At 45.7% G+C, this 72,089-nt stretch overlaps 2 protein-coding genes across 2 annotated transcripts; both read right to left on the bottom strand.

Moving 5' to 3' along the window:
* Nucleotides 1–22,394: 22,394 nt before the first annotated feature.
* LOC139060801 (calcium-activated chloride channel regulator 1-like) lies at nt 22,395–55,209 on the bottom strand. The gene is made up of 11 exons (XM_070539961.1): nt 55,104–55,209; nt 54,115–54,288; nt 51,253–51,380; nt 50,102–50,216; nt 48,151–48,378; nt 46,089–46,388; nt 43,978–44,196; nt 42,562–42,844; nt 30,605–30,778; nt 24,857–25,153; nt 22,395–23,683 (listed from the first exon to the last, which is right to left on the bottom strand). The coding sequence occupies exons 1-11, from the start codon at nt 55,200–55,202 to the stop codon at nt 23,088–23,090; spliced, it is 2,613 nt and encodes an 870-aa protein (XP_070396062.1). The 5' UTR covers nt 55,203–55,209; the 3' UTR covers nt 22,395–23,087.
* A 1,155-nt stretch (nt 55,210–56,364) lies between these two features.
* Nucleotides 56,365–63,774, bottom strand: LOC139061452 (calcium-activated chloride channel regulator 1-like). The gene is made up of 3 exons (XM_070541444.1): nt 63,685–63,774; nt 61,236–61,407; nt 56,365–56,703 (listed from the first exon to the last, which is right to left on the bottom strand). Exons 2-3 carry the CDS (start codon nt 61,389–61,391, stop codon nt 56,365–56,367), a joined length of 495 nt encoding a protein of 164 aa, XP_070397545.1. The 5' UTR covers nt 61,392–61,407; nt 63,685–63,774.
* Nucleotides 63,775–72,089: the final 8,315 nt, after the last annotated feature.

Here is a 72,089-nt window from a genome sequence, read left to right as displayed (position 1 = left end):
TAGTAAAAATGTGAACTGTATTTTTTAATGATTTGATAGAATGTGTAGCACAATAAAGCAATACAATCAACACACAGTGATGTGACTTTCTCTGCACATGTTGCAGGTTCAAAAAAAGTATGGTGGAAGCTGTTGCCAAGGTTCCGACCAGAAAAGACAGCCAGTATAAAAGGGTCCACGCCACTGATCTCTACTACAGGGGATGAACAGCACATCGAGCGCCCTCGACTAAAGCCGGCCTTGTCCCGGAAGTTGGTGCTTCACAACTTTGCGGCACCACTTTGTTGCACGGGTGTGTGGCATTTCTTCCCCTAACATGCCTACCTGATGTGCCATAAACTACACAAGCAGTGTTTCGAGGTGTCCAGAATTTTTCCATTGTAGTGTCTACAGTGTCGCTAACATAAGTGGCGTGCAATGGAAACACTGGTAAATCAGAAAAAACGATGTAAGAGAACACTATCGTATACGGGTTCAGATTGTCATAAAAGCGCTTGCCAGACATGTAGAGACCTCCTAGAATGTGAAAAACCACGAAGAAAAGTTTTTCGGCAGCAATATTACCTGATCGCACGCACTAGTTAGTCCACCATATGCCCTGCTTCCAGGACAAGCGACTGCATGACATCGCATTCCCACTGGCTACACCTGCATCCGGTGCGGTGTGCTGCATCCAGCGAAACATGTTAGAAATCAGTGGTGCACAGTGTTTTCTGTCCCCTTTCTCGACGCCTACTGAACACATGTTAAACTGTTTCCAAAGCAGAAAAAGAGGGAAAGGGCTCTGAACACATTGCATTTTAAAGTGGCTGGTACTGGGTAACGCAAGTACTGTGGCATAATAGATTTGCACCAGGCAACCTGGGCGCCCAAAAAGGCTGCTGTTTACTTGCAAATGGCCAACGTATTGCGAGCATGTTGAAGTTCTTTTTTTATTCTCATCGCTCATTTAGCTAGTGGAGACAGCTTTCACAACTGAAGAAGCCTTGGAAGCATGAAACATTTCACAAAACCAGCTTCAATATATCGTGTCTGCATCACAATTTCATGGCTGCATGAGTGAACCCTCTGGTTAACATGTAAGAGAGTTCATGATGTTTGCCGTGCATTATCCACTTTATTTACAGGTCAACCCTATCTTGAGATTTAAGCTGATGTTGCATTTAGAGAAATTATGGCCGAGAGCCAGCTTTTGAGAATACAGATTGAGCTTGACAGATTAAACGCCAGAACAAGTCGTTGAGGATTTCAGATCAAGAGTCTTCAAAGGCCAGTTCATTTAGTGGTGTTAATATTCTGCTCGAAGTTGTTGATTGTTACGTTCATATGGTGCCCAAGCATTGCGGTAACAACTTCACTTGGAGTACATAGCAAGGGTGTATTCAATGTAAGCTGCTGGCTTTTTTTCTGTGTTTTCAAAAACTGGTTTCTTGTTCAATTTAAATTTTCAAATTTTGCATTGTTTATTAGGTGTTGTGTCCTGTTTCCTTTTCCTGCAGCTTCTTAGTTAAACATCTGAATAGTGAACACAACTTGACCTTTTGCTTGATTGTCTAGATTGCATGCCCTCGATGCAAAACAATTTCACTTCAAAACTGCTTGTACCATACTGAAAGAATAACTTGAAGCAGCCATAGCCACCAATAACACGCAAGAGATGATTATGAAAATTTTAATATTGTTTTTTGATCTACAGGGTGGCTTAACTATCATGCACCAAGATTTAGAAATATGTAAATGCGATGTAACTAGACAAAATAAAGGTAATGTTTGCCATCGCTTGAAGATACTCTGATTATTTTGTGCATTCTGCCTAATTACATAATTCTTAATTAGTTATTAAATATCTCAAATAATTAAATGAAATGTGTCAATCAAAAGTTGTAGAGCAATATGAAAGCCTCCTGATACACTTTTTTGTTACTGTTATTGTGTGCTACATAAAAGTGTTTTTCCAAGGAATAAGCCTGCGAATACACATAAAGTGTCTTGAGTGGCCAGTCATGTGTCAGTTTTGTGGTGCAAAGCGACGAATACAACTTAAATGGGTTCTTTTAAGAAAAAGACTTAGCTCAGCACATTATCTTTCTTTGTGCAGCCTGTGGAGACAAGGTTTCTTAGACATGGCCATGGCCCTCAAGGAAGATGCCGAGGCCACAGGCAGTTCCTCCAGTGACCGTGAAAAGGTCCCCTGGGGCACAAGTCTGATTTGGCACCCCCACCTTTTTCCTGCAGCTTTTCTGTCTACTTAGCTAACCAGGTGGGTCAATGATGGCAAAGGGAAAAAAGAATCAACAGCATCAAACACAGAACTTGCTCAAGCTCAATGCATTTTTGGTGTGAAGTTTTTCCCTTATCATTTATCAAAAAACGGGTAATGGTCTTCGTACGGACACCTCTTTCCCACAGAGAATTAGCAGTAAAAAAAGCAGCTTATGGAGGCTTGAATATTAGCTAGGATGATGTGGCATAGATAGGATAATGATTATGAATGTTCCTAATGAAGGTAGTGGTAGTAGAGTGAATAATCAGAGTTTATATATACATTAAAAGACATTTCGTTCCAATGCCAGAATTTTAAATCATCCCAAATAATTCTTGTGTTTGATAGTCTATGCACATTGAGTGACAGTGCTTCTTGATGCTTGCTTCTTGCTGACATCATTCTTATGCTGCATAATTCACCTGTTATAAGTTCCCTATTTCTCCCGTTCAAGCAACTTTACATTCATCATAAGAAACCTCGTAGATGAGTTCCAGAAACTTGCTGATGAGATTAGGGGGCGGCGTCTACTCCAGGATTAGATATGCATTCAAGAGCCTCATATCTTGCAAATATTAGAAATACTCCTGCTAAGCAAGTTCTTGGTGTCTTACAAGGTTATTTGCAAATACGAATTTGCCTAAATTTAGAAAACAGTCAATCTAAAACATGTCAAGCGATATCGCTGACGATACACACACATTCCAACTGAACTAAATACAAATAAATATAGCACCAAATGCAGAATCATTGGCATGATGCCATTCTTTCAGTGGAATAAAATCTGTCCTGCGTTGTAAATCTGGAATCCTTTATAATCCAGACTACTAAATACTTATGAGGGTTGTCACGTAAAATATGCATGTATTTATTCCTCGTTTTTTTTACTTTAAGACCCGATAATGCTTAAACAGCAGTGAAAGAACTGAGATCACAGTACCTAATACTTTATATTGCTCCAGAAATCCGTTTCTCTGCCGATCGCAGCATTCGACTCTAACAAGAAGGCACATAACACTTAGGTTGGTGCTATTCACTTTGATTGTTTGGGAACGAAACCCATAATGTATATGTTATGGCCCTACGTGTCATTACGTTTGAACAACAAAAAGTTGGGGGGTTTGCATTTTGCAAAACTGCATGGAGGTTTTTACTGTGTGCAATTAAAATTGGGAACCTTCCCAGCTCATACTAAATGCATTCTCCAAAGCTTTAGGTTATACAGGTGCACTGCTTTACACAGAACACACTCTTTTCCCTCGTCACGGCCCACACTCTTAGGCAGAGTTACACCCTTTGAAGTGCCCCTTCTTCCGCACAACGATAATTGTCATCTGCCTTTATGCATTTCCTTTCTTTAACGCTGCGAGCCCTGTGCTTTCCAGTAACGAACGGCATGCGCGTTATCAGCATGATAGCATTCCCGACAGCAAAGTAGCGGGCGTGGCGTTTTCAAGAAAGGAAACGCATCAAGGCAGATAACGATTATTGTTGTGTGGCAGAAGGGACACTCCAAAGGGTGTAACTTTGCCTAAGAGTGCAGGTGGTGATTCAGATTCTTCAAAGGTGTTTCATTGTATGGGATGGCACATCGCGCTTCACTTATTTGCAGAATATTGCATTCCAGTTGTGTCATATGAGATAAATCCATTAGAGAGCTTTAGCTTGCCCTAAATTTATTACAGCTGTGTACTGGTAAACTGGCCGCAGCTTGCAGTGCTTGTGGAAAAACAATTGTAACTGTCATATTATATGTAACTGCTAGTACACAGGCATCGGCAACAGCAGTGGTTAGGGTACACTTGTTTCTTCTATTCTAGGGTATGCATCCTCCACCAGAAAGTAGTTTTTTTCGTCTTCCTCTTCTACCATATTGGAATGTGAAATGGGGTGCAATTCGTAGGGTATACTCTTGCACAAACTTCATGAGCATTTATTCTTGTCTGTGCCACAGATCATTGTTGCTACCACTGTAAAAGCAGGGTGCCTGTTTACAGCACCCGTAGGGAACAATCTGTGAATCTTTAACGAACAGTAAGGATAATGAATAATCGAATAATTTTTAGTAATTTTCAACAAATTTAGCACTCTTTGCTTTCCACTACGGTGTTTTTCAACCTCTAATGTTGGCACAAGGTTTGACTGCAGGATGTCATTTTGTGTGAAAGAGTGCACTTGTGCGCATAACACCTCATCGTAAAGATTCTGCTGCACAGAATGTCATTAGCTTTCGTATGCATTGGTCACTATCTCACAAACCGGTTGCTCCTTTGTTAGTTGGAATGTAGCATTTATGTAAAGCACATTTGATGTTCTAACAAAAAGCATTGTGCCCTCTTATCCCCTAATTCTCCTCACTTGATGCCTAGTCTTGTAATAGCATGGTTGACACCATGAGAGTCTCTGTGGTGAATAATTGTGTCTGGTGGGGTAGGGGGTGTACGTTAACTTAAGCAACTTTTCCAGACGACTTGAATCAGTATTGTGGAATGCTGGTTTTTTTTTTCAATCACTGTTACCAAGTTTCACTTTGGTTGTGGCAACAAGTATAATGTAGTTCGCTAGCATTCCTGCCAACACATATAATGTGCAGGCATCTGTGTTGAAAAAAAGACCAGCTAATGGTTTGCCAAGAGCTAAGGTCCATTTAGACCATTAAATTTTGAACTTACACCGGTGGAAATAACTGGTGAATGAAAGCACACCCAGAACTGGCCATAATATTTTCTTCTATATAACACTGCTGAAACTTTGAACTGCATTTGAACTGGCTTGTTTAAAAAATGACCCATTTCCTTGTTCAAGTAAGACAAAGGTTCCACAGGAAGACAGAAACTTGAAGCTGTCAACAGCAGCATGAATATAAACAGCGCTCGACGTTTTGCAATCTTGCACCTGGTTATATTATCCATCCCATTTTTTTTCCACAGGCTGTTCTTTACTGTTTTATGGTAATACCCAGTTTAATTTTAATGTCCCTATTTTTTAATATTTGGTTAATATATCTTTTCTTCATCGGCTTTCAACAAAATATATATTCATAATGCGCCTTCATTTACCACTTGCAGTGATCTTAACCAGATGCATCTTGATACAAAATTTATTTTCCTTAATTCTTCGTTTTCCTTTTCCAAAAGTGCAAACTGTTTATCTTGATACCTATTTTGTCTTCTGGGAAGATTAGGTCTACTGGATTAATGACTGCTTACATGGGTACATCGTTTTCTGTTTTGGTCACCCCTACTCTTGGCAAGTACTGACAGCATCGCTCATATCCGCTCCATCACAATCAACACTGCTAAGCACACCCTTCCTTCCTTTATTTTAACACTTTGGCTTCTCTTGACCTATTATATGCACCAGTTACTTCTCCCCCAATGAGGCTAGGGGCCAGTAGATATGCAAAATCCAAAACAACAGAGCCAAGGAAAACATTTGCTACCCTAATGACAAGCACCTATGTCGAAATGTTGGCTACAGCAACATCCTTTGTTCCAACAATGTTGATCTACTTGCATGTTTTTCTAACACCAAAGTTACTGCTTTGTCGTGTTCTGTGATTATACTTTTTTGCCGCTTTCTTTAGAATGGATCTTCACGAATACTATTTGTTTCTCCTAACAGCAGCAAGTTTATCCTTGCAAGCGTTTGGAGTCAAGAACAACTTTCACCAGGAAGAAGTGCGAGACGAGTGATTGAAGAAAATAAAGTTGCTTCTGTGATCTAAGAACTTGAGGACTGAAATGTTGCACCTTTTTGTATATATGCTATGCAGTGCATTCATATCACAAAGTGCAAAGTGTTTTATCTCTGCAGCCATGTCAGTGTGTTGGCAAGACAATTTTCTCAATGGTGACCTGCTGCTTTGACTATGAGCTGCGTTCATGACATTTGCATTAAAGGAGATGTACTATCGTGGACAAAAGTACCCTGGAAGTGCGAGTGATGACCAAATTGCATTTCTGCTCAAGACCGCTGAAAACAGTGGGTCACGAATGCACATTCTGAACGCAGATGGTGGCACGGCTGATCCCAGCAAATAGCACTCCAATAAAATTCGGTCGACTCTCGCACGTCCCGGGCAATTTTGTCCCCGATGGCCAGTGGCGTAGCCAGAAATTTTGTTCGGGGGGGGGCTACGCCACTGGCCCTATATATATATATATATATATATATATATATATATATATATATATATATAGAGCACGTTGCAGCTTACCCTCCTCCTTAAGAGGAAGCTTTAGCTTTAGCTCGGGTGCTCCTATTTAAGTACATGTAGAAGGGGAATTCGTTTTTCCCTGCAACCACTTCACCAATTTTGAGGAGGTTTGCTGCATGTAAAAGAAAAAGTTTAATTCTAGTGACTACTGGTTTCAAATTTTTCATTTAGATGGTCAATTATTTTCAGAAAACAAAACTATCAAGTTTAAAACTCCGTGACTCAACAATGAAAAATGATATCACAATTCTGTGAATTGCATCTAATAGTACATCTACAGCGGACAAAATAGATATGCTACACATGAATCTCAAAAAAATTTAGTATTGTGGAAACACAGCTCTTGCAGAACCCTTGTACACAACGTAACCAATTCACGTAAGATACAAATTGACACAGAAAACTTGTCCGCTTTGACTGTTATAATAAATGCCGTTCACAGAACCACAATATCTGTTATTCATACATAGCTATTAGTTTGTAAACGTCGTGCTTCTATTTTTTCAAACTTTCGAATTTTTCAAAATACTTTAAACAAAATTCAGGCCCTAAATCGAAGTTCTGTTTCCAACAGACACTAGGAGTTAACTTTCTCTCTCAAATGCAACCAATTTCAATAAAAGCGATTAGCAGGATTATCTCAGAAAAGCGTTTCTGCGTTTTACAAGTATATGAATAGGCCGCGTTGGACTGGGCCCGAGCTAAAGCTTCCTCTTAAACAATTTATCGAGGGATCAAATACATGAATAATAACTGCATTGTCATTGCCAAAGATGCTGCAAACGAATTCTTGAAAGCTACGCACTGTAAATACAAGTAAAATATGTATTTTTTCATAAAATATTATACTCGTATGTGCCAAAAATTGTGCCCAACATAACTGACGTCAATGCTTCCATGTTTTTTGTCTATTTATTAAGCAAAGAAAATATCACACAAACATTAGAACTATGTCAGTTCGAAACCAGGAAAGCAGTGCATGCCGCTGATATGAAAAATTAAAAGGCAATGAACTGAACAAGTTGAGGACAAATATGTTAATGAAACTTTGTCATTCGAGAACCGTGCTTACATTCTTGTATATATGCAATGGCCAGTGAAAAATCTCAATGACGCTGTCGTTTGTTCCAGTGTATTGCGCAGGAGTAGCTGTCCCTTGTCGTGTATCGTGAGTAATTGCACCGAAGTTATAGTCGTAACAGAGAGCACGTATAAAAAGCAGGAATTCTGCAAGATATATGAGGGCAAGTCAAATGAATGAGCCAACAACGGGGTGCTTTATTTAAAAGTAGTCTTCATGAGAATTTAGACATTTGTCCTATTGACTGTTGTTGACTATTGATTGTCCCCGGTCTTGGAATCTCTTTGCAACGTCCTTTGAACCGTTTGCTCCAACGCTTCACAGTGGTCAATGAAATGAAGTGTTCAACGTACATGGCAGTCATATGGTGATTAATTTCTGTTTTGGAAACACCTTCAGCTGTCAAAAACTTCGCGACACCGAGCTGTTCAACTTTTGAAGTATCCATTACGTGACGCAACCATATTCAACCCAGTGTCTGAGATCATTAAAGAACATTTATCTTCACACTTGTGTGTCACTTTTGTAAATGAGACATGCCGTTCTCCTGCGCGCATGCCTCGCAGATAATGAACCGAACCATTATTCCGCGGTTAGGGTAGGCTCAGTTTAATTTCACTCACCCTCGAACATTAGAAATGCAAAGATACAATGGGATATACAAATGCGAAAATACGGCTTTATAAAGGACAAAAAAGTGTCACTGGAAACAAAGTTCACTGCATGCATACACAAAACCTCGCAACAAGATATTTAAGTATACGTATAAGTCTCCAATGAGTCTATGTATGTAAGAAGACGTAACTGTATATAATGCGTCAAACAAGGCAAATAAACATGTTGCACAATCATAGATTCACAGAATCCTTGATTGCGCCCCCATTCCGTCCACTCCCGCCGATGTATTGCGCGCGACGGAAAGCGGCGCGCTTGCTCCCCGCTTTTCTCCTTTGCGCACACAAGACTGAGCCACCATCGTCGGCTCATCCATTCCACCTTCCCTCCTACGCTTTCACTCGCACATACAGCATGCAGCGCATGGTCACGATGTTATCACCCTTGGACTTTATACGAAACATGAGGGCGACGGCGACGGCAGGAATGCGCCTGGAGTGTCCATATAATTGCTTTCGCAATGATATAATAAACGTATCCGGCAACTGAAGCGTCCCGTTGCCCATTACTTTCCGCAAAAGAAGTTTCAAAATCGAACTTTCACCACGCGACAATTCGCTGCGCCGCAACGATGTATTTTTTTCTGTGAGGCGGAGGCACCGAAATGAAAAAAAAAACGCATAGGAAAGTATGTTGGCCAGAATCTAATGCCTACTTCGGGCACCTAATGGGGCTATGGAAGGAATGCCGAAGAAAACATGAGACGATTGGCCCACTGAGAACCATACGCATACTGCTCAGTATCCTAGCGGCGAAACAAGGCGTCAAATGTTTATAACAACATTAAACCCACAAAGTTCCGCAATTGCAAATCTAAAGCACAACTTTGGAAATGTCAATGCACCTATCACATCAAAAGCTTATGAGATTTATACCTATAAAATTTCGTAGTTGTTATCCATGCGCTCCATAGATTCCGTGGCCTTAGTGAGATGCGCGGCGAGCACGCTCACCGTCAAAGCGCCCTTGAAACTTTGTGCTCGGATGGGACTGCTTGGCGTTATGTGACTCCCGGTGTATGGGCGTTGCCACGAAATCTAGCCCGAGTTTGCAATCTTCGCGGTTAAATGTCTTTTCGAGCGTCAAAAAGACATTCTAGACAAAATCCCTAGTGATTTCCGGCGCCGGGGGTCGCTTTTGTCGGCGGTGCATGGGCAGCACGAAAAAATTTCGGGGGGGGCTGAAGCCCCATAAGCCCCCCCCCTGGCTACGCCCCTGCCGATGGCACGTTCTTCGAATAATGGATATGCTCTGCAAGATGAAATACGGGAAGCACCTGTACTTTAACGGATATAGTACAGATTTAGCATACGGAGTCTTTCGTTTTCTGAATACGGCAAGCACCTGTATTTTAACGGTTATAGTAGAGACTCAGCATACAGTGTGTTCCGTTTTCTTAATACGAGAAGCACCGTACTTTAACGGTCATAGTACAGATTCAGAATACAGAGTCTTCCGTTTTCTAGATACAGAAGCACTCGTATCTTGTATTATGGTCTCTCTTTTATAGTTGTCCGTTCTACGGAAATGACCGTTCTTAATTTACGTTCCGTTTCTGAATACGAGAAGCACCGTACTTTAACGGTCATAGTACAGATTCAGAATACAGAGTCTTCCGTTTTCTAGATACAGAAGCACTCGTATCTTCTATTACGGTCTCTCTTTTACAGTTGTCCGTTCTACGGAAATGACCGTTCTTAATTTACGGAAGAGTGTTCGGTCACAAATTACCAGCAAATTTTCTGTAAAGTAAGGAAAATTTTTTTTACAGTGTATATATTAAGAAAAGTTGGCAAGGTAGCCTAGCTACCCTCTAAAGGTAGCTAGGCTATGTATTAGGTTTAACGGTCCTAGTTTTGTACGACTTTGTAATGGGGCTGACATTAAAGCAGCAAACGGTGCAACCAATTATCTGACCGTTACTAGTGACATTCGCTGAAGTAGTGCATGTTAGACACTGATTGTTATCATTGGTGGACAGCAATCAATCGACCGTGCTATGCAATCGCTCTAACGACGTTGTTCAGCGCTATGCTATCTTATAACACTACTGCCAACGATCGTTTGTACGCTCAGTTGGTAGCAACGAATCGTTTGCGCTGGAGGTTGCTTTCGCAATCTTTTCCATTGAGACACTCGTAGGTTTGTTTCATCCGCGTACGCTTTTCTCATTTCTCCTGAGAATGGTTTTACTCCATCAGTTCACCACGTCCGACGAGAAACACAGCGACACAGTACAGGAACGCACCCGCCGCTCGCAGGTACCAGATTTTGGCAAACTTTTTTCATCCTTACTTCAACTTGGAGCAAACGAAAACACCGTGGAACAAACACAAAAGATGTTTGTTTGCAGCGTTGTACAACCACGGGATCCTGTTTTCAGATAAAGTTAAGGTCAGCGTCACCGATGCTCACTGCAACCTTTCTTTGCCGGATCACCGTTCGGAACAAGCGCACGCGGCACAAATGGTGCATCATAAGCTCGCACTAATATTTCCGGCATCACAGACCACCACAAAACAGTTTGGGAATTCGCTCTTATGAGAGGCAGACTTCCACAGGTGACGCGCCTCGACCGACTTCAAAGCAGGGGCCGCCATGATCTCCGTCGGTGGGATCGCCGTCCGTCCGTCGTGACGTCAGTCTAGAATGCGCGCCCATTGGTGGAGGCTCGTATGCTTTCACCTTTGATGGGCAAATCCCACCACCTTCCTAAAGTTCTACCCGGCTCTAGAACGTAGCGCTGCATGTAAACGTACGAATCACTTTCTGCTAAACGAAAACAACGTTATAAGTCCCTTTATAGTACGGGGAGGATTAGAACAAAACATTATTTTATTAGATACGCTACCATATTGACGAGAAGTTCGACGTTTCGCAGGAGATCACTGCAGTTAACTTGGGTTTTTTCTTGCATCAGAATATCCTCAAATATTTCAGTTCTTTTCGTAATGTAATGCATCACCTATAAGGAGTCTATATCCGTAATCCATTAATTTTGGACTTTTGATGACTGTGCTTACGTAAAAATGCATTCGTGCTATGGGTCCAAGATTTTTCTGCAAAGCTTACGTCTTGTTTCCAAAATAAGTATATAAATTTGAAGGCCCCTTTAAGAAGATCGCATCATAATTCCTGACTTAAAGGGTGAGCTGCGCCTGCCCTGTTTCTCGACTTTTTATTTAATCTCCGATGGCCCTCGTAGCCCTCGTACTTATTCATAAATAGCATAGCACGATATCTCCGTAGGGATGGCTGGTAAGGTTGCATCATCCACCTATCGTGACCACCAGAGGTCAATACACTTGTGTAGAAAGCCCTCTTGATGGCCAAAGCCCCTGCCAACGCATCATGCTATGCCAGCAGGGCGACAGGAGACATGAAATCTCGTAAGTTTAGTCACACATTGTCCCATCCTGCTGGTTTCTTATAACGTGTTATCGCTAATGTCGGCAGCGCAGTCCGGAGCACGCAACTTGCGCAGCATTCTACAGACAAGTGCCTTCACCTACGTGAAATGAACAATTGTCTTCCAGCCGACTTTAGCACGAGGCTGCTCGATGGGAGCAGTGCGGCAAATAATGTGCGACGTTTCAATCAAACGGTAAAAAAATTTATATTGTACTCGATGGGACCAGTGCGGCAAATAATGTGCGACGTTTCAAACAAACGGTAAACACATTTATTGTAAGCTCGATGGGACCAGTGCGGCAAATAATGTGCGACGTTTCAATCAAACGGTAAACACATTTATTTTAAACTCGATGGGACGAGCGCGGCAAATAATGTGCGACGTTTCAATCAAACCACTAACAAATTTATTTGAAACTCGATGGCACCAGTGCAGCTAATAATGTGTGACGTTTCAAACAAACGGTAAACAAATTTATTTTAAACGCGATGGGACCAGTGCGGCAAATGATGTGCGACGTTTCAAACAAACCGTAGAGGATGTGGAGTAGCTAGCAGCAGGCTAAGCCTGGAGGTGCACGGGATAGTGCGAGCAGAAAAGGAAACTTTACTCAGCAAGATAAGTGGTGCGGCGAAATTTATAAACCGGCCAGATCTGGCTTCAAATAACATCGATATTACCCATAGAATTTCTTCTAGACTCGAGAACGTACCAGGAATTGTCAACTGGACAGTAAACTAGAGATATACGGCTGCGGAATCACAAAGCACTGCGAATTTATAAATCGCCATATCTCGATCACTAAAAACTTGGAGTGACTGAACGTTGATTTTGAAGCGCCCGTCAAGGAATGGGCAGCTAGCTGTAGCTATCGTTTGTCATCACGTGCGAAGAGAAATAGCTTTCCTGCGGAAAAAGAGCGTGGATGCTGCCCCTATCTCTCGTAGCATGGCAGAACTTGACAAACTATCTGTAAAATGACGTACCAGCCTCTGTGCCACCCTTTTTCCAAGTTTGCGTTTCTTGCACAAGGAATAGATTTCTGAAACATTATGCCTTCTCTGAGCAATTGTTCATTCATTTTAACTTTCGGTCAGAAAATGAGCTTGCTGAACGTGGTTGTTTCTCTAACAATGAATGATCTAAATTATTGTATTGCTTCCTGGGCTCAAACATATCATTGCCACCTTTCATCCCTCCAACATGTACAGAATCAAGCCATTCGCATTCTCACCTGGAGGCACCGACGTTCACATGTCACTGATCTGTACCGGGAACTGCACATACTCAATATTGACAATCTAACCAAATTTAAAGTCTGCACATTTGCTTACCAAGCAGTTAAAGACCATAACCTTTTCAAATTTGTTCTTATCCGACACCTTACTAACTCAAATATTACGCGCTTTTCCTCCAATAACAATTTTATACTCCCTAAGGTACGAACTAACTATGGTTCACAAAGAGTAGCATTTGTTTTAATCAAACTTTGGAATTCATTGCCTTTTAACATTAAATGTGCCTTTTCTATATCATCATTCAAACATCAGCTTCGCGATCTCATGTTTAACCTGTAGCTCCGTTTATTGAATATGTCTTTTACAACACAACTTCAGTTCTGTCGTTTCTAATACTGTTTGCCTCGTTTCTTACTTCTGCTTAAGCCTTATCCCTACTGTTTTATATTTTCCATTGTATTATTCTTTTGCATCATTATGTATTTGCATTTGTATTTGCATTTTCGTATTTTTTTTCCTCGCTGCCTTTTTGCTGTCAAGTAGTATTAGTTCTTTTAACATTATAAAAGGTCCCCCTACAGTGTTTACACTATGGGACCTTTTTCTGTACTGTATGTCAATATTCTTGTATCTACACCAAGTACTCAATAAACTTCAAACTTCAAACTTCAAACTTCAAACTTCAAACGTAGGCGCACTTGCATTCAAAATGCCGAACTTTATACAAATGTGGCTTTTTATTCCTGTGAAAGTGCCAGCAGGTTTTCTTGTATCGTTTTAATAGACAACGTCATCGATCTTGTCTCGTCTGTTCAACACGAAAAAAGCCTAAGGAGACTGTCAGCGGCGATGTTCCTGCACGTTAAAGGCGCTTATGACAACGTAACACATCGAGCCATCCTGGACGCCTTGGGCGATGTCGGCCTAGGGGGACTTGTGTTTCGATGGATATTCAGCTACTTGACAGATATGTCATTCTTTGATCAAAAAGGATGGTGCATCATCACAACACAACACCTACCACGGAGTACCACAAGGCGGAGTCTTGAGCCCCACTCTATTTAACCTCGTGCTCATCGACCTGGTTCACACCCTTCCACAATCCGTCCATGTGTCGATCTATGCAGACGATGCTTACAACAATGCTTATGACAAATCTGGCATTGATATATGTGCCCTTACCCCATCAGAATTTTCTCGACTAATTCAGTGTGACTAATATTAATGTTTATATGGCCAGCTATTCCGGAAGTGCAGATTAGATGAGTTTACAGCTTTTTGTTCACATTTATATTACGTATATATATATATGTATATATGTTTTATTTTTCATCTGTCATATGTGAAACGTTTTCTAACTTCATTACACGCAACTACTCACATTTCACCTAGCGCTTCTCATGTATTCTTGCAAAACTGTGTATTTTTGTATTGTTAAAAACACGCGCCAGCTCCTCGCTGCCCATGTCTTGTGGTCATAGGGGGCAGGGTGTTTTTTCAAGCTGCACTTGCAGCTTTTCTTCGCTGTCTCCCCCAATCTGTTGGAAATAAAGGTATATTCAGTATTCAATATGTGCATTTGGTCATCAGGAGCGAAGCGTCCACAGGTGCGCGCCAGACTGCAAAAAGCGGCCGCACTAACATCCAGCTATCTTCGAGCACGAGGTTTGGAGGTGTCCTCGCAGAAGTGCTCTATAGTCGCTTTCACGCGCAAAGCAATGAGACAATGCGTTGTTAGAATTATTGGACAGCCTATTGCCTACGAGAAGACGCACCGTTTTCTAGGAGTAATAATAGATCGAGACCTCTCCTGGAGTCCTCACGTCTCTTACCTAAAAAGAAAACTAGTGATGATAACAGACGTGCTCAGATTTCTTGCAGGAAAGCCATGGGGTACGTCTGTGAGTGCAATGTTCCAACTCTATAAAGTTCTGTTCTTGGGTCTCCTACGCTACAGCTTACCTGCACTAGGTGGTACCGGTAAGACCAACCTCCGAGCCATCCAATCTGTACAAGCTCAAGCTCGGCGAATTTGTCTTGACCTTCCCAGGTCTGCATCAACGGCAGCAACAATAGCCATCGCGCACGACCACCCTATCAATACGTATATTCATGTCGACTCCTTAAGGGTGCACATCAGGCACTTCGCCCGACTTCCATCGCATCATCTCGCCTCCCTTCCTACCGCTCGACTTCGTTCAGCGTTTAGCAGAATTATTGCCGCCAACCACGGAAGTTTACCGCCAAACTTCACACCTGCAGCACGACAATCTCTACCGCTGTGGTGCCTGTATCCACTCCAGGCCCTTCTTGTTATTGCCGGCATCAAAGAGAAAAAAGAGAAAACGGAGATGTCATGTCTTTCGCCCTCAAACAAACCGTTCTTTCATTTTTACACGAAAAACACAACGAACGCACCCATGTTTACACGGACGGTTCTGTCTGCTCTAAAAGTCCCCCTGGAGCAATGGTACTTCCCGCTCAATCTGTCACTATCAAATTCAAGACGTCTAAAGTTACATCATCGACGGCTGCAGAACTCGCAGCTGTCCGTGCTGCTCTGGAGTTTATAGGTCCCAAATCACCACAATCATGGTCCATCTTTTGTGATTCAAAGACAGCCCTCCAGTGTCGGCTGTCCCCTTTCAACCACGGTCCAAATGTGCAATTAGACGCGGACATCCGACTACTCCCCCATTACGCAAACGCCAGGGGTACATCATCTACCAGTGGATACCCGGTCACTGCAATATTTCGGGAAATGACAGTGCGGATGACGCTGCCCGGTGGGCCCATGATGGTGCCAAGATTGTACCCATACCGCTGTCAAGAACAGATGCAGCCACAAGTCTTCGCTCCCTGGCACGCAAGCTTACGCTAACTCTGCGGAACACCAGTGAATTCACGAACACACGTTTTCTCAGATTGTATCCAAGTTTGCAACTCCTTCTTCCACTAGGGTTGCCAAGAGCGGAAGCAACACTTCTGTGCCGCCTATGGCTCGGCGTGGCACTCACGAACTCCTATTCCTAAACACGACTCATAAACAGGCAAGTAATTTCTGCGTTTCTTGAGGGCGTCGCGCCAAATGAGATAAAGGACGTGAGAATAAACGCATGGAAGAATGTCCTTGCAGTCGATGTTCTACACCGCAGTGCACTGCAAAGCCTGCGGCACGTAACGGAGAACGACAAAGTACAGGTACGATCCTTGATACCTACTGGCTGCAATGGGACTATCGGCGTCATTTATGATGTCGATATTTCTATACCAACCGACGACTTACCAATATTAATAAAGCCAACTACAGAAGGCACTCTTATCACGCACATCACAAGACTTGGCAACACCCGTTGCCTGAAGCTGTGGTTTGATGGAGACAGCCTTCCCTCACATGTCAAAGTTGGCCACGTCCGCCATCCAGTCCGCCCATACATACCCAAGCCCCTGCAATGCTACAAATGCTGCAAGATGGGACACGTAAAAGGTGTCTGTAGGAATAACCTCGTGTGCCCACGGTGCGCCGAATCTCATTCAGCAGATGCCTGCCGCGCAACTGTGTTAAAGTGCCCTAACTGCCATGGTACTCATGAGGCCTCATTCAATGATTGCCCGCGGGTGAGGAACGAGCGAGCAGTACTCAAACGTATGGTACGGGACCATTCGACACACAAAGAGGCTGCCGCTACTCTCAGGCGACGACGACATCGGCCCCGAAGAGCAGCCCGAAGAGTTACGTCTACTGAAAGATATACACCATCTTCCGGCAAAGCGGTTACCGTATCAACGCCGACTTCCACAAAAACAGATACTGCGAAAATGAAGACTGCGGCAGCACGCTCACCTCCTGAAGAGTGGCCTACACTTCCAAGAGCACAACCTGCCTCGGAGTCACACCAAAGTGCGCCGCCCACAATGACCTCACGAAACGCGGATGAGACGACGACTGAGGATCGCCAAGTCATAGTGATGCTGAAGTCACTTATGGACGCCATGCGCATTCTACTGAGCAGCATGAAAACCCCGTCGGCACAGAGCGCACTGCAGGTGCTGGACACCTTGAGTCCGGTGCTTGTGGCTCTAGGGTAAAACCATGGCCCGAGCGATGCCGTCGTTTCAAGAGGAAGTCAAGCATGCATCTGTCTTGCAGTGGAACGCCAGAGGGCTTAAGTCACGCATGTCCGACTTTAGACAGTTTGTTTTTACGCACCAGTTCCCCATTATCGTGATTTGCGAGCCCCACCTGTCAGATCCCATCAGACTGTCCGGGTATGAGTGCTTTATGTCCTCTACCCACGGAGATTGCAGCAAGGTTGTTGTGTTTATACGCCGTGACTTTACTTATGTACATCACCCAGTGCCTCCTGACGAAGCAAATCAATACGTTTGCTTAACAGTGAAGAAGAAAAAGCTCACGTTTACAATTCTTGGAGCCTATTTATCTCCAGCAAGCCGTCTAGATTGTGAGCGCCTACGGGGAATTTTGACATCTACTCCAGAGCCGTGGGTGCTCACTGGTGACTTTAACGCCCACCATTACCTATGGGGAAGCTCCAAAGTTAACTCTAGGGGCAGAACGTTGGTGTCCTTTGCCTCTGAACGGGAATTTTGCTTGTCAAATGATGGTAGCCCTACTTATCTGCGTGGATCAGCGTATGGCAGCTCCTTGGACCTAACCTTCGTGTCACGGTCGCTTTCGAGAAGAGTTCACTGGTTTTCCGATTTAGAAACACGGGGTAGCGACCACATCCCAACCTATTTGAAGATCGAAGGTTTGACTAGTTCCAAGTCTTCCAGAACCGTCCAGTGCACCGATTGGCCTAAATACAAAATATTAATGGAAGACTGTTGTCGTGACGGCACCTCTTATAACCTACAGGGCGCAATAAAGGATGCCATACAAACAACCACGCATCTGCTTTCGAGGAGTTCTTCCCGCACCGATTTCGACACTGAACTATCAAAACTTCGAGCCATTCGCCGTCGTGCGGAGCGAAGATATAGACGCACGAAGTCAAATCATGATTTGAGATTGGCTAGACGAACACAAAAGAAAATACAGCGTCACATGAACAAGCTGGCTTCGCGACAATGGGCATCCTTTTGCGAGTCCCTGGATCCGCGAAAACCTTTGTCGCTTATATGGAGGACTGTTCGTGGCCTTCGCACAACCTCTGGTCAGCGCCACCCGTTTAAATCTTTGGCACTTTATCTACAATGTAGAGATATTGACGTCGCTGAATCTTTCTGCAGAAAGATTGCTGGCGAGGCAACTTCCGATGGAACGGGTACGGGAACCCTCGACCACCCACCGTTCTCACGCGATCCCCGCATGGAATTCCCTTTTTCTATGGAAGAACTAGAAGCTGCACTGGCATTGTGCAGGCGTTCTTCAGCGCCAGGACCTGACGGTATTACATACCGTGCCCTGTGTAACCTAGGAGACCAAGCTCGGAAGGCACTCTTGCTCCTGTATAACGACTCCTGGCAGACGGGTACGGTTCCGCAAGAGTGGAAGTCAACTCGCCGCATTCCACTTCTCAAAGCTGGCAAGTCGCCTTTGGACATTTCCTCATACCGTCCGATCACGCTTGCCAGCTGTGTCGGAAAAACAATGGAACGAATGGTTTTAACACGTCTGGAATGGTACTTAGAGTACTATGAAATCTATCCACAAGCTATGGCCGGATTTAGACGGGGCCGTTCGTAAACAGACAGCGTTGTTGACTTGATAACCTTTGTTCAACACCAAAAGGCCTGTAAGCGTCTATCTGCTGCTCTGTTTCTAGACGTTAAAGGAGCTTATGATAATGTCACCCATGAAGCCACCCTTAGCACGTTAGAAGCCGTCGGACTTGGTGGCAAGATGTATATGTGGGTGTGCAACTACTTACAGAGGAGACCATTCTACAAGCACACAGAAAATGGCCCGACGTCCGAGCATTACGGTAGCCGAGGAGTCCCTCAAGGAGGAGTGCTTAGCCCGACTCTTTTCAATCTCACCCTCAGTGGATTAGTTTACAACCTGCCAAGCACCGTACGACTTTCAATCTATGCGGACGACATCTGCATTTGGGCATCAGGTGTGACACGACTTCAGCTTCGTGCTCGGCTTCAGAAGGCAGCCACACAGACATCTTGCTACCTTCGTCAACAAGGACTTGAACTTTCATGCGGAAAGTGCGCAATGGTGGCATTCACGAGGAAGCCAATGTCTGGTTACGGCGTATCTATTAACGGACAACTTATACCATACAGCAGAAGTCACAGGTTCTTGGGAGTCGTAATTGACAGAGACCTGTCTTGGACTCCGCACGTCAATTACGTGAAAAAGCGGCTGACTGCTATCTGTCACCTGTTCAGGTTCCTTGCAGGAAAAAGTTGGGGAGCATCTATACACGCTATGTTACAGTTGTACATGGCGTTGTTCGTTGGATTCCTGCGCTACAGCCTGCCTGCAATATCCAACACCTGCAAGACTAACCTGCGTACGATTCAGAGCATTCAAGCCCAAGCACTTAAGATATGTCTTGGCTTACCACGCAGTGCATCAACGGCTGAAACCATTGCCCTAGCGCAGGATTACCCGATCACGACGCACATTGCCGTTGAGACAATGCGTATGCATCTCAGGCATTATGCTAGGACCCCTTCCCACCACTTGGCGAGCCTCACTGCTGCAAGGCCCTGCTCGACATTTAGCGGTATTGTCAGTGCACATCGTGCGTCGTTTACCTCAGGGTACGCACCTGCGGCCACGCCAGCGTTTCCTCCGTGGTGTTTGAGCCGTCCACAAGTTGAGATAATGATTCCAGGACTACAGAAAAAGACAGATCTACCGGCCCCTGCTCTAAAACAACTGAGCTTACTTCTTCTGCATGAAAAGTACAGCAACCACGTGCACATATATACCGATGGATCGACTACGTCGTGCAGTTCTGGTGGTGCCGTGGTTATACCAACGCGAGGAATGACACTGCGGTTCAAGACATCGCATGTCACGACCTCAACGGCGGCAGAACTAACGGCCCTGCGTCGAGCACTTGAATTCATTGATTCGGAAAGACCCAGAAAATGGGCTGTGTTCTGTGATTCAAAACCGGCATTGCAGTGCACGCAGTCAGTTCTCCGACACGGATGTCATGACCAATTGACTTACGAAGTCGTGAAACTTCACCATGACGTCCAACAAAAAGGCCACGAAGTCGTTTTTCAGTGGGTACCTGGCCACTGTGGAATCAGTGGCAATGATTCCGCCGATAACGCTGCTCTCACAGCTCATCAAGAAGAGCACAGCGTTCCGATTCCGCTCTCAAGGACTGACGCTGCAAGGCAGCTTCGACACCTGGCACGTAGCCTCACAGTGACCGAGTGGAACTCGCAAAACTTACGACTGACATGACTACATCGACTAAACCCCTCCCTGCACCTCCGACCTCCACCCGGACTTCCTCGACGTGAAGCTACGCTTCTCTGTCGCCTTTGGTTAGGAGTGGCCTTCACAAAGGCATACTCTACATTAATTGGAGTGACTGACAGTGCGGCATGCGAGGTCTGTGGCACCGAAGAAAGCATCGACCACCTGCTGTGCCACTGTCCAAGATATGCAGTAGAGAGACAAGAACTTGCCAAAGCTTTCCAAAAACTGGACAATTGGCCGCTTTCTGTGCAGGTGCTGCTGGAACACCGCCCCCATCGCGCGTCGGCCCATAACGCGGTGAAAGCACGTTTGTGTTTCTTAAGGACGACGGGTTTGAGCGACCACCTGTGACTATTAAGGGAATTTTTGTAAAACCACACGCGTCAGCGAACTTGCCGCAATTTCCTTCTTTCCTTCCCTCCTCTCTCTCCCTGTGATCTTTGCTTTCCCCTTTCCCATTCCCCCGGTGTAGGGTAGCCAACCGGACGTTATTCTGGTTAACCTCCCTGCCTTCTTCTTTTCTCTTTCCTCCTCCCCTATTCCTTCCGCATTGGAATGGCCGACATCCCTGCTTGCGACACCTGCGGCTGCGAGGAGACGATTGAGCACCTCCTTTGTGACTGTCCCCGTTACAATGTGCAAAGAAAAGTGCTCGTGACCGTGCTCGAAAAACTGGACAATCGCCCCTCCACAGAAGAGAAAGTTCTAGGACACTGGTCCAGACGGGTTTTGGCACTCAATGCCTTAAGGGCTTTGCTCAAGTTCTTAAGGACATGTGAATTGTGCGAACGCCTTTGACTATTATTGCGCGTAACATCGCGTTACTGTGTGCATTTTTCTTGTTTTTTTTCCTCTCTTCCTTCTCCTTTTATTTCCTTTACCCCTTTCCCCAGCACAGGGTAGCCAGCCGATATTTACACTGGCTAACCTCCCTGTCTTTCCTTCCCTTTTGTCTCTCTCTCTCTTTATTTCCGAGAGGTCCAGCTAGAACTCGATACGATGCTCACAAAGGTGTGTTGGAATTCTTGGACACTACAGTATTCGGCTGTCTGCTGTAGTACTCGTAATCTGTAGCAATCGGCTGGCGCGCCGAGGTTAAGTCTCACTCAAAACGAGCCTTCTGTTTCATATCGCGCTCTTGCCAGTGTTTGTCATTTTACACTGTCACTACAAGGTAATAATACGTCAAGTCATGTTCTGCCGGTGATTAGAAATTTTGTGCGGAAAGTATCATTGATTTCACGCCATTATTTTAAAAGTGCTAGGAGTTACATTTATGATTTCTAAATATAAGTTTTTGTTGACGCGCGAGCTGTCGTTTATGTGTATATTTCTTTCGTATTTCTATTTTTTCTTCTATTTCGATATGTGTGACTGTGCCAGTTATATCGCGGTCAGTGACAATTTCCCCATGTTTCCACCAGGAGCTCGTGATTAACACAGCTTCCTCTCTGGTGCTCCTGGCGACATTTTTATACAAATAAATATTTATATTTACGTTACGTCAGCAAGAAAGTTGTCAGAAGCATCGATCTTTCTACACCCTAAGATTTTACTCCGTGTGGGAGAGTTGCCAGTCGTCGTGCTGTGAACGCCGTTGCTGTGTTCTTCTCGTTGGGCCAAATATCGCAGCTGTGTGTGCAATTCCAGACTGTTCTCATTGCGGCCATCTGCAACACCTAGCGATGGGCCAACAGCAGGAAAATCTGAAAGCCTACATCCCCGCTTACACTTTTCTTTGTTTGTTTGTTTGTTTGTTTGTTTGTTTGTTTGTTTGTTTGTTTGTTTGTACATTAGAAGCCCCAAGAGACGCACATCAGCAACGGCTTTGTTAGAGGTTCATGGCTTCTGTCGCGTACAGCCAAAATTAACAGACACGACAAAAGCATTCAACACGTCACATCGCTGCAGCAACTGAAATATTTAAGGCACTGGAAAAATATATAAACATACCTGCTTAATCAGATAAAAAAATTCATGGGACAGGCTCCCTCTTCTTTGTCCCGTCAGTAAATTTTGGCTGTATGCTACAGCTCTCGAGATAGGCGCCAAGTACACAAGGGAGGCAAAGGGAGAGGGAGGGACAGTGTGGTGCAATTTATTATACAGTGAAAAGCGCGCAACATAGTCTATTCAACAGAAAGATATAATGCTTTTAACCAATATGGACAAACCCACTTTAAATAAAAATGCAGTATCAGAACAGGTATGAAAAAGAAAGAGAAATAGCATTTAAATTTTATTAGTACATAAAAAAATATGCTATACCCGTGCGATCATTAAACTGCGAAAGGCCACCATAAGTGCCGAAGTGGAAGTTAGATGAAAAAGGGAACCGTGCGCCATGATCGAAATATCAGGGAAGCATATACAGAACATTCAAAAATGGTTTTTCGTATTATCGATATCCTCACGAGATATAAAGAAAATTATTTGCCTAAGTGCTGTACTGCGAGGATCAGGTCAATGGATCAAGAAACATAGAGTAATTTAAAGTTAAAAAAATTACTCCTCGGCAAAGACGATGAGCCACCCTTAAATCAACAAAAGCGAGATCATTAATTTTACACATGCAGTGAGAGTGACATTGCCTATTAGGGTGTAGTATGACGCGAAACAATGGGAAGTAACAACAGAACAGAGAAGCGTGTTTTTCCTGTCCTGGTCCACACCTTGTGTCGCTACCTATTGCACCGTACTAAGTACGAATCAACGGCCCAGCAGCACGTTGTGGCACACATCATCACAGTTCCCTCTCAACTAGGCGGAGCAGCAAGGACTACGCTGAAGCTTGCTGGCTTTGCCTGGAATGCCTGTAGAAAATGCGGTACATCCCGCGCTTCGATGGATTCATCTTGACCAACATTGCTAGCAAGGTGGCGACCACGATTGCTGCTGCAACGCAGCCGATCAGAATCCATACCCAGTATGGCACGACGAAGCGTGACGACTGGCTACTCGCCACGTCTGTAGACGATGAAACAGTAGTGGGGACATCCGTGGTCGTAGCTTCTGGGGTCGTGCTACTTTGCGTAGTAACAGCCTCTGTAGTGGTCGCTTGTGTAGTGGTAGTAGCGATCGTGGTCGTCACAGGCGGCGGAGTGTAGGACACAGCAACGACGTTCGACGTTTTGGAGCGGAGACCATGAGAATTTAGGACGCGAGCCGCTAGGTAGCAGCTCCTGTCTAGGGCACCGTCTTGGCGACGCGAAGACAGGACGCGGGAAAGCGACACGGTGACGACGTGTTTGTCACCAGGGCGTCGCGGGTCGAGATTTCCTTGTACAACGTCGTCTGCCGTGATTTCTGTTTGCTTCTCGAATCCTGAGCTTAGCTTGGCATACTCCCGGCTGGCTCGAATCTCCACGCCTGAGGCTGCAACCAATAAAATAGCATATTGTAAAAACGTCCTCCAGTAAGTACAGTGCTTCTTACGGCAAAACCTTTGTTGAGAGGACGAAAACCAATGAGACACGTTAGCACTTGTAATCAGTGAAGCTACATCCTGATCAATATTATTTCTGCAATCTCGGCTTTGTAGTCAGAAGGTTCGTCACAATAACACAACGCGATACACTATTGTCGACGTTGGACTCCTTTTACACTTTCCATACCAAGAGCGACTGTTCTCACCAGGTCTCCTTACATACTTTTGCGGTTATTTGCATGTCTCCGTCTTAAAAATTATATTTTTTGACTGAGGCCATGGGGCAATTTCCAATACAATTAGTAAATCATTTCTGCTCCCGTTGTCCTAACACCATTCCGGCAGTTCTGCTGGCGTGCATTCGCGTAAGCCTTCTTCATATACGTACCCGATGTATCGCACAGAAGCATTTCGCAAATAAATGCAGTGGAACGCAAGTTTTGATCTGCTATTACTCTTGACCAATAACTATCTAGACAGAAGACTTGGTACTAGTTACGAATATTGCTTTCCCGCGCGCCTTCCATAAACAGAGTATTGAGAACTCATTTTATTTTTGTGTAATCTAATGGCTGCAACTTATACCGTTAACCATGCTTTACACGTTGAACTTGAAGTGCTGTAGAAGTTACGATTGAAATATCTGCGCAAGCTGCAAAAACGTACGAGGTATCAAAAATTATCTGACTACTGGCTAAGGTGCGTAGCATGGAGTCTTTGTCAAAAGTTTCGAAGTCATTTGGTACGTGACTAAGCCGTCGTTGCACCACGCACGGGTACACCTTCAGAAATGTATGTGCTAGAAACCTCAATATATTCAAAGTGACGGCTCTTCTCCCGTTTTTAAAATATCGGAACTCCATCGCAACAAGCTACTGAGCATGTGATCATGCCTATTGCTACGTCAGGTACTAAGCCCTGTAGGATGTTTGTCGCTCCGAAGCTACAGCGACTGAACAGAACACTGCTAGATGTCTTTTACGAGATTGGGAGCGCGAATTATTTAATCAAGGAACCTTCTGTAGGAATTAGTGACAGATCTTGTGACTAAGGAAGTGGATTCCTAACTTTTGACAGAGACTCTGCTATGCAATCTAGGCATGTCTGAAGCTAGCGCTCACCGTTCCCGTATGCCAGATGAGCTCCGGGCCATGTCCACGTGAGTTCCACAAGCAGCGAGTCGTTCGCGCCTGGGCGTACACCCGTTACCAAAAGGTCCCGGATGTCTCCTGGAGGTACCTGCTTCTCCACAATGTCCACCGTCACCTGGAAAGACCCTCCGGATGCCACCCTCTGGAATGGCTCCACCGCCTCCTCGCCTGCGCCGCTCGTGGCTGGGGCCGTCGAATTGACGAAGTCGAAGTCGTCGATTGGGTACTCGGACGCCGGTTCGATAACGCCCGTTCCCTTGACAGTTTCTGGCGTGCGAGGTGCAGTCGCGAAATGGGAGAGAAAAAAGAACAGAGAGAAATATCGATCAGCTCTGAGGTTCACCACACCAGCACAGAGCAAATGCGCCGAAGCTGAGCGCACCACATAAATCCGCAGCATTAAGGCCGATCAACAGAAAAACATATCTGTGAAATTCGCCTTGGATTTATTGCAGGCTTGCAATAATAGTGCGCGGCGCTGAGGACTGGTGAAAGGATCTTGACTTCAGAATGAACATGTGCGATTCACAGAAAGGAAGAAAAAGAAACATATGGTACGGAAAACGTCTTTCCACGTCACTGTGAAACACTCAAGCTCAAATGCTCCTCACTGGCCCTTCTGTGGGTCGCGCGGACAATAACGTGTGGAAGTGATCTGATTTTCACGGTCAATATTTCAAAAGTGGTGCTAGACCCATTGTTACGGTCATCATGACTAGATTATTTAAAATCACTGCATAATGAAAGAATCTCACTGCGACCTCCTCCTATCCTTCTCCGCGTCAGCACGGACCCTATACCTTGTACGGGCGTATATTTCCTTTCTAATCCCTCCATGCAATCACTTTGCGCAATCGAACCCCCTCCTCTCTTTTGCAGCCATACTATTAGTCTGATAAATAAGCCTGATCTCTTGTCTATGCCCCACTTAACCTGTCCAACTAGTCATCTTCCTCTTGGTCTCTAATAGGAGTTCAGCTATTGGTGCTTTCTTTCTACTCCACACTGGCGCATTACAACCACTTAGCGTATGCCCTTATGATAACATATATGTTCCACCAGTCATCACCTGGCCGTTTGATGCCAGGGGCGTAGCCAGGGGGGGGGCTTATGGGGCTTCAGCCCCCCCCGAAATTTTTTCGTGCTGTCCATGCACCGCCGATCGAAGCGACCCCCGGCGCTGGAAATCACTCTGAATTTTGCCTAGAGTGTCTTTTTGACGCTTGAAAAGACATTTAACCGCGAAGATTGCGAACTCGGGCTGGATTTCGTGGAAAGGCCCATACACCGGCAGTCACATAACGCGAAGCAGTTTCATCCGAGTACAAAGTTTCAAGGGCGCTTTGATGGTGGGCGGGCTCGCCGCGGCATCTCACTGAGGCCACGGAATCTATGGAGCAAATGGATATCAATTGCGAAACTTTATGGGTATAAATCTCATAAGCTCTTGATGTGAAACGTGCATTGACATTTCCGAAGTTGTGCTTTAAATTTTCAATTGCGGAACTTTGTGGGTTTAATGTTGTTATAAACATCTGACGCCAAAGGTCCATTGACTTTTCTAAAGTCTTACATCGGAACATACAACGAGACAAGCCAAATCAACACACTAGCAGACGAGTTGACAAAGCACGCAGCGAGGTCCAATGAGATGATGTGTTGGGGTGGTTCATTTGTGCCGTCATGTCACATAAAAAAATATCAACACTTTTTTAACCTACGCCAGAACATCCATGTCAAGACACTAAAGCCAGCCAAAGTAACTACGTTCTTACTTATTTTTTCTACTTTGACTTTTTCTCGCCGAGGACACATTGAGCCTCTTCATTTTTTTTTGTATTCAATTCAATTCAATTCAATTCAATTTTGTATTAAATTTTGTACTCTTCAATTTTCGCATTTGTATATCCCATTGTATCTTTGCATTTCTAATGTATGAGGGCGAGTCAAATGAAAGTGCGCCTACCCTAACCGCGCAATAACGGTTCGGTTCATTATCTGCGAGGCATGCGCGTAGGAGAACGACATGTCTCATTTAGAAAAGTGACACGCAGGTGTGAAGATAAATGTTCTTTAATGCTCTCATAAACTGGGTTGAATATGGTTGCGTCACATAATGGACACTTCAAAAGTTGAACAGCTCGGTGTCGCGAAGTTTTTGACAGCTAAAGGTGTTTCCAAAACAGAAATTAATCGCCGTATGGCTGCCGTTTACGTTGAACACTGCATTTCATTGACCACTGTGAAACGTTGGAGCAAACGGCTTAAAGGACGTTGTAAACACATTCCAAGACCGGGCCAAAACCGTCGTGCATTCAGCCCCCACACAATTTCAAAGGTTCATGAGCTGATGAAACAAGAACGGACGATAAGCATCGATGAACTGGCAGACCGTCTGAACATCAGTCATGGTTCGGTTCACGCCATAATTCATGAGCTTCTCGGTTATCGGCTCTTTGGTGCGCAATGGATCCCCAAGATTTTGATCCATCGCGAGAAGACGGAGAAGTTTCGCGCTGCCTTGACTCATCTGATCGGGTATCACAATGAGGATGACGACTTCTTGTTTGCTATTGTGATCGGGGACGAACCTTGGTGCCACTACTACGAGCCTGAAACACGACGGCAATGCTTACAGTGGAAACATTCGAATTTACCACGCCCAGAGAACGCAAAGGCCATCATTTCCGCTGGAAAGGTGTACTTTTCTTTCGGTCAGCAGGGTCCATTACTGATAGAATTTGCTACATCCTGAGAGGCTATCAATTGTTTCCGATATTGTGAAACGCCAGAACGGCAGTGTGTCGCAATCAAGAACGAACAACGTGGAAAATTGACGAATGGGGTCATCTTGTTCCACAACAATGCCTGTCCCCACGTCGCTTATGTGGTCAATACAAAACTGGCAAAGTTCAAGTGGGAAACGCTGCAGCATCCGCCATACAGCTCAGACCTGTCACCTTGCGACTTCTACATTTTGGGGCAACCGAAAAAACAGCTCAAGGGAACCAGATACAGACTTTTTGAAACACCAACCCAAGGAGTTTTATAAGATGGGAATCACGCGGCTCGTTAGTCAGTGGGACAAATGTCTAAATTCTCATGAAGACTACTTTTAAATAAAGTACCCCGTTGTTGGATCACGTTCATTTGACTTGCCCTCGTATATCTTGCAGAATTCCTGCTTTTTATGCATGCCCTCTGTTGCGACTATGATTTCGGTGCAATTACTCACGATACACGACCAGTGACAGCTGCTTCTGCGTAATACATTAAAACAAATTACAGCGTCATTGAGATTTTTCACTGGCCATTGCATATATACAAGAATGTAAGCATGGTTCTTGAATGTCGAAGTTTCATTAACATATTTGTCCTCAACTTGTTCAGTTCATTGCCTTTTAATTTTTCATATCAGTGGCATGCACTGCTTTCCTGGTTTCGAACTGATATAGTTCTAAAGTTCGTGTGATATTTTCTTTACTTAAATAGACAAAAATATGGAAGCATTGATATCAGTTATTTTGGGCAAAATTTTTGGCACATACGAGTACATTCTTTTATGAAAAAATACATATTTTATTGTTTTGACTGTGCGTAGCGTTCAAGAATTCGTTTGCAGCGTCTTTGGCAATGACAATGCAGTTATTATTCATGGATTTGTTCCCTTGACAAATTGTTTAAGAGGAAGCTTTAGCTCGGGCCCAATCCAACGCGGCCTATTCAAATACTTGTAAAACGCAGAAACGCTTTTCTTAGATAATCCTGCTAATCGCTATTATTGAAATTCGTTGCATTTGAGAGAGAAAGTTAAATCCTAGTTCTGTTGGAAACACAACTTCGATTTAGGGCGTGAATTTTGTTTAAAATATTTTGAAAAATTCGAAAGTTTGAAAAAATAGTAGCACGACGTTTACAAACTAATAGCTATGCATGAAGAACAGACATTGTGGTTGTGTAAACGGCATCTATTATAACAGTCAAAGCGTACAAGTTTGCTATGTCAATTTGTATCTTACGTGAATTGGTTGTGTTGTGTACAAGGGTTCTGCACAAGCCGTATTTCCACAATACTACATTTTTTTTAGATTCATGTGTAACATATCCATTTTGTCCGCTGTAGATGTACTATTAGATGCAATTCAAAGAATTGTGATATCGTTTTTCATTGTTGAGTCACGGAGTTTTAAACTTGATAGTATCGTTTTCTGGAAATTTTCGATTTGGCCAATCTTTAATAAATAATTGACCATCTAAATGAAAAATTCGAAACCAGTAGTCACTCGAATTCAACTTTTTCTTTTAAATGGAACAAACCTCCTCAAATTTGGTGAAGTGGTTGCAGGGTATAACGAATTCCCTTTCTACATGTATTTAAATAGGAGGACCCGAGCTGAAGCTTCCTCGAACAAAATTTCTGGCTACGCCACTGGTCCCATATATATATATATATATATATATATATATATATATATATATATATATATATATATATATATATATATATATATATATATATATGGGGCCAGTGGCGTAGCCCCCCCCGAACAAAATTTCTGGCTACGCCACTGTTTGATGCATTTCGATTTCGTTCTTATTCTTCGTAATAACTTGTAGATCCAAAGTTTTATTTCCTGTAAACCAACGTCAAAAGAATAAGAGCACGACGCACTTTGCTAAATTAGAACTAGCGTGCTGAAATGGGGAGCCGGCATCTACTCGTTCTTATTGCCGGTAATGTCCGGCGGCTGCAGTAAGATGACGAAACACAACATGAAATGCCCAGGCTTGAAGCTAGACAACAACATGATGTTCAACTCCCGCGCTGTGCATTTAGTGTTTACTGATAATAACGATAATAATATTAATAATAATAATAAGAAGAAGAAGAAATAGAACGTGGAAGTGTTTATTTCGACCTCTAAACATTGTGAGGGAGAAGGCAAGAAAGAAGGCGATGAGCGATTGCAGAGGTAATAAACAAGTGAACCTGAAAATATGGTCAGTTCCCGGTAGAGGTCATGGCTACAGTAAAGATGTAATTGCACTAAGTACAATATATACAAAGCAAATCACAATAAAGATAACAGGGTATGCTGCTGACTAAAATGTGACAACGTAGCAATCCGGACGTTGGCTGCATAGTTTACGTTAGTGACGTATTTCCCTCGTGGCGGTTCGTAATAGCGATGAGTAAACCAGGTGGCCCACCAGGCTACATGCGCTGTTCACTCAGACGCGGCATGTTTGGGAGCGCTGCAATCGCGACCCGCCAATGGGCATGCCACGTGCTTCCTTTTTTTAAAAATTTTGTAGGGTTTCCTTGGAACGGAGAAAAAATTGTTGTCGACAAGTAGGGAGTTTGAAGCCGCTGTATGAGATGTTTCCCAGAACGCTCTGCAACTTTCTCATTAAATGATTGGCCCTAAATTTATCACTTGCTAAGTTGGTTGTAACTCTTTACTGTTTATACAATTAAGAATCCAAGAAACGGCATGATTTGCTCCATATAATAGCCAACAATATCAGTTTGTCCGCCTCTTCCTAGAGTGCTTCGGCGTATTTATAAACATTGGCTAAAAGTAGTTGCAACACTCTGTAAATTCTTGGCGATAGCAAACACTACCATCAAGCATCCTCCTTAGCATGTCGCGATTAAAAATTTGTAATGCCGGTGACCAAGCGGCCACCCTTCCGGCAAGAGAAAGAGTGACTCACCCGTTGCCGCAGAAAACAATGCGGTGCTGAAGAAGCTGCCAGAGCCACTTCGTGGGTCGGCCAGCCGCGTCCTCTTCTGGCTCGACACGTGCGCTGTCACCGCGTAGCGCCCTTTGCCCGTGAACTGGACGAAGTACCCGCTGTACGTTCCGTCGTCGGCGTGGATGTCAGGATCTGGTTGCGTGCAAGGACATGTAATTGTTCTGAAACTAAACTTCATGTCTGGGCGAGTCACATATTCCAACACGTGCCTTCTCTACTTGAGACACCGCCGAAGGGGTTTGAAATAAGTTGTTTTTTTTTAGGTTTCTTCGTATTTAGAAGCGATTCACAGGTGAGGCCAGTGGCGTAGCAACAGGCGGGGGCCGGGGGGCCGTGGGCCCCGGGTGCAAGGGGCCAGTGAGGGGGGGGGGGTGTCACATACATCTGAAGACACCCCTCTTTCTGCCGGCTACACCCGGGGAGGGGGGTGACAGAAGATTTATGGGCCCCGGGTTCCAGACGACCTAGCTACGCCACTGTGTGAGGCCAAACAAAGAATGGCGCTGGAGCCAGTTTTCGGCATGGAGAGTGTTCCGCTTTTCTAAATGTCGGCTCCAACCTGAGTTTGGAAAACTGGTAAACACTTTAAGCCTCCGTCGACGTGTGAGTTTCTGTCTCGGTTGCATTTAGAACAAAGAACGCACGCTCAACGCAGTGCATGACGCAGAAGTTAAGTTTCCACAACCTTTTTTTTCCAGAAATTCACGAGCATTACTAAACAAACAGTAAATCATTGCAATTCATCGCAATTCCTCAACTAAAATAGGTGTTGCTGTTCTCTAACCAGCACAGCCCGTTGTTACCGAGTCTAAAGTAGACAAACACGTTAGTTTGTAGCTTCAAAAGAATCGTTACACTGAACATGTGGGTTTTGCAAAGGACCTAATTATAAATTAGTGGCATATGCAGGCAAGGTTTAAAATGCGCCAATTGTTTCCTTTTTAGACCTCATAGCTCATGCCACTCGCACTGTTGCTACATCTGTTTTCTTACGGCGTCAAGAAACTCTAAATTGGGAACTTCCATTTTTATTTTATTTATTTTTTAACTTTCAGTAATTTTAGCAAACAAAGAGCGAAGGCCTAAAGAAAAGACCTGCATTTCTACCGTCGACAGTACATGAATTTTTATTAACTACAAGAAAATTTCATCAGGCTCGGTTAAGCAGTGTGGGGCTTCGGGCTAACGTGCCCGGACCCGGCTAGCTAAGGTCTAAGGAGACACGTAGCTCGTCCCCACTCCGCAGCGCACGCAAAGGGGCGCCGCGGCGGGTTCGCTGACTCACCGGCAAGGCGTAGAGACGACTCCAGCCGTGGCACCAACGAATGGGGGTTTATTCCCTGCTATGTACAATATGCGAGTACAATACAGGAATACGGCACTGGGGTGGCAGCCGCAGACTACGGGTGAAAGCCCCCGGGAAGTCTGCTCCGCCACGCTGGCTCTTCCGAGCAGGTTCGCCACACAAAAGGGGGCCGCCTTGCTCAGAGGGGCGCGGGACCAAGAGGGTCCGCACGTCCGACAGCCAAGAGCACCGAAAGTCCATCTGTCCGGGCGAAAGCGCCCGCGCACCTCCGATGCTGAAGGAGAGAGAAACCGAAGAGAGGGCGAGAGGGGCCCGCTCCTCAGGCACTGTTCTTACGCGCGGCGCACGGCGTAACGTGAGCCGCGCGCGCAAGCAGCAGGCTCCGCGTCGCGCCGGCGCCCGCGGCCGCGGGGAATGAACGCTATCCAAAATAAGGCTTGGAACTGCGTGTCCCCAGCGATCGCGCGGCCGAATGGCCCAAGTCGCGCGTGAACGGGAGACAGGGGTCCCAAAAGGGGTCCCCACATCCCCCCCCTCCTGAAGACTCGGGCCGGCCCATGAGGGAGCCGACCGGAATCAATGGCAAAGCTGACGTCTGACCTGTTTTATTTTCTCAAGCGAAAATATCGAAGTCGAGAGTCTCGCTCGCAGAGTCGGTGCCGGCTTCCGGAGAAAGGACGGAGTTGTGGAGGGGCGCCAGCGCCGTCGCCTGCTGCACAGCTGCCGCGATGGTCGCCGCGAACACGGGGTCCGAAGCGAGAGCGCCGACAACGGAACGCAGCAGGGCCGGGTTGACGTCCGGGTCCGTGTTCTGGGGCACCTGTGGGGCTGGATTCGTCCCGGGCTCCTCGGCAGCTGGCTCCGTCCCCTTCACGTGAAGCTTGTGCACCGCGCTGGAGTCATGGGCAGCACACAGCCGCAGCACACCGCACACGCCGCAGTACACTGCCGAAGGGTCAGAGGCCATGACGGCTCCACCCGTGGCCTCGACCATGGCTGATAGCGTGCGGCCGCGGAAAATGCGTGGTATCTCTCGCCCGCTCATGTGATTCTCCACCTTTCTTTGCTCCTTCCACCGTTTCGTCGACACGAAGCAAAGTGGTGCTTCGGAACCGGATTGGAAGGCCCAGGTAGCGACATGGCGGCGTGGAGGCAAACGGGCAGCTGGCTGTGGAGATCCCGGCAAGGACCGCACCTGGGAGGATGCGGAGGTGGGAACAGCGCCAGCTCGCACCACGGGTCGTGCTGTGGTCTCAGGAGCGAGTGCGACCGCAGTGGCCTCTCGAACGGCTTGCGACTGGAGGCGCCCGCGGCGGCGGCGACGGCTCCCGTGAGACCTGGGCGAGTCGGTCGTCGTGTTGCGACGAGTTGGTCGTCGAGTCGGTCGTCGTGTTGCGACGGCTTCATTGTTGGCGTCCGTCTGGCACCACACTGACACTTCACAACACTTCACACAACTAATCCGCACTCCGATTATAATAACACTACAAGCAAATCTCACCCTCCGCTCACAATGTTCACACACAGATCGCGAAGCTCACACTGCATCCGTCAGCTTGCCAATCACGCATCGTTCTGGCGCATTCACCTTTGCAGGCGGCTGCCAGAAAGAAGGAGGAGGCCCACGGAAAGGGGCATATTGGGCTTATGGTAGCCTCATGCATCCCTCCGGCCAGCGCTGAAACGCTAACCGTGCCTTTCATGGCACTCGAGCGCCACTGGAGGATAAAGTCCACCGGGCGCGAGCAGTAAGGCAACGGCTAGGTCGGCTTTCACAGCTCACGCCGGCGGGCTCGCGGATCACTTTGGTTCACCACGGCCCTCAGCAGAAGCTGCGCACTACGAAAAAGCGTCTTATTCGGCTAATGAGTGCCTTTTTTCCGCTTTAACGCGTGCATTCACGCTATAGTCACACCTCTCCGCTTGCCAGCTCGGCGGGGAATAAGGTCCCTCTGCCTACCAGCGAGAAGCGGCGACTAAGATCGTTTTCGCAAGTTATACCGGCGAGTGCGCGGATTGAGATCCGCCGTCTTGCTCGGTTGCGCTTGCTGTGTCTCTTCCTCTTCCCATTTGCTGCTTCTGGCAACGAAAGGTTTGAGGTCAGAAACGTTCACTGGACCGCCGGATGGTCTACCGTTTGAGTCCACCAGCTTATACACAAGAGGGGACATTTTGGTCTCCACTCGGTATGGGCCCGACCACTTGGCCGACAGAGAGGCTGAGATGCCCTTTGTTGCGTCACTCAGCACATGATTGCGCCTGAGGACGAGGTCACCTACTTGATAATGTACCTCTCTATGCGACCGGTCGTATTGGGCTTTTTGTCCAGCGCGTGCTTTCGCCAGGTTGGTGCGGGCATGCGAAAGGGCCTCGCTCATCCTAGCGCGCACTTGCACCGCGTAGTCGGAGAGACCCGACGCAACGGCGCTCGCCCCGCTGCCGGTTCGCAGAACGCGATCCATAGGGTTTGGCAGCTCTCTCCCGAAGTTGAGGAAAGCGGGCGTGTACCCAGTCGAACGGTTCACCGATGTGCGCAAAGAGAAACCTATCTCGCGGAGACAGGCGTCCCAGTCCCTGTGTTGCTGGGCAAAGGCCGCGAGACAGGGCTTCACATTTCGGTTCATCCGCTCGGTGGGATTGGCCTGAGGGTGATAAGTCGTTGTTTTGCGGTGCTTTATGCCAAAGGCTGCACAGACATCGACGAACACCTTGGCCGTGAAATAGGACGCGTTGTCAGTGATCAACTCCGCCGGAAAGCCAAAGCGGGTGAATACCTCGAGCAACTTGTCCCATATGACGCGTGCCGTTAGCTTCCGAAGGGGAAAAAGTTCCACCCACTTCGTGAAATGATCTGTGACGGCCAGCAGGAATGTGTGACCTTGCCGGCTTCTTGGGAAAGGTCCCATAACGTCACAGGCCGCGATTTGCCAGGGTAGCTGGCTGTCGATCGGCTGCATGAGGCCGGGGGGTTTGCCCCCACGGGGCTTCACACTTTGACACACGCGGCACGAGCGAGAGTAATGAAGTACATCACGCTTCATGCCTGGCCAGGTTGCGGAGCGGCACAACTTAAAATAAGTCTTACGGCCACTCGCGTGTCCGGCCAACCGCGAGTCATGGAAATAGCTCAACGTGGCCCTCCGTAGACTGCGGGGGATCACCACCTTAAATGACTCATTAGGAGCCTCTTCAGATGAGAGATAGCGCAGGAGCACTCCATCAGCATCCAGCAGATACGAATCCAACGTGCCTGCAGCAATACCAGCTGCGTCGCACCCGGCGCCATCAGCAATACCAGCTGTCAATTTGCGCCCATCGGCGTTGCCGCCTCGCTCCCTCTCGGAGCTGTGCTCTTTTTCGAGCTCGTCAGCGATTTGCTGACAAAATGGGTCTTTCCGCTGAGCTTCCAGCAGCTCCCGTCTGCTGTACGTGATACCCATGGACGTTACAGGGTCCAGCAGGTACGCACTCTCGCCCGGCGACGGCGGCTTATAGGCCGCACAGCCGCCTGAACTCGCTTCTTCTGTGCCATTGGAGACAAGGGCTCCGGCTTCGTTCAGAAGCGTTGTCGCGGAGGGGTGCCGGTCAAAGGTGTCCGGGTCTGAAACGGGGGCGCGCGACAAGGCGTCGGCCACCACGTTTGTGCTCCCCTTCCGATAGCGAACAACAAAGTTGTAGCGCTGTAACGTCAATGCCCAGCGCGCGATGCGGCCTGAGGGCTCGCGCAAGCGCTTCAGCCAGGTGAGCGCCATGTGATCCGTTTCAACCACAAAAGGCACTCCGTCGACGTAGTGATCGAACTTACGCAGAGCGAACACTATCGCTAGACACTCACGTTCGGTCACGGAATAGTTACGCTCTGCGGGCGTCAACGACCGGCTGGCAAAGGCCACTGGCCGAAGAACGTCCTCATGTTCTTGGAGCAGCACCGCACCTATACCCAGGTCGCTCGCGTCAGCTTGGACTACGAACTCCCTGTTCAGGTCGGGCAGCTTCAGCTCGGCTGTGTCCACCAGAGCTTTAGAGAGAGCCCTGAAGGCATCATCTTGCTCCGGACCCCAGCTCCAGCTTGTAGACTTCCTCAACAACGAGGTCAAGGGAGCCTGTAGAGCGGCGCAGTTGGGCACAAATTGGCGGTAGTAATTCACCATGCCCAAAAAGCGTCTGAGGGCCTGTATGTTCACCGGCGTTGGGTACTCGAGGATAGCTCGGACCTTGTCCTCGCTCGGCAAAACACGGCCTCGCTTTATTGTAAAGCCCAGCAGTGAGACACGGGTCTCTGCGATCTGAGCTTTCCTCGGGTTCAGAGTGATCCCGGCAGCGTGCAGCCTTCCGAGGATGTCCTCCAAGTGGCGGAGGTGTTCCTCAAAGGTGCGAGAGAAGAGGACAATATCGTCTAGGTAGGCTAGGGCGTATTGCCATTTTGCCCTTCCCAGAACTCTGTCCATCAATCTCTGGAAAGTCGCTGCAGCGCCCGAGCAGCCAAAGGGCATGCGAGTGAACTCGTACAAGCCTCTATGTGAGGTGAAAGCGGTTTTCTCCGCGTCCCTTGGCTCCATCTGCACTTGCAGGTAACCGCGGCTAGCATCTAGAGTGGTAAAATAATGTGCACCACCTAGGCTCGCCACGATTGAGTCAATGCTCGGCATAGGGTAAGCATCCTTCCGAGTGACTTCATTGAGTCGGCGGTAGTCCACGCAAAGACGAGGGGAGCCGTCTTTTTTCGGGACCAGCACTACCGGAGAACCCCACGGACTATTAGATCGGCGGATTACGCCAGTCTCGATCATTTCGTCCATTGCGAGGTCGATAGCTTTCCTTTTGGCCACACTCACGGGCCTAGGATTGCATTTCCACGGTAGCGCGTCGCCTGTGTCGATCCGGTGTCGCACAAGAGTGGTGCGTCCCGGCCGATCTGTAAACATCGCGTGAAATTGGTTCAGCAGCGATGACAGGCGCGCCTTCTCACGTTCCGACAAACTGCCAGGCAAAGGCGGCAGCGAGCGGTTCGTTTCGCCGCGCGCGCTTGCGATCGTAGGATTACATGAAATCCGATCCGCTAGCGCTGCGCTCGGCTCGGGAGAATGAGTCTCGCAACGAGCTCTGCCCGCTTCGCTGGCCGACGAGGGGCCGCGTACAGCGGGTTTTGTGACAGCCGGAGTCTGGGGGGTCAACGGGACTCGCCCCTCCTCCTGCCGTGGTGTCGCGCCTGGGGCTCTAGGTGCCACCGAAGCGACAGGGAAATGCGCAAAAGGTTTCAGGGGCGCACCAGGGCCCTCCCTGTATCCTTTGTTCGCAATGTCTATCACGATCCCAGTGCGGGCAAGAAAGTCTCGGCCTACTATCACGGGTACGGACAGACCAGGGAGGTACACGAACCTGTGACGGCGTACACGCTGCTCCCAGCGCACAACCAATCTCGCCGAGCCACACGAGGTAGCCGCACCACTCGCGAGATGGAAGGCGGTGTTGCAGGCTCGCAGCCGGACTGAGTGCCGGCGTAAGTGAGCCAAAACTTCCTCCCCGAACAGCGAGGCTGTGGCGCCGCTGTCCAGTAGCGCTGCAAACGTTCGACCAGCGATCGTGAGCGCAAGGAAGGGGGCTGGCGACGGGTCATCAATTCCGACCCTACACGCCATCGGGGCTAAGGAACCCCTTGTTTCGGGCACCGCCGGCGAAGGCAGAGTCACCGGCGGCGCACGCCGTTTCCCGTCGGGCGATTGTGCCCTTCGGTAGCGCGGCGGTTTGTGCACTCCCGGGCAATGTGGCCCGTCTCATTGCACTTGTAGCAGACGACGCTGCGTGCAGGCGGAGCTGCTCGCGGCGCGCTGCGCGCCGGCGGTGGTTTCTGTTGCGCCGCGTGGGCATTGGTATCAGTTTCCACCGCCGGGCCGCTTCGGCGGTCCCAGTTTCGTGCTCGGCCGGGCTGGGCGACTGTGCGCGCCCGCCTGGCATACGAGTACGGTTCAAGAGCGCGGTCAGAAAGCTCCCACGCGCCTCGCTCCGTTTCTCCGAGGGCTGCCGTTGCATCGGTTAGCCGGAAAGGGGCGGGCGTAAGCACGTTGCCACCGTTCCAAGCGCACCGGGGTTCAAGGGACAACGACGTTGGCGGCGGCGGGCGGTAGGCCCGCGCGGCCAAAATGTCACCCTGAATACGCTTCGCTTCAGCGGCCAAATCGTCCAGGTCGTGGAACCAGCCGTTTCGAAGGTAAGCGGCGAAGGTTGGATGGGCTTGCCGAATCACCCGCTCCACCTTCTCAGAGTTCGACGCCGAGTGCTCTGCTAGGAGATAAAGCTCCTGCATGGCTCTCACGTACTCGAGCAGAGATTCGTCCCTGTGTTGGGTTCGAAGCTCCAACTCGCGCCGCATGCGTCGCTCATAGTCAGGAGGGAGGAACTCATGGCTGAACAGCGTCCTAAACTCCTCCATGCTACGAGCGCGCTGTCCGACTAGGCGGTACCACCGCGCAGCTTGGGCGGTCAGCGAGACAGGCAGTATGGTGCCTATAATCACGCTGTCTTCCAGCCTCATCGCTTTCTGGTATTGGCATAGAGACTCCAGGTATTCCGTAGCGCTCATGCGGTCTGAGTAACCGCTGTACGTCGGAATATGTACCTTGAAGTTGCTCGGCAGGGTAGGCCTAGGGGGACTAGGGTCCACCACGGGAGGCCTGACGCTAGCCTGAGATTGCGCCATTTCCATCAGCGATGATAGCAACTGCGCGGCTGCGTTGTGCAGCGGCAATTGTTCCGGGCGAGGCTCACAGGGTGCCTGCCGGGATGCGCCCGCTCGTGGCCCTAAGGGACCGGCGAACGGCGGAGAAATGTCGTGCGGGCCTATGGGAGGCCGGCCGACGGTGCTGCGAAAAGGTTGCCCTCCAGGCCAACTGAGGCCGGATAGCGGATCGCAGTAGCCGGCGGAGCGGGATGGCTCCTGCTCGGCAGAACGCCGAAGCAGCTGAGCAGTTAAAGGGCTCACGCTGCTTGGACCGTACGGTGCCGCTGGGCGAACGGACTGACCAATGGGCGTCCCTAGGGGGTCGCACTTGGTATCTGATAGCATGGGGTTGCCACGAAGAGCATCCCTGAAGCTTACAGCATTGTCCGCTACCTCAAACGACAGAAGGTCCGCAACCAAGGAGTCAGGCTGCGACGGGGGCCGCAAAGGGGCCTGCTCCGACGCCATGCCGAAACCTAGTTGGGCGCCAGATATGTGGGGCTTCGGGCTAACGTGCCCGGACCCGGCTAGCTAAGGTCTAAGGAGACACGTAGCTCGTCCCCACTCCGCAGCGCACGCAAAGGGGCGCCGCGGCGGGTTCGCTGACTCACCGGCAAGGCGTAGAGACGACTCCAGCCGTGGCACCAACGAATGGGGGTTTATTCCCTGCTATGTACAATATGCGAGTACAATACAGGAATACGGCACTGGGGTGGCAGCCGCAGACTACGGGTGAAAGCCCCCGGGAAGTCTGCTCCGCCACGCTGGCTCTTCCGAGCAGGTTCGCCACACAAAAGGGGGCCGCCTTGCTCAGAGAGGCGCGGGACCAAGAGGGTCCGCACGTCCGACAGCCAAGAGCACCGAAAGTCCATCTGTCCGGGCGAAAGCGCCCGCGCACCTCCGATGCTGAAGGAGAGAGAAACCGAAGAGAGGGCGAGAGGGGCCCGCTCCTCAGGCACTGTTCTTACGCGCGGCGCACGGCGTAACGTGAGCCGCGCGCGCAAGCAGCAGGCTCCGCGTCGCGCCGGCGCCCGCGGCCGCGGGGAATGAACGCTATCCAAAATAAGGCTTGGAACTGCGTGTCCCCAGCGATCGCGCGGCCGAATGGCCCAAGTCGCGCGTGAACGGGAGACAGGGGTCCCAAAAGGGGTCCCCACAGCAGAGACAGTTTTTAGCAGCTTTCCGCAGTTCACAAATATTCCAGTGGGAATCTCTGTAAGAACCCCGCTTCTTAGAACATACCTGCAAATAATATGCATAGCATAACACTGTACCAGGCATTGCATGCAGGATGCGTTACCTAAGCAGCCCTCGTCAGCAGCTCACGACTACATGAAAATGCTCCACAATGTGTTGTTACCTATGGAGACTATGTTAACTATGTTATTTATGTTAGACTATGGAGAAGTAAACATTATTCTGTCGCATAAGAACAGAATTATGCAAGCAGGAGCGTAGAAAACATAATTTCACGGTTGGATTGCGGACCAAACTGCTTGTGCGTATAATTACGTGCCTCATCTGTGAGCTCGATTCTTCGTTACTTCTGAATGTTATGGCTGCAGAGATTAGGCACTGGAACAAAGCTTTAAAAAAAGTCTACAAAAATTCCTTTAGCCAGAATTGCTCTGCATGTTTCCATATGCTGTGGCAGTGTGCGATGATCGTGAACGGCTGTGATCAAGCGTTGTGTCCGTTGACTATATCCGCTCCTTCATTGATAATGTCATCGGTCTGGTAACTTACGTTCATTATCAAAAGAGATGTAAACGGTTATCCTTCGCTGTGTTTTTGGACATTAAAGGCACTTATTGCAATGTTGTTCATGGTGCTATTCTTGATGCTCTTAAATCGGTTGGTCTTCGTGGTGGAGTGTACCGCTAGGCCTGCGGATGCTTATATCGGGAGGTATTTCTTTGTGCAGACCGGAGACGGTCCGATCTGTCAACTCTACACACACCGTGACGTTGCCCGTGGTGGCGTCTTAAGCCCCACACTATTCAACCTTGTCTTTGATTTTTTTTAGTATCGTGGAAAGTATACCATGTGCTCTCCAGACGTCAATGTTCTCTGATCATAGCTGCGTGGATGTCAGGGGTAACACGTCCTCAGATGCGCACGAGGCTCTCAAAAGCCGCGGAATAAACCTCTACGTATCTTAGCGAACAAGGCCTCGAAATAACACCTGAGAAATGTGCGCTGGTCGCGTTTCTGCGGAATCCAATGATGGAGGCCGTATCTATCAATGGGTAAAACGTTCGTTACGACTGACGCACTGGCGGGTCATCATTGTTTGAGGTCGTCATTGATCGAGACTTCACTTGGAGTCCCCATGTGGTCTTTCTAAAGAAACACATAACGGCCGTGTCACATTTTTTTCAGATTTCTTGGAGAAATACTGGGTATCTGAGACACAGCTTACCTGTAGTGACCATTACTTGTAAAAGTAACATCACCACAATAGAGCGCGCTCAGGCACAGGTACTTAGTGTTTGTCCTGAATCACCGCGCTGCCCATCAACAGCGGGAACCATTGCGATAGCCCAGGATTAGACCGTCACAACTCATATGACATTGGAAGGGCTCAGATTAAACTGCCCGCGCCCATTCGCCCCACCTGCCAGATGACCGGCACAGTGAATCCTTTTGCGAGAAGATATTGGTATACAGTAACTGCCTCCCTAGAGATTATACGTCTGACTAGAGGTTGCCGGCACCTCTTTGGTGTTTGGCTCAACCTCAAGTTCGACTTTCGGTACCAGGAATTCGAACGAAAGCAAGATTATCGTAGCAGGAGCTGTCAACAACTCTCTCTACTCATGCTGCACGAGCCATGCAAGGTCCATCTTCAGATTTACTCTGATCGCTCGACAATTGTGGGCGGATCTGCAAGAGCGGCAGATCCGCCGTTATCTACCAGTTCCAAGGCAGCCCAGCAATGTCTGCTGTCTAGTCTAAATCGATGACCACAAGACCAACAAGTGTTGGAAATCAGACAGCTATATCACCAACAAGCAAAGAAATGACATGACGCGACACCAGATGGCTACGGCATTACAGGCTACGAACATGCTGATGAAGCTGCCAGGAGGGCTCACTAAAATGACCGTCAAGGAAGCCATACCGCTATCAAGAATCGATGCCGATACACAGTTTCAAATTCTGGGGCGTGATGTCACACCATGCATGTGGAACACGACAGGTTTCCAGCACACTCGACTGCACTACCTGTACCCATCGCTGCGAATCCGCATTCGATCTGGACTATCCTGAATCTACACAGCTGTTCTCTGCCAACTGTGGCATGTAGTAACCTTCACGAATGAATTTGTTCGCCGCATCGGAATGACTGACAGTGCTGCCTGTGAGAGTTGCAGCAGCGAACAAACCATCTAACATGTCCTCTGTTGTTGTCCTGGCTACAGTTCCCAGAGACAGTCACTCGGAACCGCGTTGGCACGCTTAGATTATTGGACGCTGGTGAGGTCTTCGCACCAGAAGGCCTAGCTGAATGACTGTGACACTCCCGCTCTCCTTTGTGTCATTGTGTGTGTGCGTGTATGTGTGTGTGTGTGTGTGTGTGTGTGTGTGCGCGTGCGTGTGTGTGTGTGTTGTGGTGTGTGCGTGCGTGCGTGCGTGCGTGTGTGTGGGGGGCTTTTTATCTTTATCTTTCTGTCTCCCCTTACCTTATCTCCGCTGCAAAGTAGCAAACTGGATGTCTATCTACCAGTTAACCTCCCTGCCTTTCGCATCTGGCTTATATGTCTGTTCTTATCTTTCTAATTCCTTTTCCCCCTTCTCACTCCCACTGAAGGGTGGCAAACTCGATTTTCGATTGTGGTTACCTTCCCCGCCCTTCTGCTTTGCTTGGTATTTTTCTCTCCTACTTACCCCTTCCGTCGTCATGCAACGATAGCGTGACAGTGTGCTGCTGGTTCGACGCCTTGGGACGGTAGACTGTGGCGAAGACGGCGGCGTCCAGTACTACCTTGATTCCCTTCGTGACCTTGGCGTAAATGACTGCTCGGTCGGGACCGTCCACAACCATGCTGCTCATTTCGCAAGTGACCCGGATAGGCTCGTCGACGTCTTTGCTGGCCTGCGACTTGACGCTGACGCTCACCTCCACTGGGCCGGAGCTCGAGCTCTCCAAGTGAAGTGTCCACGTACCAACCTTCATAAACAGAGTCCGCGTGCCAAGCTTCGGTAAGGAAATTGTCAGTCTTATCCCCTTTACGGGATTCTGAACCTAATATATTTTCAGGGAGCACTGACACGACATCTCCGGCTCGTCTGTTCTGTTGTTCGAGGAAGGATGAAAGCTTCTCAACCCTAGAAAAATATTTGCATGCTGTCAGAGTGTCTCAGAGAATTTACGCTTTAATATTTGTTTCTACGAAGCAACTGGGGCCAAATTCACAAACCTTTTCGTTTGTAGGTACTTTTTGCCATTAGCCGGCTTCGCTGAAGATACTACCAGCACCAGGGTTGTCTTATATATTTTTTTGATGAATATTTGTAGCGTAAGACATTTTTGGGAATACGGGTCCTATTTAAATTTCGCTGTCAAGGAGGTGGATGCTTCATGATGTCTTAATGCATTCGCTCGGGCCATTACGATGGTCACTGCTACTCCCACATGCGACCACACTTAGTGGCAACGCGCATTTGTTAATAATTTTATGAGTAACGCCATCATGTCTGGCTTTTTGTTACGCGAAGCCACTAAGTTTATCTCCATTACGACGTCGTAATAGTGCCGATGACGCCAGGCCTGAACTTTCGAGGCGAACATTTGTATTAAATTGAAATATTTCCTCAGGCGACAGCCGGATATGGGAAAGACATTGTGACAATATTTTTGCCGACTCTTCATACTTACTTATTACAATTTCTTCATGCGCGAGAAGCAAGTGTAGAGGTACTTCAACTTTGAGAATGCAATATTCCGTTAATCTCAACAAAAATATTAGTCACCAAAGCTCTCCTTCTGCTCCCATACTACCACATTTCCATATTTTAACATTGCACCTGTCACGTTCCATTACATCACACTTTAAGAAGTTATTTTTAAAGTTCCTTTGTTATGTTTAATGTTACCACTCTAGCTGTAAGTCAGCGCCGGCATTAGTACCCATTTCGTGCACTTTTGCAACCTACACCGCCTCGTTCAGAAAATGTATAAGGATGCTTATATTCATACCACTTCTGTATATATGCAAGCTATCACTCTTTCAGCAATGTAAGCGGGACATGGCCTGCCACAGGCAGATTACTCTTTGCCTTAACCCAAGCCATGTGGCTCACCTTTGCGGGACTTGGAATGGAGATCACTACGTCGTTTCCGTTCACGGTTTCTCGGCACTCCTTGCATCGCTGGCCACTGGGATCTCTGAGCCAAGCTTCGATTTTTCCCGTTTGGGGGTGGTTGCGGGTCACGTGGACTACCGTCCCGTTTCCCACGTTGGAGTCCACTTGGAACTTCTTTTCCAGCAGGCTGGTGAACTCTTCCTCAGACTCCACCAACTTCGATGCATAAGAAGAAGACGACAACATGCGGGCCTATATGAACAGCTGTCTCATGAACGGTACCGCTGCAGTGGGTGGGAACAAAAGCAAGGGAAAATGGAAACCTACGCGGGGCAACTATTTGGCGCACAAGCCTAAACCTTTGCGACACCATAATAAAATCTTTGAAGCAAGCATTTCTCGAAACAATAGCGGATTGCGATTTGAGCTGCAAGACATTTACTACTCGCAGTATTACCATCCTGTAACAAGATAATGTTGTTATCTTTCTGAGCCATTGCGGCGAAGTTTTCTGGCGCAAGCAACTTCCCACACCTTCCCGTCAGAACAGACATTGGCAGTAATTCAGGCTAGTTGGTCTCTCATACTGGGTTCCCATAAGCGCCGCTGAAGGACAACACACAGCGCTGTCTTCCAAAATTGAAGATAGAAGTTGGAGAATGGAATAGGACAGAACAGAATAGAAAAGAGTAGCGCCGTGAGCTGCCTTTCCTGTATAAGTGCTCGTATTTTTAGCGCTACTTAGGATCATGTTGAGTTTAATTGAGTTTATACACCACATACACGTGTACATAACCAGTTGGGACTATGAGGGGGGAAAGGGGGGGGCGTGGTTGCATTACTTGAAACCTCCCCGTCCCCTTAGTACAGAATGAACTCTGCAGGAACAAGGCGAGTGCTGGTGGATGTATTTGCGGTGGCAATTACTTGTCCCATAACCAACTCCATCTTCTGTTGTGTCCTGTGCTGCGCAATGCACTATGTTCAGTTTCCTTGTGCGGGCTGAACTGTCTCCATTCGGAAGAACGAGAATACTTAGAAAAGGAGGGAAACATGGAATAGGCAGTGACATTTAGCCACAGATTTTTCGGACAATGTCACTAGATCGCACCCCAAAACACTCGTTTTCCACCTAAAGGTCACTAAGTGATTGTATGGATTGCTGGGAATTTTATCTTAGGTTTGAATTGTTACCAGACAATAAGCATTGTTCCGTATAGGTTTGTAAACTACATCTTTAAATTATAATTCCTGCTGTGGTGAGTCAGAAACTCGAACGTGAAAAGGAAAAACAACCCCCGAGTTCATGGAAGGGCATCGCATCTCAGGATAGCGCATAACTTGAAGGAGCTTCGACGCACTTTTGGCTCGCTAATGGGATGTTCCGTGTACGTGCGTCTTACAGGTGCCGACCGAGTGAAAACGCGTGCATACTTCTTGCAATAAAATAATTGCGAGGCATTGAACGTAACCAAAGATTTTGGGGCAATTTTACAAAGATACATTTCTAGCCATTCCCGTCATTTTAAAGTCACATAAAACATCGTTAAAGGACTGAAAAAAAATGTTATTTTTTGTTATGGTGAATAAAGATAGCTACATTTAGCTACTTTATCGATAAGTTACCAGCACTGCAGAGTCAAAGCGTTGCCATTCCCGCATCAATGCTGAATCACAGAGGTACCTTCGTTATAGAGAATAATTCCTCTAGAATTGCTGTTAAAAACATTGCACCAAATTCAGAAAGCTTCTCATTTGTAAGTGTTTTTGCCATTGGCCAGCTGCCTTCGCTAGTAGTACGTCCAGACTCAGGATGGGGTTCAATTTTCTCTTTTCAACAATTTTAGCGTAAGCGCCTTTTTTTTGTGAATGTATGGACAGCTATAAATATCGTCAGTCCTATGATTTTAAATGTTATTGTATTTTCTGTATCAATGATACTGTTGTATCGTACGTATAAACCGTGTGCGCACTTCTCTCTCTAATCTCTTAGGGCCTGGAGGGCAATTGAATAAATAAATACACAAATATAAACAAACACCAGGTCCGATGAACTACTTTCCTGGTGTATATGTATTCAAACAAATCAATTATTGAATTTCGCATACCGTGTGAGCTCGGGGCACGGGGTCGTGTTGGCTCGTCGTGGATGACACGAAGGCAGACTCCAGTTCGTCCACGAGGTTTCCCTGCAGGTCGCGGAAGGCGAACGCTTTGCCGCGCGTCGAAGTTGCCAGCCCTTCGAGTCTGTGGTCGGCTTTGGCTCCCAGGGCCAGCGTGCTGACCACGACCTTCGAGGCGACAACGCGGGGCAGCACTTGGGCGATGCGCGGCTTTTTGTTCTCCTCCCCGTCGCTCATAAGCAGGATTGTGGCGCCGTCCGGCGTCTCATTGGTGGTATTCAGTAGCTGAAAATAACGACGAGCATGCTTTAATGCAAACTCCACCGAACCATCTGAACTGACAGCATGCTTGTTTAGGTGGGCTTGTTGGTGCACTTTCAATTTTTATATATACAGGGACCTGGAGCAAGGACGAAGGAAGAAGACCGGACGATGGCTGTACTGCTCAACAAGATTTATTTTATGGTGGCCGCTTATATAAAGGATCCCCTGAAATCGACGCAATATTTAAAGACAGGAATCTAGAAAGTACATTTCACTCCCTTGTAGAACCGCCGATCTGTCATTATATAAAACGCTTCTACCAGCCCTCGAGCTGTTTTATCGCCGCTATACTCAGCGAACTTTGCATTCAAATAATCTTGGCTCACAGGCGGCGCATGCTTACCTCGAGCACACTTCAGAAGTAGGTTTCCGGCTTTGCGACTGACAATATTAACTCCACTGAGCAAAAACGAAAGCCTTAGGGTTGAGATGACAGCTGTGTTCCGATTATTTTCTTTTCGCGCCATCATTGGTTCGAGTTGTACTCCGCCTGCGTTAATACCAAGACCGGTCGGTCGTGAACGGGGTGGGATAAGAAAAAAATACAGTCTAGAGTAAGGAATCGCTATGTTAAATTAACTAACACAGTTTATTTAAAGCTTGAAAAGATAATTGCTTGCTCACTAATAGTTCCATTAAAGCAACTCAATCTAAGTGATATAGCCGTCCAAATCCCGCGTCCTTTCAGGGATACCTCTTTGTACTTCCCTGCAGGTCTATCTTCGAAATAATACCGCACAACTACAAGTTTTCTCAAAATTAGCAATCTGAAGTGTGGTTGTGTGTTCCATCGGTCGTTCATGGGTCAGCATGCTCAGCGTAGGATCGCAATTTCAGTCTACACAACCGGGCCACGGAGTAAGGGCTACTTGAAGGAGGCCTGGCATCACTTACGCCCACTAAGAGAACCAGTTTTGTAATTGAAGAATAGTGGAATAGAGTGTAGTTACGAAATCATTGCAATGAAGGACAGCGCCAATACATAGAGTACGAAAGGCACCTTGAAAGACCTTTCAGTGTGTCTTGCCTGAGCTTCGTACGATAGTCAGAGGTTTGGCCTTTGCACAATTTTGACTGAGTATGATGACCAAATATCCTCCCCTCACATCCACACACACTCACGCACACAAGCACGCATGTACGCACGCAAATACACAAACACAAACAAAATGGAAGACTGCCGATTGGCGGTCTCATATACAGGTTGTCCCAGCTAACTTTAGCCAGTATTTAAATATGTACAAATGCCGCTTAGCTAGGAAAAACATAGGTAATGTTGTTTACCATCGCTTGGAGATACTCAAACAATTTTGCTTGCATTCCGCCTAATTAGACACTTAGTCCTAATTATTTAATCAGCTTCTCACATATTATATTTAGATGAAAAGTGTCAAAGAGCAAATCGTAGAGCGACATGAAAAATTCCCGATACAGCTTTCTGTTGCTCAATACGTGCTACATAAAAGTGTTTTTCAGAGCGTGAAAGAAGCCCGTAAATGCAAGCAAAATTGCCGCGTGGCTGGCCGCTCAAAGCACTTTGCGTGTATTCGCGGGCTTCTTTCACGCTCCAGAAAACACTCGATGAATGCAGTTCGGGAGAACCTTCCTTGAAGCAGGGTTGACAGCTGGGATCAGCCTAGTTATCACCCATACCTGTCCGTACTTACTCTCTCGCATGCACATAGGTTAATCAAGCTGTACGTTTACCAAAATGTCAAAATACCTCTAGGGCCTTCTCAAGGCCACATCCGATGCAGGTAGCTCCACCTGCTTTCAATCCGCGTATGGCGTTCAGGAACCCAGCTCTTGTGTTTACGTTCACTGGCATCAGAGTGTGCACCACTTTGGCGTGCTCACTGAACTCGATGATGGCCAGTCGACGCGAGCCGTCTTTGATGTCGCCAACGTAGCGTGTCGCAGCTTCCTTAAGAAAGTCTAGTCGGCTGTGCATCTGCATTGCAACAATACGCACACGAGTAGCAAATTGGAGCATGGCCATCTCTACAGCACGCGACACAGAGAGAGAGCGACAGAGAGAAAGGAATGGAAGAAAGGTACGGAGGTTAACCAGACGTGAACCTGGTGTGCTACCCTGCAATGTGTAAAAGTTTAATGACGTAAATCACGTTAAAAACTTTTTACAGCCTTTGGGGCTTATCTTGTCACCCAACAGTATTTGCCATGTACTATACGTGCACTTTCTTTAACAGCCTGCGCTTGCTGTCTCAGTTCCACGGCAACGGATCGCCATGTGTCATGGTTACGGCAAGCACACAGTTTTCGCCGTAGCTGTGACAGATGGCGCTAGCATTCAGTTACAGTGAAATCGAGATATATTGCGTAACGCATAGCTGCAGACGGTGCACGCATCAAATTTATAATGGACGAAACAAGTGGATAAATCACGCAAACGTGGTAATAAAGCTAAACTCAAAGGAAAATGTCACCTGTGCAAAATTTCAGTGCGAACTGGCGAGAGGTTTAGTTTGAAGAGTCATATGAGCCCTCGCCCCTACCCCCCCCCCCCTTCGTATTTATTGAAGACACAGTACGTATAGGGGATAGACAAAATAATGAAGGTTGGCACAACAATCAATAACAGAAAATTATTAGTGCAGGGTTAGAGCCTGAATTCAGTTAGAGAATTCCATTCTGCTATACTAAGGATCATGAAGGTAGTGGCACTTGCTTCACTCGCATTATAAACTCAACATTGTGTTCTGCTTTACAAATGAACAGTGAACCACGCCCTCGTTGCCTTTCGCATCGCTTTGTTGATCTTTGAAGGGCTAAAATATTCAAGTTATAAATATTTAACACTAAAAATGAGTAGCCTGAAGCGTGAATGGGTGAGCTGTCACAGAAATTACAAGTCGGAACAACTGCTAAGTTCGAATCTGTAACATCACTAAGTTTAAAGCCCAGTTCATAGCATTCTTGACAAATCCGTAAACTGGTTCAGTAGGTGATTTATTTATTAATTTATTTATTTGTTTGTTTGTTTGTTTGTTTGTTTGTTTGTTTGTTTGTTTGTTTGTTTGTTTGTTTGTTTGTTTCACAATACTCCTGTTGTGGGGTTTTATATGAGGAATGGTTAACCGTACATAGAAACAATTCAACAACAGTATAGAACCACTAAATGTAAGAACGCGAAATTGTGAATAACAAATACGAACAAGTAACAGATACAACACATCTAGCAGTAAAATAAATAAATGTAGATATGACTAATAATTAGCGCTTTACAAAAATGTTAGTTCACTTGATGTATACATATAAAGCTTTCAATGCAGCGTCTTAGAATTTTATATAATAATATGGGTTATATATCGAACTGTTAATGTTTGCATGTTTATCGCGTGCTCCTATAGTACCTTCAGGGGCTTCGGGGACTCGTGTGCAGAACTTTGCATGTGTTCCCGCTCTTTGACTATATTTAGTGCTTCTCATGCTTAGTGCTTAGTGCATGTGACGCGGAGTAGCCGGTTACACTTAAGGCGCCAACCTGTCCTTTCAATTAATGTTATTGAAAGAAACGAGATATGTGTATTTTGTGGTGTTGGCGAGTAATCTGCATCTATAGAAGGAGGAGAACGAACGATACAAGGAAACACAGGAGGGTTAGTCGGTGAAACTTCCATACACTCCTAAAAAAAATGCACAATTGTACTCACATCCATGCTGCCCGAAACGTCCAGCACAAGGACGACGCGCGGCGCCAGGTCTTCCTTTTGCTGAGCTTCATCGAAGGTCACCTGGATGGACTTGGCAGGATCTGATCCGGAAAGACTTGTGTAAGCGGAAAAGAAAGGAGGATTATCAAACAAGAGTTTCAGTGTTACCATCACATTTTACATCACATTTACAGTTTGCTAGCGTTAGCACTCATCTTGGTTACGCCGATTCACCTTAGCTGCCCGACCATTGAGTGAAAAACAATTTAGTATTCTTTCATCAAAGCCAGTCGAAGAATCCGTTGAGTATAACGTGGTATCTACATGTATATTGTCGTTGTGCTTTAGAGATGCCCATGAGTCGACATTACATGTCAGGTTTTATGCAGGAATATAATGTTCTTTTTAGTGCGAAGAACATCGGTTCCGCTTACTGGCCCTACATTTTCGGTTAGTGTACAGGGGATCGATAGGCCTGTTTGCTGGTACAGCAATATATATGCGCACTTGCCTGTAATACCTGACGAAGGTCCGAAACTGTTGGGCAATAAAGCAAAGGTCACCGCGAAGTTTTGTCCGTTAGGTATGTTCACACATACTAGTAAATATATATATATATATTCATGACAGTATAAAGCCAACGAATGGACAATGAAGCCAAGGATAGTATGGGTAAAATAGCGGTGGCTGCAGTTGAACTGTAGAAAATAATAAAGAAAAGGGAAATAAAGGTGGACGAAAAGATAGCTTTCGTGCTAATTGTGGGAGGGTTGGCGACCATATATATATATATATATATATATATGACATCGGGGCAATTAGCTGTCGCTGGACTGTGAACTGTGAACTGAAACCGCATTGTAGACGATAATACAGGAAAGTGAAATCAAAGTTGACGAGCAAATAGCTTTCGTGCTAAATGTGGTAGTGTTGACGAAGAAACATACGATTCATATTCATTCATTCATTCCTTCATTCATTCATTCCTAGAATTGGGAAAAAAATTTCTACAAGATTTGGCGCCATATATATCTTACTGGCGGTATGTGCGGTTCGTGCGATATTAAATAAAAGTGAACAAAGCTGGACATACATAAATGTTATTAGCGGAAGCGGCTCGACGTCCCCGCCAGGGGAAAGAAATTGCTTACTTCTGAAAGTCCGCGTTTCCACTGATAACTTTCCAGGTGGACTGCTGCTTGCAGAGGTCGTTCTGCTTGCTTGGGGCGAACGGGTTGTGGGCGTTGGGCCCGTCTTTGTCGTCGCAGAACTGGCTCACCTGTCACAGGATGGATGTGGTATCGAATACATAACGCGGCATATGTTTTCATCCGCGCTCACATTATTTAATTTTGCAAAACGAATGCCACGATCGCATTCGCGCAACTAATCGTTTAAGAGCAGGTCATCTTACAGCGACTGCTATGCAAGCAATCTAGTTGTTTGTTGTCATTCAAGGTTATAACGTAAGAGGAAGGTTTAGCTCGGAGCGCCCTATCTGAATACATGGAAACGGAGAAATAATTTTCCCGGCAACCAATGTACTCGATTTGATTGGGTTTGCTGTACTTCAAAGAGAAAGTTGAATTATGGTGACTGTGGGTGGTAAATTCTTTAGTTAGGCCGTCGATTTTCTACTAAGAATTGTTGAAAACTGCATGATTCATCTTGCAACTGCATGATTCCATCTAATGGTACACTAAAGCGGACAAACATTATACGTTACACATGAATCCTAAAAATATAGTAATACTAAAACACATCTTTTGCAGAACCCTCGTACTCATCGTAATGAATTCACGTAAAGTGCAAATAGACATACCAATGTTGTCCTCTTTAAATGATCTAATGAATGCCGTTTACAGAACCGCGATATCGGTTCTTGATGCAGAGCTACTAATTTGTAAAGTTCGTGCTTCTACTTTTAGCGAACATTATACTTCTTAAAACGTTCATTTAACAAAATTCAGGCCCTTAATCAAATTACGCTTCCAACCCTAACTAGAATAAAACTTTTTCGCTCAAATGCAACAAATTTCATTGAAATTTGTACAGGGGTTATCTCAGAAAAGCATTTCTACGTTTTAGATGTATTTGAATAGGCCGCGATGGGCCCTAGCTATATAGCTTCCTCTTAAGAGAAAATCGCGTCTGAAATATCCGAATATCTTTATTGCAGTTCAAGTACTCCGCCTCGCTACTGGGGAGTGGTGACGTTGCATACACCATCATCGCCATTTACTGTCGTCAGTGAGTAAAATGCCGCCCCACAGATGGCGCTAGGGTGCCTTTCGCAAAACCCAAACGCACGGCCAGGGAGAAATCGAGCCGAGGCAGAGCGTTGGATTCACAAGGGCAGCTGCTCTTGGTCAAGTGGCGTAGACCGTTCGGACATCGCACGACATCACATGGACGTAGAAATCTATGTTACTTGCGTTTATGTGAGTTTCGCTAACAAAACCAGCAAAACCAACAAACCAACAAAACCAGCGCACACGACGCGATGACGAAGCTACTCAAACACGAAAGTGCAGGTGGCACAGAGTCGAGTGAAAACGAAAACTTTCGACAGCCAGCGTTGTTGCCAAGGTTACCGCAAGTGAGCTCTTCATAAATATCGTACAGAACTCGACAAGCACCACTTTTTTCCGTCTTATAATGTGATTCGATGATCTTTTGATTACGAGTGGTTGTGTACTAGGGAGAGAACTATAACGAGGAGTGCCTACTTCATCGGGCCTGTGGAACCTGAAATATTTCCCTGTATTTACCTCAGTTTCTCGATTACTGAGACTGTGTTGGGTATAATATAGACGCCTTAGACGTTCTCTAGCAATATTCTATTACTTTAGCTTACTTAAAGCTTACCTTTATTGTCGCTCACACAACTAAGTTTTAAGACTATTTAGCTGGGCATTACAACGGCGCACAAAGAATTTGTATTTCACGCCATTTATTTAATCATTTCTGTCAACCCTGAAAGCATCGATGAATGCCTCCTGCACTGCAACTAACGTGTTCAGCATTGCAGCAATGCTTGGTCTCCTTGGCTATTTCCCGGTTGCGGACAGTAAATAACTCGCACAAGGACGGTCACAGAGGAACGAGATTGAACTGCTGAAGCGCAAACAATACAAGTTTACGCATCACCTGGTAAGAGCTTTGAGCTCCACCGCTTATTGTATCGAAGTGCTCAAAGCTATATTTACGCTGACGAGTGCAGAATGTATACACATGAAGGTCATCGAATTCTCTCCTAAGTTCGTCAGAGGAAGACAAGGAAAAAAGAAGGCAGCTGCGTTCTCATGTGGAACATTTACACTGAATAACTTAGGCTACGCCACCCTTCAAAAAATATTATTAAAAATCTAATCCCAGTGGGTAATTGCTTTCAAATACCATTACTAACTCCTTAAAACCTATTTACTAACGTATCAGATTCAACCGTGCATAGAGGCCAAGTTAGTAACGGTTACTACCGCGTCTAGCACCATGTCTATCATGCTGTGTAGTGGCAACGACAGAACGAAATTTAGATTAACAGCATCTTTCTATCACATCTTCCAGTTAACGTTTGCACAGAGCAGATTATAAGACTATCATAAACAGCTTTCTTATCTCATTAAAATGCATAAGTTTTCACCCATACAACCTATAGTCTTGAATGTGCGGCAATAAATAATAAGTTTTACTATGTTACCTTTAATAACGGCAGTTCCTAGCAACGTAGGCAACATTGTGACAAACCGTTAGCAACGTGCACTTACTAACTATTAGTTAGTTATAATAATTTAGCAACAATTTTTCCAAGAGGGCATAATAATTCCTGCAGATTAAATTTGACTACCAGGGTTTCTTTAACTTGCGCCTATACCTAAGCGCACTGGTGTTGTAATACCCGTGCATTCGAATGCGACGGTCAGGCATGGGTGCCGAACCCACGGCCTGGTGCTCCACTGTACCCACTGAGAAGGTCCCAGCCATTGTACATAAGTGTCAAGGGCGGCTCTCACGTTGGCCAGGTATGGCATGAACATGATGGAAGACTCGACGGGATTCCAGCTCGGTTGCTGCACAGTGACCACGCAGTCTTTGGCGAAACGACACTCTTCATTGATTTCACACTTTCCTCCATCGGCTCTCCTTGCGGTGAAGGCAATCCTGCTCGAGCAAGCGTTCAGCTTCACCTGCGAGGACAAGTGTGGCGCGCAATGATGATCGTACAATGAGGACAATGAATGTATAGACAGCTAACGTATGTCGCCAAATCAGGGCTTAGTGTGCTTTCTTTTTATTGTGTTTTGCGCTAACGGCGGGGCAGGCAGTTTTGTTGTCAGTGCTCACAGAAGTACAACTCCCAACGATAAGCGAAACATGCTATGCATTTACCAGAAAATAGCTTCTTCAATTACTACTATTCTTGAAAATTACAACTATGGCAGATGAGACAAAATTATATGATTATATTTGCTTTCTGGCCACATTTCAGAACAGTGGCGTACATCAAAATTTGCTCTATAATGGTCAATAGATCGTCGATTAAATATTTGTACCAGTAGTTGTTTCAGCTTAGGACTATTAAGGCAACGTTTTATATGCGGAATAAAAGTCGACTTGCACACAAAGCATGACCATTTTCTCGAAATTCTCTGACTAGCACCAATTTCGAGACAACACAAATCCAAACAGGATCGTCAAATGCATAATTGTTCCAGTTGACACTTTTTTTTTCTACTGTAGTCTGTGCGCTGACCTGATAACTGGAGCTGCAGTGTCTTTCAGTGCAAAATACTACTACTACTACTACTACTACTACTACTACTACTACTACTACTACTACTACTACTACTACTACTACTACTACTACTACTACTACTACTACTACTACTACTACTACTACTACTACTACTACTACTACTACTACTACTACAACGCCTGCAGTGCTCGGCACTGTTCTGGAAGATTCGGCGATCTACGGCCACATGCGTTTGCTGCTCCTCACCTTTCGGCCGTCGCAGTAAGTGAGTGGATACCGCTTGTCCTCAGCGTTGCCGTACTCGTCGAAAACACCGTAACGGTAGTGGGCCCACTCGTGCACCATCACGTACGCTGCGAGCCAGGATCACGTCATGAAATGCTTGCCTGTATTCTCACACCCCATTTATATGCAAATTGCTTCCAATAAGCTCTAGAAAGTCAGATAATATATACTCAATATTATCAGTTACTTGAATCAATCACTCACTCAATCAATCAATCCGTCACTCTGAGCAAAAAAAAATATTATTCCAGTGACTAAACACCGCCCAATTTCGATTTAGGCGCAAATGTATTAAACAGACGAAAGCCCCGAATTCTAAGCAAGTCGAAGTGTCAAGTTTACGGACAATTACATTGTAAAAATTGCCTATTTAATTTAAAAAGCATATCACAACTGTCAGGTTTACACTGGCGTCCAAGCTGTTAATTTCCAAAGAAGACTCTGTAAAGCACTAATCGGTGGTATTAGAAGTAGCGATAACGTCAAAGGACACTATCGTTGTCAATGTCGCCTCGTTTCACACTCCAGTAACTTATGCTCGGAGGTAACATGGGTTCCTAATGACGCAAGGTGCCTATAACACTTTGGTAGTGGCTTCAAGGTTTTGTTTAAAGCCATTAACGAAGACATAGTGTTTACCATCTGAAACGTCGCAAACGAGGCTCTGGATTAATTTTCCCCAACTGGAGCTTTCTAAACCTGCACCCGCTACACGGTACATACCAGCACACTGCTATTTTCACATGCGGCACTCATCGAATCACAAAGCGGCCGCTACTGCAGGGAATCGCACTTGCGAGCTCTTGCTCAGTAGCCCAGCAATGCACGAACGCTAAGCGCTCGGCTGCTATATAGTGTCGTGCTTGCAGTTGCCGTCTCCTCCGTAATTCCATTACTATCGTTTCTTAAGAAAGAAACGAGCACGTAAAAAGAAAATTTTTGCCCTACCGTATCACATATACTGCGCTGAGTGTGATGCCTCGTAAATTTCGACTTGAGCACGGGAAACTTTCCTTTCAGCTTATAAAAATGTTCTTGATATGCTGGAGCGAAGTTCCAGTTGTGGACAGCTTATGAAACCAAAGCGAAATATAATTAATGGCTGTAGTAAGTAAAATATTGCCAAACAACTTTTCATTGTTCGTGTTTTCCATAAATGTGTCATCGGTGGCGAGAAATAAAGGTCACCAAGTTTTACTTTTCCTTGATCTGTCTTTTGGCATTACAGGGTTAATATACTAAAAATGAGGAAATGGCGCTTGCCTGCGTTCTCCAACTCATTCGCCGTCGAGTTGCCAACGGCGGCCAGAAACGCGGGCGTCACTTGAATGTAGTCTCCCGGTTCTCCGCAGCGTCTCTTCTGCACGGTGAACGGCCTGTCCCCGTGCGGCGCTGTGGGCTGGTCGACGCGGATGTCGCTCCTGTCGAAGAAGCCGGACGACAGGGCGCGGGCGCTGCCTCTCTTCGGCCAAGTCTTGGGAGCCTCGATGGTCACGTGCTTGAAGTAGACGCGCCCATTGGTGGCCTTGTGCAGGAACTCGGACGAAGACCGGAACAGAGCCTGTGGGTTTTTTCGCCAACGTCACCATTGCAGAAGCATATATATATATATATATATATATATATATATATATATATATATATATATATATATATATATATATATATATATATATATATATATATATATATATATATATATATATATATATATCGGCGAGTTTGCAAGTTACCATCATTACTTGTGGCATGCAAATTTGACAAAAACAAACACGAGATGAGCGCTGTCTTTTTGTCTGAGGCGCTTTCTACAATTCTTGCTCTCCTACTTATGGTGCCACTCTTTAAGCGGGAACTCGGACACAGCTCTCATTCCCCGTTTGGACAAAAATTAATGTGAAGACCATCGCACTACGGCACCCATCTCAGAAATTTGAACTATATTTACTAAATGAAAAAAAAAGAAGAAACTGTCACACTCGAATAGTGACGTTAGAGTATTTTGACATAGGTACTGAATTCCTTAAAGACTCGTGTATTGCCCGCTTCTGATTTCTTTTTCCGAATTACCATTACTTAATATGGCTTGCGGTGTTGCATGAATTTACTAAAGAGAAGAAATAAATGTCTTATTGCACGAATTATAAAAGGCACACGAACCAGTACTGCCCAAGCTACAATGCTCTTGGCCTCAGGCTGACATTCTAAATTCAACAAAACCACATACTGGTTCAGGCGTGTCACTCATTATTTACAGAACTTCTAAAAAACTGTAAGGCTTTTTTGTATTCTTTGTTTGTTCCTTACTTTTCTTCTTTTATTGCCTATTATTGCCACAGTCTGTATCTCCTTGCCGCCACTTAATGCGACTGTCTTATAGAATTGAAGCAGCCAAGATGACTTACTCTGTACAGAACAAAACTCAAAAGCCTACAGTATTGTCTAATAAATTGGTATTTTCTAGATATCTGACGAATTGTAGCAAGTTGCCAACTTTTCGACGCCTCATCTACAGTTATTAAGGAAGAAACATACGAGTATTAAAAATACCTAGCTCCTACGATTAAGGGAGCGACTTGAACATGAGTAGAATGCTCAGAATTTATTTATTGTCCCCGCGGTTTTAACGCGATAGCGTTAAGGAGCTCGTGTCGCAGAAAAGCCGGTGTCGTCGGCGTCGGCGTCCGCGGCGTTGGCCGTGAGCGATTAATCACGCCAGGCATTTCATAAATAAAAATCAACTTCCAAGATGGGCTGGGTGGGAATCGAACCAGGCTCTCCGGAGTGTGAGACGGAAACGCTACCACTCAGCCACGAGTTCGATGCTTGAAAGCGGTACAAACGCGCGTCTAGTGAACGCGGTGTTGCCTTAAAACGTGCCGTAGAAAGTTATACTGCGGTGTATATCGGTAATTATGAGCCTGTAACTTACAGAAGTCGCATTTACACGATAGCGAAGTACGTTTCCGCAACATTTCTTCTGCGCTTACCGCACACGCAGAGCCATCTTGCGGCAAACACAGAAGACCCCCTCCTCTCAATGTACGGCGCTGCCCCGCAGGTGGCGCGCCATACGCGCATTGGGTAAAGCCCCTCAATTTTCCAAAAGTAGCGCCATTCTTAGATCTTTCCGCCACCCCGCTCACCCAGGCGCTTCCTCCTCCACTCCTCCTGTCGCCCCAGCCTCCTCCGCTGCCCCATTGGCCAATCTGTGTCACGTGAAAGCGGGCCCCGCGCTTTTGTAGATTTTTTTCTTTCCGGCGCAGAGCAGGCGCCGCGCTTTTGTATATCTTTTCTTTCCAGCGCGCTGCGACCCCCAATCTTGGGCCTGCGACCCCCATTTTTGGGCCTCCGCGACGAAGTACGGCAGGCGGTTTGAAGGAGCGCGGTAGTTTTATACAATGTGTTAGGGCCGAGTGCTTAATTGCGATGCCGTGCTGCTGCGCCTACGGTTGCCACAACAGACCCAGTGACGGCAAAAAGCTTTTTGTTTTACCATCCGCCGGGCGCAACGCAAAACGAAGAAAAGTGTGGATTCACAAGATCGGGCGGGCTGACTTCGAGCAAGTGGCAAAGAACGCGCGGCTTTGTTAAGTGACACGGCTCCTCCAACCTCTTCTTTTGACGCCCGTGTCAAAACGGGCCCGTGTCCAGTGCATTGGGGGTGCGTTAAAGAACCCCAGCTGCAAAAAAAATTAATCCAGAGCCCCCATTATGGCGTGCCTTATGAGATCGTGGTGTTGGGATGTAAAACCCAAGAATCAACTTTTCTTCTGTCTTGTGTGCCTTGACTGTTCCAGTTAACGCAACACTGCTTCCTTGTGAAAACTTACAACGCAAAAGAATACAGACGCACGTAGTATACAGAGATAAAATTAGCACTTCAACAAAAGTGTTGCTGGTGCCAATGAGGGAGGGGGATAATTATTTTCTGAACCTCTTTCCAGTTGTCCCATCAAGTTCCTTCTTTCTTTTCTATCAAATTCTAACCATTTGCACTGTAATAAATAAATAACGATTTCATATGCTGGTAAGTTGTTAAAATTATCTATACCGCCTATGTGTGAAAACGTTGCTCATGGCCACCACAACCTGTGCATGAGCTACGTACATCTGTAAAAGGCGCGGAACAGAAACGGCCCTGCTGCCAGGCATTGCTGACCGCAGACAGTCGGAATCTCTCACGCGCCGGCCGAACAAAAGCATCCTGCAGGTACGTAAATTAACCTACGAAACCACGTGCACATACTTTCGCGCTGTCAAAACCTGAAACTCTGGTAATTACTCGCGTGTCTGAGCACACCGCGTGCTTGTGTCGTGTTTCAGCAACACGAACTTTCAACGTGCGCGCGCTTTACGCCTTAAATACGCCTTGAATAATGGTGCTTTTCTCTATTTCTTCCACAAATCCGACACGACATTCTTAAGGCCAGTTACCGACTGACAAAGCAAGATCTAGATTGAAAAAACTGCTCCGCAGGACTCGAACGAACTTTTCCGCGGATTTCCTCCCGTAGCGTGTTAGCCGTCGTCTGCTACGGCAGGCCCACTGCCGGCGGCGCCACCGTCGAGGCCGCGCCGAGCGGAGGAGGAGAGAAGTGAATGGCGCTACTTTGGGAGATTGAGGGGCTTTAGCATTGGGGCTGTGCGCGGTCCGGTTCCCTCTCCCCGACTCCCTCTCCCCTGACGACACTTCGCCGTGCACCCACACGGGTTGCAGAATCAAGCGCTGTTCCTTTCTTTAGATTACTATCAATCTCTCTGCCCGTGCCGGTCACGACGTTTGGCTGGCGTAGATCGTTTCCCCCTCCGAGACACCGAGTTCTTTGGTTCGTTCCGTTTGCTCAGGCGCACGTTTCGTTGCCGCGCCGAACGCTGCGTTGCTCGACGCTCTCCGTGTGATAGGTGGGCGCAAAGTCCGATGCGGGGCACCTCGTAAGTGATCGCTGCGCCGTAGCGCATTGTCTTACACCCCTTGGCGGGTCGATGGGAACGCTGTCGCGTTCCACTCTTGAAGGCGAAGCTTAAGCGTCCTCCAATTTTTTTTCCTCTGAAAATGGACTGAGGAGTAACGAAGTAAAGTTTAAAACTATTTTTCTGTATTGAAAGTAGAATCTGTGGGTGAAACACGAGCTGAAATATTACGTAGGCTACGCCGCTATAGTATTTAGCCAAAAGTACATTTGATAGCGAAAAGGTTTGACATACTGAAAATTTCATGAACTATAGTTGAATTCACATTAAACCTCAAACGGGCTCAACCGAGCTTACCGGTTAGATAAACTGACGCATTTGCTTTGGAACGAGCTGGTATACTTATGCACAGGAAGTTTAGAAAAGGTCAGTCAGAAATCTCGCGCAAAAATCTAATGGTGAAAGATAATGTACGCAGATATAAGGTTCTCTTCGTTCTCCAACGTAGGGCGGCGGCCGTTGGAGACGACGTTGCGGAGGAGAAGTTTGCAAAATGCGATATTGAAAGCTATAATAGCTCGATGGGGCAGAAGCACAGTTTCCCCAATCGTGTTCGCACAGTACAGAACTAGTACAAGTAAAAATCTTCATTCCACTTGACTAAAGTACGTCTGTCCGAGCTGGAGAGGATAAAATTTTGCACGTTGTGGTTCCCAAATGTAGCCGCGATAGTCCTGCGAAAAAATGCAAACACCCGCCAAACCGCAAAAGTGCGGCGTGAACAGGAAAGGTGTCATCGGCTAGCGTAACAAAGGGCAACGTTAATCATCGCATTAATCAGCGTTTTGTTAGTAATTTTCTGCACTCATGGCGCCTTAGTAGGAGGAAGAAGAAACATAGGAGGAAGAAGCATGCGCTTCCAGCCTTTCCACCTGAACATCACCTGTGCGTGCGTGCGTGCGTGTGCGTGTGTGTGTGTGCGTGTGTGCGTGTTTGCGTGCGTGCGTGCGTGGGTGTGTGTGTGTGTGCGTGTGTGTGTGTGTGTGTGTGTGAGTGTGTGTGTGTGTGTGTGTGTGTGTGTGTGTGTGAAAACCCTCTTGTCTGTAACGATGTGGTGCGACCGCCAAAACACAGGACGAAGGGAAGTGAAGCTGTTGAAAGCGAGGAGTTCGAGCTTGCCTTGATGTTCTCAATGATGGACTCGTTATAAGGAACGCTTTCGCTGATGGACACCCATATGTCCTTGTAACCTCCGTCCGTGGTGTCGATGTCCAGGGTCGTCGTAGTTGTCAGAAAACACAGGAGGGTGGCGGCAATTCTAAGCATCCTGTTCATTTCGCAACTTAAGAAACTGAAACATAAGAAGAAAAAGATCGAAAAAGCATAGTGGTTAAACAAGCAAGAGGAGGTAGTGTTTAAGGCACCGAAAACTACCTCAGCCCAGGCAACTGCCCAACTCTGCCGAGCCAAATGAATACTAAATCTACCACTATTACTGTACTGCTACTTAAACCTTACAAAAGCTCGAGCCTAATTCTACATCAAAGAAAATTATAACTGGCTGCCCATTACTTCTGACCAGAGAGAGCACCCATTCGTAACACTAGAAGACAATGAAATGTTGAGTCAAAACGTAATTAGCATAGAAGCAGCAAAAGGCGCCGTAGAACGCGACTGAGACGATCGCGTCGTGCACTCTTGCTTGTCCCTCGAGTTCTCAGGTGTCATTTGCAGCTAAATGAAATACCCAGCCCAACCATACGTTTCGACGAGGTAGCACAGTAAGTGTTTAATTAATCAGAAATTGGTTTTGTAAACTATCCATAACTGATCGTCACTCTAGCATACATTACTGCCTCAGGGATTTTAAGTGCTAAAACCGCAATATGATTGTGAGGCTCGCCATATTGGGGGGCTCCGGGTTAATTTGGACCCCTGGATTTATTTTAAACTATTCGCCGCCATCTGTGTGCGGCTGTCGCGTTCTGGAGTCGAAGACGCCACATCATGCTTAGCTACGCAATACCAGGGCCGCTAAGCCACCATGGCTGGCAGAACAAAGAAAATGAAGGATCGCCAAGCACGTCTACTACATTTGTTCTTCTTTATTTGAGTGGTTTCATTACATGGTGCTTCGTAAAAGGTCCGATGCTTTTTCTTCTCTTGCAGGCCTCTGTTGGCGTGCATTATCATTTGCATATTGAGCATTCCTTTGTCCATACTTGACCTCTTTGAACGTACCTTAGTTGGGAAAACTCGCGCCGCTCCAACATAAACACACACTGACTTTAACAGCAGGGGCGCGACGGATACCCATCTCGTGGTATGGCGAAGCTTTATTTTGCGTTGCCCCACAGCTACGTCACAGGAGGGCTGCACCGCGATTCCGCGGGCGTAATTAGGGAAATTTAACAAGTAGTTCAGTGGCACGTATTTTCATCTACCTGGCCATTTCGGAATGAGGAAACACGAAAACCGACACCCCCAATTCAGATTACTACCTTCAACTTTCCAATACAAACACGAATCGCAACTTCTGAAGCTAAGAAGGGAAACAATCCAATTACTTTATTTAATTTGTTGATTCTCCTTGTTTCTCTTGCACAGGATGTCCGCCTGGGCAGACATTATATACTAACATCGCTCAAGTAAATATTGTAAGCCTTTTATAATTGTTCGAATAAAGGAACGAATACTAAAGCAAGGAATAAAGCAACGAATATTTCAAAATTAAGGGCGTCACCCTAAGAATTTGCTACAAGCGCATGCGCTCTGAGCGCTCATCTGATACAATTCGTGAAATCGCTGTATGTGCCATAAAGTAAAAATATAGAAATTTAATTAGCGGAGATTTGTTAAGTAGTTGATCACGCGTTTCGGTTTCTCACGCCAGTAATGTCCGCCTCTTCAAGCAATCACGCTCAAGGACTAGAATTCTGCTATCTACCACAGATGATATTCAAAAATTCTATATAGTAAACGAAAGAAAGAAAAGCACCTAGCATACAAAAATAAAGCTTACTCTCATTAGGCAGTTGCTGTCCCTATGTTAATTACATAGGCTGCACGCAACACGGAAAGCTGAACGCTCCCCATTGCTAGACGCATAATTACAGAATGGAGAGTCAGATGTTTTAGTAAATGTTGAGTTAAATTGATAAATAAAGAAAATTAAACCACGAAATTTGAAACCTGCTAACTCTGCACCCGAAACAGACCGCGCATTCCTGTTAGCTGCACCTTTCTGCTCATAAAAGCGAATAAATAATTTCGAGCTTGCGTTATGTTATTCAATTCTTTAAATGAGTTTTGCCAAATGCATTAACAAAATATTAACGTAGTTTATATTGCAGTGTAAAATATCAATTTAGCCTAATCTAGATTATGCTTACAGTTTGCGGAATTTTGACGCCGTCTCCTTTTATTCTTTTTCATTTCCGTAACCTTCCTTTCTTTTGTGTCTATATGGCACATTAGAACATTCTTTTTTTATTCTTTCAATATGCGGCAGTTACTATAACACAAGCAAAGAGATAAATCTGAGTGGGAAAACGCGAAGTACCCAGCATTTATTTGGAAGAAGCACAATAAAACAGTGTTAGTCTATGGGTATTGGCTACATACGCACCTGCGTAGTCCTAGTTGCGGCGCAAGCCAGTCCACGATTTCGTACGTAGAAGCGGCACAGGTGCGGTGGCCGGTGCTTACTCCACTGTTGGCGAGACAACAAAGTTAGGCGCGCGGATGCTCACTGATCATTTATATTATCGCTTCGCTAGTAGATAACGTGCAGGCCATATCAGTCCCTCTTCACAACGCCGCTACCCGATGCCAATTGAATGGGGGCGTGTTGAGTGGCAGGAAAAACAGAACAAAATACTTAGTACCGATTCAACAAGCGCTCATAAATCATTTTCTGATAACGGGTCTGCCAGGAACTTGAACCGGGTAACACGAGATACCGTACTTTTTCGAATCTAAGCGCATATCTTTTATGTTCATTAGTACAATATGAGATTATTGCTAATCAGTACAGAATAAAACATTACAAACAGCTGTCGCAGCTTTAGAAATTAAAGTTACGAATTCTTCGAATGAGACAAAAGACCACGTAAGGTTAAGGCGTGACAAAAACATAAATGTGTGTGGGATTCAATGTCTCATCTAGGCATTGGATTGTTCTTGCTTTTTGTCGCAGCGTTACGCAAAAGCTACCATGTCTTTTATGCCCCCAACAAATTCATTTTTGTCAGATGATTTTTTCACGGGATAAATCCACTATGATACCTTGAAATACCTGCGTTGCTAAGCGCGGTTCGCACTTAGGAATACCCAAAACGAGGAAAGTAATTTGATACACGAGAGAACCCTTTTTGTCATGTTAGGACAAAGCAAGGTGGAATAATGGTCAGGCAGAGCGAGTCAGTCCAATTTTTTAAATGCATAAGCTACGAGAAGATAGTACGATATTGTCAAGTAATAGGGACGGCGAAGAAAGCAGCAAAACTGGAAATGCTGAAACTAGCGTTTTATTGGCGAACTTGTGGCCTCAAGGACAAGCTACACTCAAAGAATGGTGACAGCAGCGATCACAATCGGCGATCGTCGAAAATCTGATCAGCGGGTCAAGCGCGTCGGCTTTTATGCATCAGTCATCGAAGGTTCCAGAGTAATCGCTGGTGCTCACGTGCCTTCCAGAAACTGAACTCAGATTACCCAGGGTTCGGTGACAACAGACAGTGGACAGAACCATCTATAACTTTCGAGAAACTTCCGATGCATGTAGGCACGGCTTGCGCTGTGCGATAACATGTTTTAGGCAGTGAAATGTCGTCGCCCGATAAAGATGAACAAGGACACGTGTCAATATACTAAAAATGCGCGTGTGCGAATATATATATATATATATATATATATATATATATATATATATATATATATATATATATATATATATATATATATATATATATATATATATATATATATATATATATATATATATATATATATATATATATATATATATATATATATATATATGATTCAACACATCAGTTACACAACTCAGTCACTTGGGGCGCGAGTTGACAATTGAGAGAACCATAGCAGACGATCCAATTTAACCATTTATGTTTTTCCGGAATCTGAGAAAGAGGATGCCGAATCACTTGAAAAGGCCGTCAATTAAGGTATTTTACAGAAAATTCTTGAAATTAATGACATTGATATAGAGCGCATTCACAGGTTGGGCTGACCAAACACTAGAAAGTTACGGCCAGTGATTCTGAAGTTAACAGACTCATGTAATAAAGTAAGAATTCTAAAGAAAAGTTATAAGCTATAAAGTACTGAATATTCTATTGGCGAAAATGACCCACACATTTCAGTCCTTACTGAAACTTAGTTGCACAGCGACATAGCAGACGACTTAGTCTTTCCTTCTCCTTATAAAGTTTTTCGCAGAGACAGAGAAACGAGGGGTGGGGGCGTAGCAATTCTTGTTAAATCTTCAATTGAGGCAGTGGTACTCAACTACTTCCGTGATCTTGAGTGTTTATGCTTAAAAATATCTTGATGGGGTCATAGCTTCATCCTGATAGCATGCTACAGGCCACCTGATTGTACTCCTGATTACCTAATTAAATTGCAAGAGTGTATGTACGTCTGTCGCAATAAGAAAGTTCTTTTGCTGGGTGATTTTAATTTGCCCAGCGTCGACTGGGAGCGACTGCAAGGAACTAGCAAATTCAGCAAAAATATGAATATTGTCTTTGATATTATGCTCACTCATGACCTGGTTCAAATTGTCAAACAGCCCACTCGCATCCAGTGTTCATCTTGCTCGATATTAGATTTGGCCTTTATAAACCGGGATTTTACTGAACACACTGTTATAGTTGAAGAAGGTTCATCAGACCACTGTCTTGTATATATGTCAATTCCTCTAGTGAAATTTGCTTCTCATAAAATTAGTAGCCTGCGCTATTTTAAAGATTACGACAGAGCTAATGATGTTTCTGTGATTACACATATGGAAAACTGCCTGATTGATTTTGATGAAGAGCATCTCAATGTATGTTTGCTATGGAAAAAGTTTTCTAATATGTGCAATTATTGTTTGAATACGTTCGTACCAAACAAGCGAAAGAAAGTGCATAAACATACACCCTGGGAACGCGAAAAATTATTCATTTGAAACGGAAACTAAAATGGGCTAAAAGGTCTGCTCCCAATCCTATTATCATTAATGGTACAACTTTGCCCAACTTTATGAATAATGAACCAAGAAAATTTTGGGATTGCTTGAGCGATGCTGACATGCACATGACGCAGGTTTCGGTTGATGGCATCTCTATTACAGATCCACAAGTCATCGCTGAGTATTTTAATACTTATTTTCCTGCAGTGTTTTCAAAGGCAAGTACAACCGTGAATCTGCGTCACGGGGCATTTTTAGCATCCCAGGTTGATCTTGTTTCATATCACAGTGTATTCACAATGTTGTTAAATCTGAAAACAAAATTGACTTGCGGTGCTGATGGTTAGACCAATATTTTTCTTCGTCGTTAAGCCGAAACTGTCGCTAAATTTATTGTGATCTTGTTTCGATGTTCACTATTAAGTGCGAGGCTACCTGATGAATGAACGACAGCTCAAGTTATACCCGTCTATAAAAAAGGTGACCATTTGTTATTAGAAAATTATCGCCCAATATCCTTAACATCTTCTTGTAAATTATAGGAACACGTTGTAGCGAAACGCATCACTCAATTTCTTGAGGAAAACACTATGCTCTCAAGCTTTCAACACGGTGACGCCTCAATAACAAGGGAAGGCTAACCGTTCTGCAGGCACCCATAACAAAGTTTCTTCGCTCACTCACTGCTACACAACTGGTCACGGTAGTACATTCATTTGCAGCATGCATAGTCAATTGTGGACAAATTGACGCGATATTCTTAGATTTTAGTAAAGCATTTGACAGAGTTATTCATGATAAATTGCTCAAGAAACTCGTAAATATTAACCTTCCCGACATTTTGGCCTCTTGGGTTTCCGATTACTTGCATAACCGAACGCAGTTTGTTTTAATTGACGGTTTTGATTCCTGCAATCTTCCTGTAAAATTAGGTGTGCCTCAAGGAAGTGTTCTGGGACCCTTGCTGTTTCTTTTATATATAAGTAACATTGTCTCCGTAATTACTCATGACACTGAAATTGGGTGATTTGCAGATTATGTTGTCTTAATTCGTGAAACCAGAGGTGTACATGATCAGGTTGAGTTGAATTCTAATCTCACTAATGTATTTAGGTGGCGCACAGATTTTGGCATGACTGTTAACACCGATAAAACTGTTTATCTTTCGGTAACGCTTAAGAAAACTCCTCTAAGATATATTTATAACCTTACATCTCTTCCTTTGAAACAAGTTACCAGTTACAAGTACCTAGGAGTGACAATCATTAATAACCTCTCTTGGAATCTGCACATTGATAACATTTGCTCTTCAGCTTTCCGCAAAATTTGTTACTTAAGACATAGACTTCGTAATTTTCCTCCTAATGTCAAACTTAGCTATTTCACATTCATTCGACCTAAGCTTCAAAGTCACTCTATTCTTCGGGATCCTTATACAAAGCTTAACATTAAGAAGTCAGAAAGGATTCAGTTAAAAGCTGTAAGGGTTATCCATTCCAAATTCAAGTAAACTGATTCTCCTTCTGAGCTCATGAAAGCTAACAACATTGGGCTACTTGAATCGAGAAGAAGAAGTCATTTGAAATTTTTGAACCCTTGATCTAAATTACTCACTGAGGTGGCCATTACTTCTGCAAGGAATTGAAATGCTTTATTGAAGAACCAACATAATTACCTTAATCACCTCTTTATTACTTACTTTACGACACGTATTTTAATCCCCGAATTGTAGCCCATGATTTCGCAAGGTGTATCCATTTGGATCGATTCCTCAGGACTGCACAAGTTTCGAGATATTCATTTTCGAATTGTTTGATGAAATGCATTGGCGTTCCAGTCACAGTTTTTACTAAAACGCTGTTTTATGCATTGAAGCACAAAAGTAACTGGAAAACCAATGCATTTCGTCGGATACCTTGAAAATCAATCTGCAGACTGGTGCAATCGTGAGAATTCATTCCAAAGGGAAACGCCTTGAAAATTCACTAGCCACAATTTGTAGATTAAGATATAGGCCGTAAAAGGTAATTAAATAGCTGATTAGGGTAGTTATGTAATTATACAACTAACAATCTGATTTCTCGTAGAAATAGGTCATGTCATTGAGTAATTTAGATGAAGGGTTAGAATTGTGCTGTCTGGCTTGCACAGGCAATGTTTAAAATTTTGTGGCAGCTAAAGAAAACAACCGGCATATTCCGCAGTATGCACTTCATATGAGTCATATTTTTTCACAGCTAGGTATTTTTCTGTCGAACCTGAGCACGCCGCATCATCGCGCCACAATACAGATGCAATTAGGTGTGAAAACATATGCCAACGTTTATCTGCGTCATATACCCGCAAATATTTCTGTGCTACCAATTTAGATGCCGATTGAGCGAACATCACCGATATGGCTAGCTATTTTTTTTTTACTTTGTGTCGGGCGGCGCGAGAATAGAGACGATATGATAGCGATGCTATTGTAGGAATGAGTATTACTTGTAGCTTGGTTCCCTGTGATCTTTATGGGACGTGCGTGATCTGCTTTTACGTCGTCAGCAGTTGGGCGGCTTAGAGTAGCTCAGGCTATTGAGCCACCCTGAGTTACCGCATTACCACACATTATTACTGCATTCGCTTTCATTGTGCGCTAGGCGTGAACAAGGTAACGCGGCCTCTATGCATCAGATGAAAGTGCCATAAATTAACCATAAAAATTCAGCTGAAACATAACAGCTTTTGAGGCAGCCGCACATTTTCTCCACCGAAATTAGTTTCTTGTGGTCTTCTTTTCAAAGAACGCGCCGTAATCGAATGACTATGGCCTTGCGCTGTCAAACTCCTGGTCGACAGTCCGATACCGGCCGCGGCGGCCACATTTCGATGGGGACGACATGCAAAAGACTTGTGTACCTAAGAGTAACCGAGGTGGTCAAAACTATTTGTGAGTCCCACACTACGGTGCGGCTCTTTGGCAGATCGTGGTCTTGGCATGTAAAACCGCTGAATTCAATTGAAGTAATTCTATAGAGACAAAATTTCAGCACCAAACCTGCAGTTTCAAAACAATGGCGTGCTACCATATCCTTTATGCAAACTGATTTTCATGTCTGTAGTTACTGACCTTCACTTAACTAAGGAATTTCTTAACCAGGTGCCCAAGCAAACGCCGGTAACATATTCAATAACGTTGCACGCTATAATTTTATTTGCTCTTTTTTGATTGTTTGGACTGGAACTTTTTCTGTAAACGTGTTTTCTTCGGTAACGTTGTCTTTAATCACGTACATTCTTGCTGTCATGATGTCATTGTTGGATACACTATGTGTATATATATTTGCATATGTATATGTATATGTATATGTATATGTATATGTATATGTACATGTGGAATATTTATTGCCTTATGATTGCAACCCGCGATCTTTTTATGCAAAGACCCCTCAAGGCTCTTCACAAATATATCTGCTGATGATAATTGCGGGGCTGATTAAATTCATTACCACCGTTGTACCAAATCTTACTCCGTTTACGAGAGTACATTTACTCCCCGACGAATTACGTATGCGTTTAGACAAAGTGCACATTTTTTATTTCAATCCCTTTTCCCGCTTCCCCATTGCATGGTAGCCTACCGGGCTTAGCTAGGTTAACCTCCCTGCCTTTCCCTTAAGACTTATCTCTCTACCACAAAGATTTATTTATTTATTTATTTATTTATTTATTTATTTATTTATTTATTTATTTATTTATTTCCCCCTTTGACGCTCGTGTCTCATATGCAGCGCTAAATCCTTAAGTTTCATTAAACTCGTCCTCACTTTCTCTCCCATCATTGCAGGACACAATGACTATTCGTTACAGAGTTTAATGCAATATAAGCAGCCAATTTTGCGGACACATCACCCCTCATATTGTGGCATTACACACGCTTCCTTGTTTATTATCCATCGTTCGTCTCTTGTTATGCACTATTGCTGGAAAGACCGTAAAGAACACGTATTTCTCGGATGGTATAATCGTGAGATCGAATACATACTGTTCATTCATTCATTCATTTAAGGCTATAAGATAGTGCAATGGTTCCGTCTGTCCAATATCCCTAGTTCTGTAAATGGAACCTGGCTTTCATGATTGCTACTTGTCTTCGTCGTTGTCTCTGTTGTTTTCTAAATTATGATATTCTGTGAAAATAGATTCCCGAAGGGCCGGCTATCCCAATCGCTGAAGATAAACTTCAATGTTTAATGTGAATGCATGACTGTCAAAAAAATTTTTAAAAACCCCGAAGGTTGAGGGTTAAAATAGCGGAGAAATAGAACATCACATAACGGCTCAAGTGTCTATGGTCATACTTTTTGTAGTAGTACAGTGTACACTTTGTATTCAGAAGTACAGTCACGAATCTTGCAGAGAGAGAGGTGGGGGATGTTATTGACAGGGAAGACACAGACGTCGACTTGAGCTTATACGCTCTAGTCTGCTATTTTGTGCTGGTGAAGAGAGAAGGAGAGTGAAAATGTTGGGATGGAGGACGATGAGGAGAAGTGGTGGGCGCTTACATACATTAGAAAGCGGCCATATTCCATATTCGCTCTTATATTTTCGTGTTATGCAGGAACATTAACAGCGCTTTAGTTGTCCACATATGAAGTTGCATTGTCAGGCCATAGACAAGAACAGTGTCCTCCAATATTGATTACCTGCCAACGCTAGCTAAAGAATTATCCGACGTCCATCATTCAAGAATATATGCTGTGCAATCACATAATATGTGCTCCAGCATTTCAGGCGTCTTTCAGTGGTCGCAATCACGGCTGTTCGACTGGCCGTTGAGGTGTGCTTAGCGTCGGGTAGAAGCAACGCCCAGGTGAACATTGCGTAGCAATGACAGTCTGCTACGTGGAACCTCAGGCGGCATCCGGAATTCACCGTCTAGACGGATCCCACGTAGGCTCAGTGGATGCTGTCAGCGTGAGCTCTCTGCGTCTTTCTGAGGTCCTGCATGATGCCTTGATCATTGAGCTGATGTCAGGTCGCGATTAGACGATCCTCACTTCATCAGCGGGACTCAAGCCGACCTTGCCTAACTGTCACCCTGAGTTCATTGCCAGTCACACCGCAATGACCAGGCACCCACAGAAAATTGATAAAGTGGCCACCACGCAGGACACTGTGATTAAGTTCGGCGATTCTAAGCACGAACAGGTAGTACAGTCCTTTCTTTAAAATGCATTTTAGCGCATGCAACGCTGATTTGGCATCGCAGAACACCGTCCACTACCTAAGTGTCTTGAGATCTCATAAAATGAACAGTCTCATGTATATCAGCCAGTTACGACGTCGTAGGTGTCGATTTGCACGAATCTTATGAATATGTAGGCAGGGGTCTCACATGGTAACGTGTCGTCGACGTGATCAATGAAAACAAGATAAACTCAGTGGTTATATAGTGGTAACTGCGCGAAAAATGCGGTAGCATTACGTCACATCTCTTTGGGGTGCCGTATTCATGATTTAAGCCGCATTCACCACATTACAAGTGTTCTTGAGGAGCTCATTCGACAGACGTCCTGCCTCTTCGAAGAGAGAGAGAATAAACTTTTATTTGGCAAACAAGTAGGAAATTTTCCTCGATGAGTGGGGGCCTTCAGTTCAGGGCTCCATTGCTAAGCGCTACTTCGCGAGCCCACTGGACGAGCCGTTGGTGTTCCTGCCGGTATGTGCTGAGCAGCGCAGACTAACAATAGGAAAGGGTAGGGTTTAGATATTATAGGGGAAAGGGTTAGGGCATTCCCATGTGGACCGTGAGTTTGGCCCCACAGCAAGGACAATAGGAAGGCTAT

Source organism: Dermacentor albipictus, chromosome 6 (genome assembly GCF_038994185.2).
Source record: "Dermacentor albipictus isolate Rhodes 1998 colony chromosome 6, USDA_Dalb.pri_finalv2, whole genome shotgun sequence".
Classification (NCBI taxonomy): domain Eukaryota; kingdom Metazoa; phylum Arthropoda; class Arachnida; order Ixodida; family Ixodidae; genus Dermacentor; species Dermacentor albipictus.
This window is presented reverse-complemented; position numbering and strand designations above follow the sequence as displayed.

Excerpts from the sequence above, each read along its gene's own strand:
- LOC139060801 (XM_070539961.1), bottom strand. The coding sequence starts at position 55,202 with ATGGTGCACGAGTGGGCCCACTACCGTTACGGTGTTTTCGACGAGTAC. Across the intron at positions 50,217-51,252 it reads GGAAACGCGGACTTTCAGAA|TCTTTCCGGATCAGATCCTG; the intron begins GTAAGCAATTTC and ends CGCTTACACAAG. Across the intron at positions 46,389-48,150 it reads GCCTTGAGAAGGCCCTAGAG|CTACTGAATACCACCAATGA; the intron begins GTATTTTGACAT and ends CGTTATTTTCAG.
- LOC139061452 (XM_070541444.1), bottom strand. The coding sequence starts at position 61,391 with ATGAACAGGATGCTTAGAATTGCCGCCACCCTCCTGTGTTTTCTGACA. Across the intron at positions 56,704-61,235 it reads CCATCATTGAGAACATCAAG|GCTCTGTTCCGGTCTTCGTC; the intron begins GCAAGCTCGAAC and ends AAAAACCCACAG.